This window comes from Peromyscus leucopus, chromosome 5 (assembly GCF_004664715.2).
Source record: "Peromyscus leucopus breed LL Stock chromosome 5, UCI_PerLeu_2.1, whole genome shotgun sequence".
Taxonomy (NCBI): Eukaryota; Metazoa; Chordata; class Mammalia; order Rodentia; family Cricetidae; genus Peromyscus; species Peromyscus leucopus.
The window spans coordinates 77,970,602-78,042,405 of NC_051067.1; the positions used below are offsets into that span (position 1 = coordinate 77,970,602).

A 71,804-nucleotide genomic window follows, 5' to 3' on the forward strand; every position below is an offset into this window, starting at 1 on the left:
CTTATTTCGACTTAGGGTTGCGGAGGGAAAATCCATCATGGCGGGGAGGCATGGCAGCAGGAGCAGGGATCTGAGATGTCACATTTCAACTGCACACAGGAAGCAGAGACCAAACCGGAAGTGGGATGACGTTATGAACTCTTTTAAATATTTTTTTAGATTTATTTTATTTTATGTGTATGAGTGTTTTGCCTGCGTGTATGTATGTGTACTGTGTATGACTGGTCAGAACAGGGCGTCAGATCCCCTGGAACTGGAGTTACAGATAGTTGTGAGCCATTGTGTGGATGCTGGGAATTGAACTTCTGTCCTTCGCAGGAGCAGCAAGTGTTCTTAATCATTGGGCCATCTCTCCAGCCCCAAGCCACAAACTCGAAAAGCCTGTTCCAGTGAGGTATTTCCTCCAGCAACTCTCCATGCCCCAAAAGTCCCACAGCCTCCCCAGTTGGAATCATCATCCATGTACCAAATGTTCACAAATTCACAAACCTGGGAGAGCTCATTCATATCACCACATAGGGTGCTCAGCCCAGGAGGGACTCGTGCATCTGTCTCCGTCGGTGCCCTCCTTAAGTGGAGAATGAGAGGCTGCTATATTCTCCAGGCAGCAGTCAGAGAGACTCTGAGACCTCTGTCTCCCCCTGACTGGCCGTTCTCCACTCAGGTTCCGGATGGAACCTCTTAGAACACCTGTCGGGTAGTTTGAACTGCTGTGTGGTGAAGAAGTAAGTGGATGGTGGCTCTGTGTCTGACTAGCCCTCTCTCTACCTTTTTCTGTCTTAAGATTTATTTTTACTGCTATGTTTCTGTCTCTTTCTCTGTCTGTCTGTCTCTGTCTCTCTGTGCTTGTGTGTGTGCGCATGCATACGTGCGTGAGTGGTGTGCGTGTGTGTGTGCGTGTGTGTGTGTGTGTGTGTGTGTGTGCCCCAACATGTGCAGGTGCCCAAGGAGGCCAGAAGATCCCTTGGAGCTGGGGTTACAGATGGTTGTGAGCTTTTCAACATGGGTTGTGGGAACTGAACTCATGTTCTCGGAAGAACAAGTGCTCTTAATTGATGAGACATCTCCCCAGCCTTCCTCTGTCTTTTCTGCTTAAGTTTCAGTAGACTTGGAGATGGTCAATGGCAAGACTCTTCCAGGCCTCTTAAAGGTTTCCTACTACAGAGAGCTGGCTTCACAGATCACTGTAGGCCATGTTTATCAGCATCTGAGATGTAGGACAAACAGTCATGGGCAGGGAAGTGCCACCACCACTGGGCACAGCAGAGCCCTCCTGAGCACCTCACCACAGAAGGTGCCTGAACAGGAAACAAATCAAGACTTAAGGTGAACGGCTGTCACAGCCCCTTGCTCTCTGTGGGGACGAAGAACTGGATTCTTATCAAGGTTACACTTGCTGTGGTGGCATGGCTCCCCATACATCCACAAAACTCTGACTGGGAAGAAGAAAACAGGAGGCCAGCTAAAGACTAGGTCCATCCCGTGACCAAGTGTTCTGAAGCTGGCCAACATGGTAATTCCAATGGGCTATATTTCTGTGAAAAACGTAACTTTGTCCTTTGTGATGATCTCTGAAAACGTTGGAAGTTTGCTGTCTTGGCTAGGGTTTACTAGTGCTGGGAGGAAGCACCATGACCACAGCCACTCTTATAAAGGGAACATTTAATTGGGGTAGCAGCTGACAGTTTCAGACGTTCAGTCCATTGTCACCATACAGGGAGCATGGCGGCAGGCAGGCCCATGTGGTGCTGGAGCTGAGAGTGCTACATCTTGCAGGCAACAGGAAGTCAACTGAAAGTCACACTGAGTGAAGCTTGAGAAAAAGGCCTCAAAGCCCGCCCCCACAGTGACACACTTCCTTCAACAAGACCACACCTCCTAATAGTGCCTCTCCCCCATTTTCCTTCAAACCACCACATTTGCTTAGCCTTCTAGTCAACCTTCCTGTCTGTATTTTAGTTTTAAACGTATTTATATGCTGCTGTGGCTTCAGAGAAGTTGTTCTGAAGTAGGATGTTTCATTGAGTTTGACTGTATTTAGTTACTTAGGAACAGTATGTAGACCTTGTTGGTCTTGCTTTGTAGAACAAGCTGGTCTTCAACTTGTGATGTTCCTGCTTCCGATTCCCAAGTGCAGGGATTTAGTTGTGTATCACCATATTGACTATGTTTTTGTTTTGTTTTGTCTTTTGAGACAGGGTTTCTCTGTGTCATTTGGTGCCTACCCTGGATATCACTCTGCAGACCAGGCAGACCTCGAACTCACAGAGAACTGCTTGGCTCTGCCTCCCGAGTGCTGGGAGTAAAGGCATGTGCTACCACTGCCCAGCCATATTGACTATTTTTAATAAACCAGATTGTAATGTGCTGCTGAGGTCAGTTATCAACTCTTGGTTTTGTCCACTCTGATTAATAAGTTCAATGGACTATGTGTGTGTGCTTGTAAAGCATGTGTGAGATTCTGGGTTCTATCCTTAGCACTGTAAATGGAAGAAAGAGAAAGAAAGAAAGAAAGAAAGAAAGAAAGAAAGAAAGAAAGAAAGAAAGAAAGAAAGAAAGAAAGAAAGAAGGAAAGAAAGAAGGAAAGAAAGAAAGAAAGAAAGAAAGAAAGAAAGGGGAAGGAAGGAAGGAAGAAAGAAAAAGAGAAAGAAAGAAAGAAAAGAAGGAAGGAAGGAAGGAAGGAGAGTTAATAGTTAAATTAAAAGAAGTAGCAAACATCCACCAGATCAAGTCACTTCCTGGACCCACAGAACCTCAGGCTAAGGTGTCATCCACCTCTGGCCTGCAGGGTGCTGTGCAGCCCCGTTCTACAACACTCATCTTCCTGTGGGGGTACAAACAGACCCACTTCTCTCCCATTCCAGGTGTTCTCACTGCCCAGAATGCTCTTCCCTTGTACCTGGTCCGTTCTAACTCCTGACAGCTCAGTCCAGAGCCATGGGAGCAAATGGGCTTTCAGACAACCCCAGAACCTTGCCTTCAAATCCCGTCGAGTGCCACCGTCACAGAACCAGGCTCCTCCCACTGTGCTCTTCCTGTGTTTCTGAGCCTGAGAACCCTTGAGAGTTAATGGTGGGGCTGCAGATGGCTCTGTGTTGACAGCACTGGCTGCTCCTTCAGAGGACCTGGGTTCAATTCCCGGCACCCACATAGCAGTTCACAAACATCTGTAACTCCAGTTCCAGGGGATTTCATACCCTCTCTGACCTCCAAGAGCAAGGCACACATGTGGTGCACAGAAGGCAGAAAACAAACAAACAAAAAACCCAACCCATACACATAGAATACACATAAAATAAAAATAAATATTTTTTAAAATGAAAAAAAGAAGTAAGAGTGATTTTGTTGTTTGCTACCTTTGGGGGTTGTTTGTTAGACAGCATTGGATATCCTAGCTGTCACCCTCTTCTGCCCCAATTGTGTGTCCATGGAATCTTCTTCGTGGTCATCCGCTATTGTTACACATACTGATTCATTTGAGAAATATGTCATTCTCCCACAAAGACAGATGGACACAGGCTAGAGGACAGACGAACACTCTTTCCCCCTATTCTTATGGTCTGTATTCAATTCACACTTCCTCTCCCACGTTTCTCCTCCAGGACGTCTTCCAGGATGAAGCCCCTCATGTCTTGGGTTGTCTCAACTGGACTCAGGCAGTATTGGTCAGTAAGCAGCGTGACATCCTCAAATGAGTATAAGTTGGCAGGAGTTCATGGGAAATACTGCTCCCCAGCACCAAACTTTGTCCTTGGAAAGCTTTTCACAACGCCCTCCCTGTTGGACTCCCGCTGTGACTGTCCCACCGTTCATTTCCCATCAACAGTCAGGAATCTTACGAGATGAGGTACAAGCCTCTGCTGCCGTCTGTCCTCAGAGGTCCCCTCAACACCCAGGTCACCCCAGAGGCTTCCCCTGAGGTTGGGATGCCCTCTGCTGCGTCCAGATGACTGGACTGGGTACTTGGCATAATGTCTTTCTGCCTCTCCTCCCATTTCATATGCTAGTTTTCTTCAGTCTTACTTGCTAGTTTGATGAAAATATTGGCATGCACGTAGGGCCACAGAACAAATGCATTCAGAGTTCTACGAGCCCAGAAGAGGGCATCAGATCCCCAAAGCCGAAGTTACAGGCAGTGGTGGGCTGCCTGATGTGGGTGCTGGGAAGGGAACTCAGGTCCTCTGGAGAGTAGTCGTGTTCTTAGCCGCTGTCCATCTCTCCAGTGATCCGGAGAGCTATCTTGTATTTCTGAAACTGTCTCATGTTTGAACTTTGGAGGAGTCTGGCCTCCAGCCCACTCTGTCTCTGACCTCAGCTAATCCTTCCACTGAACTTAGAGGCAAAGCCTAAGCAAAGATGAGCAAAGTAGATGAGCAAAGGGAGGAAGACCCACACATCTGACCACACAGCACTCAGCAGGGTCATCGTGTCTGATGCAGGTTCAGCACTGCTGTGCACCTCCCTTTCCTGGGTGCCCAGCACCTTCCACTCACCCCTTCTTCAGTTTCAGTAGACCCCTTCGCAACTTCCTCCATACAGGCTGCTTAACGTGAGCCGCCATTTCATTGGCTTCCTTAACAGTACCTTATCCCTCTCACACACGCACAAATTCTTGGGCATTTAGTCCACCTGGAAGCCCATGGGCCCTGGTTGTCAGCGATGAGCCCAAGCTGGGCTCTCTGGATCTTACTAGAAAGGGTCAGGCCTCAGGAGCTTCCCACACCCTCTTCTACCCCAATACTTGCATTTACAGTTAACTTCAAATTTTCTCAGATGGGCTCCCTGCTCAGCTGTTAGCCTTGGTAGCCTCGTGGAAACTTCTGGTGGGGGGCACAGGTAGTTAGCCTGTGGCCCTCGGCTCCCGGGGCGGCAGAGACTGAGAAGAATCCTTGCTCATGTGTGTATCACAGAGCCTATCCAGTCCAGGGGTCCTCCCACTGCCTTGGCTGGGAGGTGGCTATTGGCAGGTACTCCACCACTGAGCAACACTACCAGGAAGTGGCTGTTGCCTGGCCATGCACAGAGGTGGGAAGTGACCAGATCAGGACCCCACTGAAGTGGGACCTGAACATGCAGCTGGAAGCAGGGGACAGAAGGGACTGGGGATGCCGTCAGAGGTCCTGGTGTCAGGCTGCCGCCACTTGATACGTCATGATGTGGTCTGAGTCCACTGTACCATACTGGTGCTTTCCTTTCCCCTCCCTCGCATAGTGCCCATCATGGTCTCTACCCATCCATGGTGCCCATCTTGGTCCATGGTGCCATCTTGGTCTCCACCTGTCTGTCCATGGTGCCCATCCTGGTCCATGGTGCCAATCTTGGTCCATGGTGCCATCTTGTTCTCTACCCATCTATAGCACCCATCTTGGTCCATGGTGCCATCTTGGTCTCCACCTGTCCATGGTGCCCATCCTGGTCCATGGTGCCAATCTTGGTCCATGGTGCCCAACTTGGTCTCCACCTGTCCAACTGAGTCTGTGCTCAGGGTTTTTGTTGTTTTCTGTAAGTTTACATTAGGCCTATGATTCATCCTGTGCTAATTCTCTATCTGCTCTGAAACAAGGTGGAGGTTCATGTTTTGTGTGGTGTATGGAGTGTACTGGTTTTCTGTGCCACATCGTAAATGACCGCACTCTTACTCACTTGATAAACACACACTTGTCATCTTAGTTCCTGGGGGTCAGGAGTTTGAGTGGCCCAGCCTCTCCGATACCACCACCAGGGTGTGACCACGCGGTGTTCTCCTCTCCTCTGAGGCCCGATGACGGGGAATCCACTTCGCAGTTCACTTGAGTTGCTGGCAGAACTTGCTTGCCTGCAGTTGTAAGAGCAAGGACGCAGCTTGTCCCAGGCCACCCTCTGCTCCCACAGGCTCCTCACGGACCCTTGTTTAATGAGCTTCCCACACACACCTGTTTTCTCATCAGCCAGTGAGTAGCCTGTGGCAGCTGCTTAGGACACGGTGCATTATGTCCTTGGGAACGGTGTCCCTGCCACAGGACCCACTCCCACTCAAGGTGTGAACCGCCAGGCAAACGTCACCATTCCTTTAAATCTCCCTGCCATGGGGACACAACACCGAGTGTGCACCCATTTCTAATCCACCTGCCCGGATGTGTATCTGTTAGCTAAGAACATGTGGTCCGGATGACTATTTTAGACTAGTCATCTAACTAACCAACTTGAAACCAGGCAAAGTGAGCACTCCTTTGTTTTTGTTTGTTTGTTTGTTTTGAGGGTGGCTGGGTTGTGATAGGGGCTCCCCCTGCAGCCCAGGCAGGGCTCAAACTCAAGATCCTCCTGTTTCTGCCTCCTTTGTGTGAGCTACAGTTAGTTTAATCCTTTGCCAATCTGCAAGAAAAGACTCCTCCAATCAAGCAGGCTTAGAGAGCAGTAGTTTTCAAAGATTGGCCCCTGACCCCATCCTGGGTTGGGACAGCCTTCTGGGGGCTTGTCCACAGAAGTCCTGTGAGGCCTTGATAGGGTGGGAACTACTCCTGGGCTCTAGTCTGGCCACCTAAATGGCCAGGCATCTGGAGAATAAACAGTAGCCCCTTTCCTGGTGCTGGTCCTAGCTCTGAAGATCTGGGTACCCCTTAGAAATCTGCTCTGCCCTCAGCCAGGTTAAAAGGGTGTCTGTTCAAGCAACCAGCAACCAATTTTCTCACAGATACATCTTGTATCCAGCAGCTGCTTCCTGCCATCAGGAGTCAGGGAGGTGCTGGCCAAGTAGGTGGCCAAAGCCACTGCCCACGAGGACAGGACTTGCACACTGCTCTCGGCCAAGCGTCCCCATGGCCCTGCCAAAATCTATGGCTGAAGCAAAGGGCAGTGACTTTGCCCCAGGGGCTCACAGCCACCCAGTCCAGCAGTAGTGAAGACACTCACATGTGTCACAGTCTGAGGCACCGCACCCACAGAGGGGAAGAGTGAGCTCAATGGAGTCCATAGCTGAGCTGGAGCCAGGACTGGGGTGGCCTTGAGCAAAGAGGAGATGGCTTGTGAATGACAGGCAAGGGACTTTCTACTGCTGGTGACCTAGTCATTCTTCGGTGACCAGAAGGCACCTCTGGGCTCTGGAAGCAGGAGGTTCTACTCTGGACAGATGGTGGCAATTACTGTTTGGGAGGCCAGGGGAAGAGCAAGCTTGCTGGCTGGATGCTGCAAAGGGGCCTGGAATGTAGGCTTGCTGGATGTGACTCTCTAAGGTTCCAAGTTAAAAATATAAAACCTTGTATACATGTGTGCGTGAGTGTGAGTGGGTGGTGTTGGGGCTCAGTCCCACATTCAAATCCTTATGCACGATAGGCAGAATACAACCTTCTTTTTGTTCACTTTCTCTGGTCTACCAAATGGGCACATGGCTCGAAAACCCTTTTTCCTACGGAGCTATGGTGTTGGCTTTCTGTAGGTGAGCTCTCAGGAGGTCTCTCTTGGGGCTACATGGAAGGTAAATCCCACTTGGCCCAGGGGCCTGACGTCCTGCACAGGGGACTTCTGGCCTGCATTGACTGTACTCTGCCTGATTCTTTTCCTTTTGTAGGGCCCTTGTCAGCCCTGTGTTGAAGGAGCCAGGAAAGGCTTCAAAGCCTGGTAGAGGAGCAAGCTCATGGGTATCAGGGCAGACGTGAGAACTGAGGGGGGTGGGGGGACGGGACTCTGGCAGCTGACAGTCTTTCTTCTGGGTGTCACAGATGCAGAAGGTTGGTTTTGACAATTTAGCAAGCCGTGTGTTTATGAGCTGTGTTCTTCCCTATATGTCAATCATGTGTGCACAGAGTTTACCAAAGAGAAAAAAATTCGCCCACATTGACATTTGGGCTTTGGGGAAAATAAACTGACAGTGTTTTTTTGTTTTGTTTTGTCTTGACTCGCTCTCTTTCCTTCCTTCCTTCTTTTGTTTTGTAAAAACAGGTTGACCAAGTAAAAGATGAGAAACTCAAAGCTCTGAGTGATTAAGGGGACTCTTTAATGGAGGCTATATGTTATGCCAATAGAAAAAAAAATCAATCTTTGTCCCTAAAAAACCCCTCATTTGCTCTCTCTCTCTCTGTGTGTGTGTGTGGTGTGTGTGTGTGTGTGTGTGAGAGAGAGAGAGAGAGAGAGAGAGAGAGAGAGAGAGAGAGAGAGAAAGATAAGACAGAGCTTTGCGCCTTTCCTGGGAGGTAGCCAGAACTCACAGAGATCCGAGTGCTCGTTACTTTCTAGGAATGGATCTGATCCCAAGACCTTGTGTATGCTCTCCAACAGATAGACACCACCTAGCTTCACCAACAGGAACCATGCATTTTCCCCACTAGGAAGGAAGGCCTTCAGATTGACTGGCCATGGAATGCACACATGGAGACTGGTGATGGCTCCCTGCAGGGGTGATCACCTGTAGTGGGTAGTCATTCCAGCTTTGATCTGGACTACAATCACCCATGTCAGGGGACTTGGAAAATGCATCTCTGTTATCTGGTCCAAGGCACCCTTGGGCCACCACACACTACTGACAGGCCAAGTCACTATGAATGCTTTCTTGAAACTCAGCAGTGTACGTTGGGGAAGCTACCCTGGCACTAACCCTCAACACATGCTACAATGGAGGTGGTTTGGCTGGAAACTGAGGCCATGCTCCTGTTCCTGCATCGGATGACTCCAAGGTGCAGAACAGGGACCTGGAAGGATTTCTCAAACTGTAGAACTCGGAGCCTGCTGCCTTCACACAGGCCTCCACCTGAAGAAGGAAAGCAAGCCACAGCCAGGTCCTCTGCCCTGATCTCTCCAGCCTTGGAGCGTCTGAGCTCTTTGAACCTCCATTGCCAGGACAGGTCTCTTAGGCAGTGCCTGCCTTGCCTAGCCTGGCTCCTTCCCACATACTCCATCCATCCACTTTCCTTATCTAGACACCCATGGGGGCACACACCACGGATGTTTAGGCTTAGGTATTTGTGGAAGGTTGCTGACATCATGGACTGACTGATGGCTGGCTTTGACCACCGGCTATGGCCCAGGCCCATTCAGTGAGTAGATACAATGCTGCTCTTGGAGCATGGAGACTGAGGCATGGGTGTCAGCTCTGCTGTCCTGGTTCTCACCTGCACGAAGAACTATTTCTGCTAACCCTGCTCCTCTGGTTACTGCAGAACAGGGTCACTATGAGATGCTGGGCAGTGCTGGCTGGGCATGGGGAGGACAGTAGAGGACACCTGAGCACAGAGGCCTGGGCCATCCATCTGAGGAGCAGCCGTGTGGGAAGCCGAATGCTTCATGGCCGTCTGGGTTGGAGCTTGCTCTCAGGCCCTGGATCCATGATGCTGATTTCTCTGGTTATCTGTGACAAGGACATGGGGCTGCCATGCCTGCTGGGGTAGGTCAAGCTAAGGATACAGATGCAAGCCTGGGTCAGGATGGGAGCTACCTATCTCGGCCAAGGCCATTTCTACAGCAGTCCAGGGCCTTTCCCCATCAGCACTCCCCAGTGTCCCTGTAGCCAGGGCTCTGGAACGGCACAATTGCTCTCCACTGTCCACCCAGAAATGGTTCTGGCTGCTTCTGTTCTTGGAGGTTCTGAAGGCGTCTGACAATGCAGAACACTGGAAGGGAAAAGCCACCCTCATCTTCTGAACAAATGGGGGATAAAATGGGAGTTCACGCCTCGCCTTACCTGATGGCTGGTGGCTGTGGACAGCCAGAGCCAGCTGGGCCTCCACACACTGTGAACGATGGCTGAGCAAGGTAACCGGCTAGTTTGGTGAAAAGACCCAGCTGTTCCTTCCCTTGTTTCTCTTTCTCCAGAAATTGTCCTGGATGAGATTAATCGTTTCTTCCAGGAGGTGGGGACACAGGGTGGAGACAGGGAGCAGGAAGGGCATTCAGTGGCAGCCAGTCAAAGCAAGTGCTGAGGGGCCAGCTTCAAGGTTTGACACTCAATCCCGATCGCATTGCCCCTCCCCCATTCTGTCTTTTGAGACAGTCTCGCATTATAGTCCAGCTTGGCCTCAAACTTGAGGCAATCCCCCTGCCTCAGCTGCCCACGTACCATGACTTCAGGTATACACAGCCACAACAGCTTACAGTAACAATTCAGTAGGACAGCGGAGATCAGCTCTGAGGATAGGTTGGGATCTATGGGGGCTGACAACAATATCCATGTCATCAAGCCTCCCCGAGAAACCGGGGAACTTTCTCAAGGTCACACAGCACTAGGTGCGTTAGACCAGGGCCCACACACTCACCCTGGGGCCCTTCTGACTGCCTCCTTCCACCCTTCAGCACTGTCTCTGTGATTTCTTTAGTGCAGAAGGGACTCAGGGGACAGATAAAGCAGAAGTATCCAGTGGGGAGGTGGTATTGGGGCTGTTTTCTGTGGGTATTGGGGCTGTATTGAACCCTTTTCAGAGGGTCCAAGTAAGTGCCTTGCTGGTATAGGCCCTGCGGATGGGACAGGCTGTTTCCAGCTCCTCTGGACCACTCAGGAGGACCCTTCTTCCTGCTGCCTGTTTTGGGTGGTTGCCACTTGAGCCTGATCCACGAGACAGGCATGGCAGAGCAGTGCAGGTCTGATCCCTCTGCTGGGAGCAGTGATAGAGGATGGGTCTGACCTCCAGACTGGGTTCCAGACTGGGGCTGAGCAGGGCCAGGTGGGGACCCAGAGAGATGGCAAGCAAATCCTTAGAAGCGGCAGTCTGCAGTGGAGAGTCCTGGGATTTGCAGCGAAAGCCGCCGAACAGGAGGAGAGGTGATTTCAACCCCTGGGCTGCATCCCTGGCACTGGCTGAAGAACTCTGGCTCAGAGGTTTCCCCAGAAGTCACCCCTGGCAGCACCTCGTGTCTGGAGAATGGAAAACTGAACTGCTTTGAGTTCTCAAAACCTGTGGAGCAAGGCATGGTGGCCCTCACCTGTAACTCCAGCACTGGGGAGGTTGAGGTAGGAGGACTGCCATGAATTCAAGGCCAGCCTGGACTAGAGAATGAGATTGTCTAAGAACAAACAAAAGCACAGAATCCTGCCAGGCATGGTGGCACAAGCCTGTAATCCCAGGCTTGGGAGGCTGAGGCAGAGAGGCGGGAGGATAGTGTTCAGGGCCAGTTCCAGGCCATTCTAAGCTATTTAGCATAACTTTGTAAAAACCAACCAAACCAACAAAACAATGTGCTTCCCGTCTCCTCCCACAGCAACAGTGCTGGGTGTCTCCCCCAGCACAGGACAGTGGAGGCATTTCCTTCCATGAAAAGGTGGAAGAGGGGTGGGGGTGGGGCAGCAGGAAGCTTGGTGGGGGCAGGGCTCTCCCGAGCAGGACACAGACTGGGTACCCATCCTAGTGTGCCTTTGGGACCTTCCTAAACATTAAGCTGGATGTGTCCCATCCAATCTGCCATGCTCTGCTAAGGACAGTGAGGGCCTTCACTCAGAACAGACGCCAGATTTCTAGGGATTAAGTCCAACATGAAACTGCTTCAGCAACAGGGGGCACTTAGAGAATCCTGGGTCTGGTGATATCTGAGGAGCACTTCCTTGACAAAGGAAGCTCAGGACTCAGGGCCAGGAGTCTCTTGCTCATGCTTCTTCCCCATGGCAGAAAATGGTGCTAATGGCTGTGGATGGATCACCTCATGGCACCCACCCACAATGGGGAAAAATCTCTGAGGAAGAGTAGTGTGTGCCTTTGGATGTTTCCATCTGGTCAGGATTCCAGGTCTGGGCATCTCTGCCCAGGATACTGTGCTGAAGCCCCTAGGGAAGGGGATCCCAGTGAATCAGGCAAGCAAAACCACCCCTAAACCTAACAGAGGTGGGTCGTATCTCTGAAACATGATCACCAAGGTTCCCCCAGGGACCTGCTGCTGAAGCCACAGTCAAGAAGACACCATCTTCCAATTCACTTGAACAGACATTTATTGAGCACCTACCAAGTGCAAGGCACTGTTAGGTGCCACAAGAAATACAGAGTGACCATATGGTCCCTGCCCGCGAGGAGCTCACAGTCTAGAGGGAGGCAACACAGTACACAGTTGGCTGCAGCTACACCTGCCAGAGTGGCAAGAGCCAGAAGCGAGACACCAAGTGCTGTGGGGTCACAGAATACCACAGGGCTGCTTCTGTTCAGAGCACAAAGAAGACTCAGGGCTGGGCCTTTGAGGAGGGAGGCTGTAGGGCAAAAGGGCATTTCTAAAAGAGAAATAAGCATGGATAGGGCCCACTGGCAACCCAGAGCTGGGTGGCTGGAGTGAGCATCATGGCAGGGATAAAGTCAAGTATAGCTATGGGGCACCAGCCATGGACACTAGGCTCAGAGGGTAGGAGCTGGCATTCTGGTCGCAGCTGTAGGAGATCACTGAAGAGGAAGAGGATGACGTAAAATGGTCTTCTAGATGAACTTGGAGCCCTGTGGAGTCTGGGAGAGGGGAGAGCTGTAAAGTGGCCTAGTGTTGAGGGACCAATGAGGGACCAGTGTTATGGGGGATGGTAGGAAGTGGTGGGCAGCAGCAAGCCAAGAGCCACGAGGGCTGTAAGGGACCTCTCAGGGATAGGTGAGAGAAAATGACAGAATGGAGGCCGAGGTTCTGAGAGTCAGGACCCCGCAGGGCTAGTGACAGGAGAGTGTCACCACAGCGATGGCGACATTAGGGAAGAGTGGTGACTCCTAGAAGTGCAGCTTCTCAAAATGCAGTTCCAGACCACCAACTGGGAGCCACTCAGGGTGTGCGGAAGTGACAAGGCCCCAGGCTTTCCTCTAGAGCAGAGTCCACACCTCAGGGTGCTGCTGGGTAACCTGCACCTTAGCAAGGCCTGCCCTTTCCACTGTGAATCTAAGGGTGGCCCAGTCCAAGAACCACCTGTTGAGAAACTATATGAAGGACTGGCCTTCAAGAAGAAAGGAATGAAGAAGGAAAACGGAAGAAATAAGGCCAATGGCCTCACTGTCTGTAGCTACTATATTAGCAACGAAACAGCAACCAGTGATTTCCAGGCTCCTCTCACGTGGTGGACAGAAGCCAGGTTTGCAAACCGGGGAGTGCAAACGTGGGAAGGCAGAGTGAAGCATGACCACCCAATGCAGGGTGTTTTAACCGCAGCATCAAAGGTACCGGGGACTAAGAGGGAGGCGGTAATGCCAGTGAACAGTGCAACCGATGGACCCAGCTGAGATGGCTCAGAATGTGAGGATGGGGCAGCATCGGAAGAGATAGGGAGGCAGGCTAGGCCCTGGCTGAGCCTGGTGCCCAGGGCACAGGGTCTGCACAGTTGCTCCTACCGGGGGAGGGGCTAGGTACTTGGCAGTGGCAAGAAGGGGTGGAGTCCTCTTTTCTTGTCTTACACATTCACAAACCTATACAGACACAACTTCATCCTGTCTCACAGCAAGACCCAGGAACAATGCTGCCACCACACTGGACCAGGACAGCTACGGCAACACACACACATGCACGCATGCATGTATGCATGCACGTGTACAGAGACTGTAAGTTCATCAGCTACACTAGTTACTTATCCTTTCAACCTCTGTAAGCATCAGACACCTTGACCAATGACCAAAATTATCAGCCTCAGCTACGCTGACCACCTCATCCAAATGTCAGGATACACAGGAGGCAGAGGCACTCCACATAGGAAGAACGCCAAGACACTCCCAAGTTCACTGTGGAGGCACTGAGGGATGGAGGTTGAGCATCTACAAGCACCTAGCGCAACAGAGCTTGGGATGAGGCAGAGAAGCAGGTTGTGAGCTTCCTTCAGTGGCTAGATAACTGGGCTTTAAATGCTACACCTAAATGTGATGGATTTCACAAAGAATCTAGAATTATATTCACATTATAATCTACAAAGTAATTAATGCCTCTCGGTTTCCTCCAACTTCTTCTTCCTTCCTATATGGAGAAAGGGGAAATGGGCAGCTATCTCAGAAACAATACTAAGAACACAGAGGCGCACACGACTCAGTCAGGCTGCCTGTGGAGCTGAGGAAAGCCTGTGCTCTTCCCTGCCAGCATCAGGATGAGGCACCTGCGGAGCACCCCAGCTCTCCTGGTTCCCAGGAATGCTGAACTGGGACTGAGTAGACCAGGAGGCCAGGGGGACAGCCCCACCTTGGCACCTTTGCTCTGTTCCGAAGCTAGGGCCCAGGGTGGCAGGCTGGGGTGGGTCTCCTCTTGGACCTTGCCAAAAGTCTTTTGTTTTCTACTCAGATAGGCTGCGGGTCTCAAACCCCCAGGCGACAGATGATACACAGCTCCCCAGCAGGTTGTGTCATCAACAAGTTCCGGAGAACATGACTGAAGTCTAAGTGTGTGGCCACCTAGAAAGCTCTGTGTTCATCTCCTGAGGGATGCAAGGATCAAATGAAACCAAGATACATACATGGTGACAGCATCCTGTGATCTACACAGTCCCTGCACCACGGAGAACAAACCAGCACCAAGTCCTTGGTTACTAATTGTGGGACCAGGAGAAAGACACAATCTACAGGGCAGCGGGGTTGATCATGAGGGCCGGGAGACAGCACGGATGGAAAACACAAAGCCCTTTAAAGGTCTGGGCGAGAGTCAAGATGCTAAGAATGACCAGGAAAGGTTTCTCAGACACTGAATTCAAGCCACATTGAGAAGAGACAATACTGAGTAACTGGTTCTGAAAGACTCAGGAAGAGCTGCTAAGAGACCTCTAGAAAGACAAAAGAGGGAGCTAGCAGGGCTTTGAGACCCCTTCTGAAACTACTAATGCTATTTATTGGCTTGGGTCATCCTTGAGAATAGAGAACTTTTTGGCAAAGCTGTACAAGTCCACATGGGGTCTTTCCCATACTTGTGGGCTGTGGACTCATGCTGGCCACAGTAAGGGATTCCACACCAGATTCGCCAATCCTGCCTCGCCTTCTGAGGCTCCGGTAGCTATGGAGTCAGGCTGGGCGCATGGCGGCCTTGGCTGGTGAGTGCAGTAAGGAGCTGGGCCAGTCGGAGTGTGCTGGGACTCAGTTCCCTTCTCTGTCCAGTGGAGGGGAAGGAGATGGGGCCGGATGGACTCTGAGTCGTCCCCCCCCGCTCTTCTGAGTCGGCTTTTGTCTTGTCACTCATTAGTCAGGCACCGAGTGCCACCTGCGGCTCCACTTCTGCGCTCTCACAGTGGCCTGCCCAGAAGACCCACAAGAACAAAGCAGGCCGACTCCAAGGAGGAAGGCAGGGGTGCACACACCATGGAGTGGACAGGACAGATCACCTCAAGAAAATATACTTTAAGAGGTCTGCTTTCCTTAAGGAAGCAACTCCTTTTTTTTTTCTTTTTTAATTTTATTTAGAAAGGCTAACCATATTCATTTGTCAATTTTTCTTCAGCTTTAAGGAAAATAGTTTAAAAAACATAAAATTGTAAATACACTCAAGAGTAACTGCTATGAAACAGTTCTGAACAGGCAGAAAATGTACTTTCCTTTACAGAAAATGTTAAATCTGTAATAGCAGCATAATTTATATATAGAAAAAAGCTGGCTTTGAAAATCCAGATTTTTGTATACATAAAACATCTTCCTTCCTCCTTTTCCTATCCAGCACAGCAATGTTCACTCTGGGAAGGCTTCTTCCCACTAAGGTACCTCCCAGAGTTGGCAGCTCCCTCTGGTCCCCAGCATCAGGGGGCTCTCAGGCCAGCCTTCAGTCCAATACCAGGGCAGAAAGGGCATTCAGGTCTTTCATGTAGGGATGAGCTACCAGGATCTGGTCGATCTTCAGTTTTTGCTCAGAGTCAGGGAAGATCTTCAGCAGGGCCTCCCTCAGCTCGCTGGTCTCCGCAGAAGATCTCTGTGCTGGCATGAGAATGTTCTGCTGTATACTGGGGAGGGTGACCAGGGGTGTGAAGTGGGGCTGCTGAGGAAGCCAAGAGCTTGAAGAGGCTCCCTGGTTTCGGGAAGGAGGCTGGTGGCTGGTGTTGACTACCTGGGTGTTGGGGCTCCGGAAGCCAGGGTCAAACGTGTCCACATTTGGCAGGGCATTGAGTAGTGGCTGCATGTCTCTGTGGATGAAGGGATTATGGTGAGAGAGGCAGGAAGAAACCCTTCAAAGCACCTATGGCTGACACTGAGGGGCTACACGCTAGTTCTATGGTTTCTGAAGGCCTGAGAGCTGTGGGGAGGTGAAACCAGCCCCCACAGAGTCGCCTATAGGGCACCGGCACCACTTCCAGACCCACGGGGGAACAAGCACCGTAGGGCGGACAGCCCCTTCCAGTCGGCTGTCTGAGGGCAGGCCCCAACTGCTGCTCCGGAAAGGTCCCTGCTCTTCTGCAGGTATCGACTGCGGGCAGTGTCAGCTGGCAGACCTGGGCAGAGGCAACTCCACCAGGCTCATGGAATCCCTGCCCCTGGTGAGTCTGGCTGGGGCATGTGTGCCCTCCAAGCATGTGCACATGGTGTTGTGTGTGCACCCAGGGGACGCCTGCCCCGCTTCAAAACCCACCGATTCTAGCTGGAGTTGAGAACTAATAGCGCCACTAACTTCAGAAGTTCAACAGGCTGCAAACCCTCCAAAACAGCATCCTCTCATGAGAGAGGGACGGCAAGTGCCACCAAGCACTCTGAAGATGACACTACGTGAGAGGGGAAATGACCAGCAGGGCTGACCCTGCCACCGGGCTACTGAAGAAACAGAACAGGTAGCGAAGAATCCACCTTTAGCTTGACCCAGGCCTCGGCTCAGCATAGGGCCTACGCAGCCTCAAACACAGGCCTTGAGGCCTGAAATGCTACCAGGATTTCCAGTGTAAGACGTGGGATTGAGGGATGAGCTAGACAGTGTCCAGCAGGCTGCCACTTCTGTGGTGTGGCCAGATAACCCTGTCTGAGTTAACACCTCAACTGTGTAAAAACCAAAGGCTCACAGAGAAATGATCACAAGATCAGGAAGCTCCAAGTGTGCTGGTCTCCATTATAGAAGATCCCTGGGTGGAAATCAACCCATCCTGGTGCACCATCAAGTTCAAACTGATGGTCCCAAAGGCTCATGCTATAAGTGACGATTAGCAGCCTTGAAAGATGGGAGAGAGTGTGCCTTCTCTTTTTAGGTACCCAGACCAACCCCATGCAAAAACCTGCCAGGAGGTCCACAGAAATATAGCTGATTTTGTTTTTAAAACAGAGAAGGTCTGCCACTGGGTTCGCATGGAGGAGGCTGTGGTTAACAAGGTCACCTGAGAATTCTGAACATAGAAATAACCTCTACCTGCCAGTGTCAGACAAATAAGCAGGCAGGCTTTCCCATTCAGTGATGGTAAACAGTAGCTGTCACCCCTCATCCCTACCCCCACCTCCCCGCCCCTGCACTGAGTTCTCAGCAGGACCCGTCAGCACTGCACACCCAGAACAAAGGACTGCAGAAAGTACATGGGAAAGAATCCTACACAGTGAACCCGGGCAGCAGTGATGGACAAGTTCTCCCCGGCTTGGAAACCAGCTTCTCCTGAGGCCCTCAGAATGTCTGTGTTCTTTTAGGATTAAAATGAAAAGGAGCCCCCCACACACAGGGCAGGCCTAGACCCCAGGCAGCAGGATCAGAGTTTAGACTCAGCCTGCCGACACAGAGGAAACAGTCTAAGGCAGCAGGCAGGCAGGCAGGCCAAACAAAACTGAAAAGACCACACTGAAGATTAGCCTTGGGGTGCTCGGCTGGCTTCTCCATCGGTCACATACCACTACGTCTAATTAAGGCTTAAAACAAAATTAAAAGCCATTTCTAGTTTTCAAGGACAGCATTTGTTCCAAAGCACATTTGGTTAAAATAAAAAAACCTTTGACATACAAGGGTACACAGAAATACCTAAGAAAGCCCTCCTTTCGAAGAAATTCTTCTAGCCGAGGTCCGTTTCTCCCCAGAGGGTCGTCAGGAACCATAAATATGTCCCCCACGAACGTGTACTGAAGCAGTCTACAACACAGAAAGCCACAGTGCTGACCATCAGTACCCTTCACTGCTGTAGGAAATGGAAACTCTCAAAGGAGTCACCCCATTGGGGGCAGTAGTCAGTCTAAAATTTCTGACTGCTAACTGAGGAGAAGCAACCCCATATGCAAGTGAATCCATTTTACTTCTGTTGTGGACAGAGTCATGCGAGAAGCTTTCCTCAGCTGCCCACAGATCTCCTCCAGATGCCAGCCAGTATTTTCTACCAGATGAGCAAACACGATTAAAGATCTTCTGCTTGGGACTCAGCAGGTGTGCCAAAGTGAAACTGAAAACAAGTGTGTTCACAGGCAAACCTCTGCTGTTTAAAAGTGAAAACAACACCCCAGGCAGAGAAACCCAAGGGTGATCCGGCATTCCTCATCCAGGACAGGGGACCTAGGCCTTCTCCGCAGGAAAGTCTTGCCAGGCACACCAGAGACCACGGGGCGGCGTCTAGCACTGTACAAGACATAAAGAACCGACTGGCGATGGTGGTACCTGCTTTTAATCCTGGGACTCCAGCGGCAGGAGAGGTGGAGCCTGCCAGAGCTACAGTGAGCTCCCGTCTCAAATAATGAATACATAAAACAAAATTCAATGAAAAACCCTAGTGTCTAGGCCTGTGGTGCACATTTTGGTTTCTGAGTTGCTTCTGTGAGGTCTGAAGCGATTGGGTTGGTTTGAGCCTCCTTGTATGTAGAATTGAGTCTAACACACACCACAGAGTCGGAGAAGTTCAGCAACTCATCAACTGTGCCCACCAGGTCAAAGGTCATCTCTCCTCTACCCATCACCAAGACCTTTTTAGCAACAAAGGGCTGAAAATGTCCGAAGTAATTCATTTTCATCCAACGTTTGCAGCAAACGTTCTCTTTCTCTTAACCATTTAGTGACACTGTTTTCTTATTTGTGTGCCTGCAACTTTCCTGAGCCCACTACCCTGGCAAGCCCACGGTGAGGTAGAATGCAAACAAGAAGTAAACAACAAACTTCCCATCAAAGCAAAGGAGAAAAGATTACCTTCTTGTAATAATTTCTCTCCAGGACACGGACTCAGTCACAAACTCTCTGAAGTTATCATTTGTAACAATGATACCCCCAGTCTTGTCCGCTAGGTGTAGCAGGAACCTATGGTAACAAGAGAGTTAGTTCAAAATGAGCAAACAGCATGCCTGGCTGAGAGAAGCTGTGCTAAGGAAATGAAAGGGTTTCCTCTTCTTAGGAAAACAGCCAGTTTAAACAAGGCGGGACACACAGAAGTAGGTCCCTGTCAACTGAAGATGGATAAATGATGAGTATCTCTGGAATTATAAGTGTGATTATAAAACAACTTTTTTTCATGCAATCTAATCATACAAAAAATGATTTCAACTATGATTCCTATATTTTCTATCAAAGATCCACCAATAAACTGTGGTAACAATGCTTGAGGACTTGAGCAGAGGACAAGTTAAAGGTAACAGCCTGTGAAATCTTTTAGCTTTCAGTTGCTCAGCTGGCTGAGTTTACTTCAATGTTAGTTGGCAGTCAGCTTTGCAATTTAAAAAAACAATTCATTTTCTGCTTCGCTTTAAGAAGACATCATCATTTTGGCCTACATAGAGACATTTACTCGGCGATGAAATGACATATGGTGATGACGTGGTGTTTGCATTTTTAAAACAGTTTTAGTCGTGCTGGGATCAAACTAGGGGCCTGGCAGCAGGCAAGTGTGAGTGAGGGCACAGCAAAACACCACCAAGATGGCTGCTCCGGGGCTGGATGGCAGGGGGAGGACAGCCAGGGGCATCTGGAGGAGTCCAGAGCAGAGAGAGAGAGAGAAGCAGACTGGCCATGATCAGGGCTATTTCTCAGATGGGGCTGGGGAGTAGGGGTCAGTAGAGATCTGACACAGAGAGAAGCTGGAAAGAACGAATATGGAGAGAGGGGTGGCTTGCCATTCTGAAGAGTGGGACCAGCGTGGGAGCTAGCACAGGGGAGGGGAGGGGAGTGAGTTTAACATGGAGCTCTGATGTTCATAACATGGACATGTTACTGGGGACTGGAGGAGCCCAGGTTAACTTGGGGTTTGCTAGGTAATCACGGGCATAGCCAAGGGAAGTGGCCCTTTCTGGTAGGCAGGAATGCTGCATATGTGAGCTTGTCTCTGACAGAAGTTCTTCTATAGTCCAGCTTGAGAGAGCAAAGACTGCCGTTTTGGGGTTACTCACTGCCTTTTGGAGAACTGGGGTCTCTTTTGGACTCTACCACTGAACTCCCAGCCCTGTGTTTGAGAGACAGGGTCTTAAGTCTCACAGGTTGGCCTTGAGCTAAGTAGGTGAAGTTGACCCTGACCTTCTGGTGCTGGGGTTACAGGTGTGTATCATTACACCTGGCTTACCGGGGGCTAGGGATAGAACACAGGGTTTCATGTACATGGTGACGAAGGAGTAAGAATTAAATAATAAAGAATTTTGTTTTGTTGTTGAAGATTATCCCTGTTTAAACCCTCTTAAAATCTTTATGAGTGCCCAGGCATAGTGGTACACACCTTTAAGACCAGCACTTGGGAGGCAGAAGCTGGCAGTTATCTGTGAGTTCGAGGTCAGCTTAGTCTAGATGGAGTTCCAGAACAGCCAGGGCTACATAGTGAGACTGTGAAGATACTGGAAATACTATTTCTAGACTAAGAACAAAGGTAGTGAAACAAAACATAGCTCATGGAGTCCAAGGTGAAATGGCTGTTCTTCTTAGCAGTGGCAAGGACTCCTAACTAGGACTTAACTCCACAGTTTCCAAGCTTAGGAACCTTGGAAAGTCGGTTTTGCTTTGGTTTATTTTCACACACACCACCTCCCACAGGAACTCAGGAATGTATTCCAGGGTAGCTTAGGATTCACTATGCACTGAGATGACTGTGAATTCCTGAGCCTTCTGCTTCTGCCTCTAAAATGCTAAAATTACAGGTTTGAGCCACCACACTTGGTTGAGTTCCTTATTAATGAACATTTCAGTTTATTTCTACAGGACATGAATGCCAATGTGCTTTCTGCCCAGACGTCAGTAAAAGTAGATAGTGAGGCTTCTCATACTGCCCACCAGGACACACAACTATGTTCTCTGAAACCCATGAGCCAAGCTGAAGCTTCATCTGCATGTCTATGCCTGGGTCTGAATCCCTGGTTGTGAGAAGAGAGCTGTGGTGGGGTGGTAGAAACCTGCAGGCTTTTCCTGGGCCTACTGGTCTAACTGCTTTTTCATGCGAGCAGCCCAGGGCTCCTGAGCTGCGGCAGTGCAGACAAGAAATGCCCTTCCAGGACAGATTCCTGGGACTGCTCCGAACTCATGTGCTGCCCTCTCCTAGCTCTTCTCACACCTGGATGCGCCCCATCTAACCCCGTCTCTTTCAGTGAGTGAATGTTGGTAGTGGCCCTAAGTCACCTCTGTCCCATCAACCACAGACCACCGTGGGTAACGAGTAAAGCAGTGCTCGAATTGGGAAGAGTGTGGAAATGGACAGGATAATGTAGAGAAGGAAGAGACGAGTCAGCCCCGGGGCCGCAGACACCATGCTTGTGACTACTTACATGGCAGCACCCGAACAGCTGTAAAACTACATAGCACTGGGTAAGCTTGGAATCAAAATTCCTCCTCTTGGGGGTGGGGATTTCACCACGTAACCCTGGCTGGCCTGAAACACAGACATCCACTCACATCTATGATCTACATAGTGAGTTCCAGGCCAGGGGCTGCATGGTGAGACCCTGTCTCAAAAAAAAAAAAAAAAAAAAAAAAAAAAAGGAAACCAACTACATGTACCTGCCTTTTCTCACCTCGGACATGCTTTATTAATTAAAGCAAACCACACCTAACACAGTAGTGGTTTGGTACCATTCCTAACCTCACAGAGTGCATGAGCCTAGAGTGACCTTGATCACGAGTTTGAAAACTAAGCCCAGCAGGTTCCTTCAGTATACACCTGTTTGGTGGCAGGTAGCTGCCTCCTCACCACCCCACTCCCACCTTGGGAAGGAAAACAGCCCTTCATACCTGTCATCATGAGAAGCAATTCTTTCTCCAAAGACCATCCGGGCAGGAGTTAAAGATAATATTCCAAGCTCCTGGAGCTGGGTTAAGAAGTGCTGTTCTGTTCGTGGAAGAAGTTGATATGTATTCAGCAAAGGCTATCTTCCCAGATGTGTAAATAAATGATTGCAAACCCAAATATTTAACTTGGGGACTTGCATAAAACCTTTTTTCCTACTGACTCAATTTTACTAACTCACCAGATGAAGAAGAAAAAAAAAATCAAGTAAGACTCAATACTCAGGCAAATTCTACTTATGAACCGACTGGGTAGTTTTTAAACAACCAACCAACCAATGTTAAACTCATTTGCCTATTAAGACTAAACCATAAGTCTGTAATTAATTAATCCTGCCCCCAAGAACCTTTCCAAAGGTAAATATTACAAGTGGAATACATAACAAGAAATGACAGGAGTCCCCCAAAGAGTGGGAGTGGGAAGGGGAAGAGCCCTCTGGCAGCAGAGGCAGCAGCAGGAGCAGACCGCTTTGCTCCAGTCACGGAAGGCTGTGTACTCCCCAGCCCGAGTGTAGCCTCCTCTCCTAATTACTCTTAGTTGTCTGTACAAGTCTTGACTGGTTGTCACAGGCATGAGCAGTGACAGAACGGAGGGCCAATGCAGTACTGTGGAAGAGCAGTCACAGGCAAGAGAAGCTGAGAGCTGATGCATAAGATCCCTGGGTTTGCATTTCCTACCCAAGCAGCTGCCAGTGACCTGAGCTGACCTGCCCAAATTGGGGGTCTCCTACTTCAGAGCTGCCCAGTGTGTATGCACTGAGACTTGGCTAGAAAAGGAGTGAATCTGCCTCGCTCCGTGTGGATAAAGGAAGCTGGGGACACTTCGGAGCGAAGTGGCTTCAGCGCTTCCACCTCCCTAGTAACTAAATGTCACTTCCTTTCTCTGTACTGATGAATCTATAACCACGTGTGTCGCCCCCTCCCCATGTGGCCTTGGCTTTCTAGGTGCCCTCATGTACCCTGCCTGCCACAGCCCTTTCCCCTTGTCTCTGTGACGGCCTAAGACAACAGCCACCTCACAGTTCTCCGGATGTCTCGCTGCAGTTCAAACCTTTGTGGGGGGCCTGCAGGTTATGCCGCGTGTGTTCAAACCTTTGTGGGGGGCCTGCAGGTTATGCCGCGTGTGTAGGGTACGGCAAACAGAAAGGACTCCTAGTAAGCCATCGGACTACTGAAAGGATGTATCTGGAGGCACAGAACTGACCAGGCAACTATTTAAAAATACCCTCTATATACTCAGAAGCCCAACCCAGTGGAGACACGCACTTTCTAACAGCTCCACTAGCCTTCCATCCTTCCTAATCACTCGCGTTTACACTACAACACTCCTCAACTGATACTGACTGACACTGCGGAGCCAAGGATGGCTCTGATCTTCCTGCTCCATCCTGAGTGCTGACATTACAGGTGTGGACCACCACACCGAGTTTTCAACTGCTATTTGACCAGACAGAACCAATTTAGAATCTCGTCATTCAAGCTGTTGCCCATGTGCAAGATTCTATTCTAAGAGTTGAAATGTGTTGAAATTTGAAGCCAGTTCATTAAATATCTAACCAGAAATATGGAAAAGTCACTGGGCCTCACCTGTGACATTAGGATCTCGCCTTGTTCTCCACTGTGGGACAAACACAGTGATGTTTCTGTTGCCAAGCTTCCAAAAATACTCAACTGCAATCGCTATTCCACGGCAGCTAAAGAACTTTTTCAGACCATGGCTGAAAGGAAACGAGGACAATTTCATTCAGGTTAAAGCATATGTAAAGCCCAAATTTTACCATAGATGAGAACAGTCACGCACAACAGAATCAGCACAAACATGCTTTTACTTTGCAAATTTGTTGTACGTTTGCTACTTTGCAAAGCCAAGTCGGATCCGCTGACTGAGTCCTTCCTGTATCTTAGAGTCTTAGCTCTTTCCTTGTACTTGACAAACTGGGTACGCTGTTTTGGTGGAGGGTGGCAGGCTTGCTGTAATCTTTGTTTATTACCATAGAGGTTTAAAGCACATCCTAGTGGAAAAAACTACTACTCTTTCTAAGTTCTGTCTAATCACTGGCCTCTAAGAATTTTATCTTTTTTTGAGTGTGGTCTTTGTATGTCATTGAAGCTGACTAAACCAAGTGACCCTCCTGCCTCAGCCTCTTGGAGTCTCACATTACTGGTGCATACTTCCACATTTGCCTAATGTGATTATGGAGTGACTATCCTGGTGGGGTTTTGGTGCTGTCTTGGTTTGCTGCTTGCTGGGTTAGGGCTCAAAGTCAGGGCCTCACACATGCTAGGTCAGCACTCTACCACTGGGCTTCACTACCAGTGTCCTTCTAAGAATTTCTTAGAAATTTAATCAACAAATTTGTTGCTCAAGCAAAGACAGTTCAGTAGCTGCGACAATGCCTGTGCTGTGCCTGCCTATTGTTGAGGACAGGAATAAAGATGTGACCCTACTGCCACCACCACAGTGTTCAATGTCGCTGCTACCTCTGGAGGGCAGGTGGGTGCACAACCCACTTTCCAGGGAAATGAAAAGCTCCAAGTTTATAACTCATAAAAAACAAGATTCAAATGAAACTATCTAGGACCATAGGGACATTCTGTACTGAATGAAGCAGAAAACAGGAAAAGGGTGAACATGTAAGAAACGGGCTAGAACCTGTCAATCTGTAAAGATCATCATGGTCATTGTCTCACCACTCAACTCTGCCCCAGCAATGTGACAACAGTCACAAACAGCTGTAGATGACAAATATGGCTGAGTTCCTACTCCTAAGGCAGAAATGGGGCTGCACCCAGCCCGGTGTGTGACTTCCTGCTCCAGAAGACACACACAAAAAGGTACCTCTCAAGTCTGGCAGTACATTTCAAAATACGAAAACAGAAACTGGCTGGAGAGATGGCTCCCACTTAGGAGCACTTGCTACTCCTACAGAAGGGCATGGGTTTGTTTCTTAGCACCCACCTGTGGTTCAACCCATCTGTTACTCCAGGGGATCAGAAGCCCTTTTCTGACCAGACAGACACACACACACACACACACACACACACACACACACACACACACTCTCACACATTAAAAACAAATCAGCTGGCTATATGGCTCCACAGGCCACAGTACCACACACGCACCATGGTGTGTGTGTTCCACACACACAAACACACACAAATAAGTAAATAAATACATTAAAAAATAAATAAATAACCCTTCATTTTTGTCTCAGGCAGTTAAACAGGTGGAGGAGAGACGTCCTTCCCACACACATCCTGCCAGGATTGGCTTCCAGGTCCCCTCCACATCTGACAGGTCAGAGAGAGCAAGCCAAGGCCAACTTTCCATAGCACACATGCCAGGCAGCTCTTGCTCTTGGGTGGTCTTGTTCCCACCCTCCTGGCTGCTAAGTCTCCTGGTGTACCTTCCCTACCAGCCCTGAGGGCTCAGTCCAGGCTCTGTGAAGCCCTTCCGTCTCTCACTTCCTGCCTTCTGTTGCGCAGTGCAGGACAGAGTGGCCTGTCCGGGGTATGCAGGCAGAGGGTAGATGTGCTGGAGCAGACTCACTGCCCACACCTGGCCAAGGCGCTTCTGCTATCCCACAGTATGGTGCCAACCCCATCTGCAGCCCTGACCCTGGAGAGCAGGAAGGGCTGGATGTAAACTGCCAAACTGTCAGGAGGTCACAAAGAGGAGCTCACAAGTTCTCTGTGCTAGAGGATAGAGCCCACTCCTTTTCAGAGACCATCAAAAGAAACCCGCAGCTGGGCAGCTAGCACACCCCTTTAATCCCAGCACTCAGGGGGCAGAGGCAGACCCAGGTCTCTGTGAGTTCGAGGCCAGAGCAAGTTCCAGGACAACCAGTATGACACAGAGAAATGCAGTCTCAAAAAAACAAAAAGAAAAAAGACAAGAAACTATCAGATCTTATCCCAGAAAACACATGCAAGCAAACAAACCTGCTGCGGATATGGTAAGGATTACCAGGAAGACTTGTTACTGGTGAAACAGAGAGAGTAACGGGGTTGTTTTGTTTTTAAAGAATAAGCTATCACTCTAACTGGTTAACACCCAGGACAGGCCTGGAGTTCAGGCCACCAGCCAATCCTAACATGAAGTACGCACATACGCCCCAGTTAACCTGCTTGTCCTCCTCTCCTTAAATGTTTCACTGCCCACAACAGCAGGTGTGGACAGTATAGAGCACCAAGCTCCATTTGCTGGGTCCATGAAGAAAAGGAGGCCAACACAGACGGGAGGAATTCTGCTACCCTGGGCATCTTATAAGCTTATGGGGGAGGGGGAGACAAATTGTTTAAAGCAATAGTAAAACAAACAGTTACACATCCAGAAGCACCAATGCTGTACCAGTTTTCAGTGTTCTCTACGGTGAGATCACAGCAGCTTTCACTCTGAAGACTGCAGAGTTAAAAACAGTGGTTCAGGATTCGGGTTAGCGAATATACAGATTTATCTAGAAAATAAACTACAGAAAAAGGAAATGAGGGCTGGTGTGACCAATATAGCGTGTGCGTGGTCTAAGTTTAAGTCGCAGCCCCAGGGAGGGGGAAAAGAGGAGCCAAACTGTTGTCATACTATGATGGTCTAGAAAGAACTCTACTTTTAAGCCTAATGCCCTGGCTGGATAAAGTGTGCTTAATCCTTGCTGCTTCTGGTCTAATAGAGAGGCTGGTGGACAGGGAAGAGCAAACCGGTGGTCTTCTCTGACCTAGAGAACATATATTCAAACGGCATAGACCATAATACCTTCTACTTTAGGGGCTCCAAATAGACCCCCGCTCCACATGCAGGAAAACACTGAGCCTGGAGGGTAGGTGTGTCAGCTCTCAGGGAGATTTGAACTTGTTCCATGCCTCGGGAAACAGGTTAAATTATCTGGCTATCTTTCACATTACAGCAGCTAGTCAACGTTTAAAACAGAGGAGGGCTAGGTGACAATAGCTAGCTTGCAATGGTTGTCAAACCAGGCAGGGCAGTGTAGGGAAATATTGTGGAAAGCCCTCTGACTTAACCAGGAAAGCATGGTTTCCTTCTAGCTTCTACTTAATAAAAATAGTCATGGGACCTGCTACAGAAAGACCAGCAAGCAAAGTGGATAGGACGTACAGTTCTGACAAGTGAACGGGCAAACCCCATCTACACAGAAAATCACCAAATCAGGTGCTCTCACGCTGGAGTTTCAGCCACCACTGTGATGTCGCGCCAGACACCGCAAACATTTCCACTGACTCATCACTTGACTCACTCATGGTGACGGGGAGTGTGTGTGTGTGTGTGTGGGGGGGTAAACTGAAAACACACATAACCAGCAGCATAAGGCAGGTATTTTGGAACTTTTCATGGTATATATGAGCTGCAGATATCATGCTGGACTGAATAAACAGCAACCCAGGGAAGAGTGGGAGGGGCCGCTTCAGGGTAGTTTACACCAACAGACACTACCCTTGCAGGCCGAGGATTTCCTTCTAAACTACCATAGCACTTAGCTGTGCCAAATGGGCGGGGGTCGCTCAGAAGCACTAATGTGTCCAATGACAACAAGGTCTTAACAGTCCAACCTCAACTTCTATGGGAAACACAGGCAGTCCAGGTGCTGAGGAAAGACAGGACCCTGAGTCTAGGTGTGACCCTGGACAAGGTTCTTGTCACTTCGTGTCATGTAAGTTATACTCAATTCTTGCTCCAAGAAACTAGTATGAAGATTGCATTACAAAATGATGATGATGATGATGATGAAGAAGAAGTACCAGGCTGAGAATGAAGCTCAGAAGCACAGCATTTGCCTAGTATATCTAAGAACCAAAGTTCAATTCTTACTGCCAAAAAACTTAGGAAATATTTGGTCTCAGTTAAATTGTAATCTAAATCGGTGATCAGAATGGCAGTCATGTCATGAAGTTACAAGTAGTAGCAAAAAGCCAGTAAAAAAGTGCTAGTCTTTTTCTCAGCAGCTCTTAGAGGAAGCCCACATGTCCAGAGCCCAGAGCTGAGGGTAGTTTGGTGGAACAGTCTAACTAAACTTACTCACTATGGAAACAGATGGTTTGTGTAAGAGCCAATCATCTCCACCTTTGGGACTGACTTTCTGAGATGATCCTCAGAACACTCAGTCTCCAGTGCCATGCAGCACACTGCCATCTGACCTCAGGACTTCCCAACTCAGAGTCAAGTCCCATCCCCATTGGCATTTCCTCTCTCAGAAAAAGAGTTACCTTTGATTACTAACTGTGGTGGTTTGAATAAAAATGACCCTCATGGGTCCATAGGGAGTGGCCTTGCTGGAAGAGGTGTGTGACTAGGGGATGGGCTTTGAGGTCTCAGAGGCTCAAGCCAGTAGTTTCTCTGCCTGCTTCCTGCAGATCAAGATATAGAACTCTCAGCTCCTTCTCCAGCACCATGTCTGCCTGCACGCCACCATGACGATAATGGACTGAACCTCTGAACTGTAAGCCAGCCCCAATTTAATGTTTTCCTTTATAAGAGTTGCTGTGGTCATGGTGTCTCTTCACAGCAACAGAACCCTAACTAAGGTGAATCTACATCTAATTAACTACGACTACGTCTTACGGTAACATCCCCCTTTTAACGTGTTGCTCTTAAACACAAACATCAGTAAATTGGAAGAAAAGTCAAATCCTCTAGAAATAATCAGTTTTCAAAACTAGTGAGTGGGCTGGAGAGCTGGCTCAGTGGTTAAAAGCACTAGCTGCTCTTTCAGATGGCTGGAGTTCAGTTCCCATCACCATCGTTAAGCAGTTCACAACCACCTGCAACTCCAGCTCCAGGGATCCAACACCCTCTTCTGACCTCTGTGGGTACCAGAACGCATATGTACAACCTCCCTGTACCCCCACCCATATACATAACTAAAAATAATGTTTAAAGTAATAAGGATAATAACTAGTAATAACTAGTCTCAGCAGTTTTATATATATATATATATATATAAAATTTATATATATATATATAAATACTTGCTGTTCTTAACTAAGTTCAGTTCCCAGCACTTATGCCAGGTGGTTCACAGCCATTTGTTACTCCATATAGCGCGTGCACACACACACATATTATATACACACACACAGACACAAACACACCCCATACAACAAACATATAAATAGATGCATGAAACAACTAAAAATATATACTAATAAAAGCTTGCAGGCTCACTTTAATAATCATTGTTTTTCAAAAGCAACAGCACTATATCCAAGATTTTCAGGAAATATGTGGTAGTCTTTTGTGTTGTCACGTGTCTGGGAAATGGACAAAGTGGAAGGGACCAGATATGTAAAACACCCTGTCATGGTCAAACAGCACCAGCACCGCTGTGCATTCTAATAGTGAGAGATTCTAGTTACTACTCCCAAAGTTGATGGATCAGTCGGTAAAGTGCGTGCTGAACAAGCATGAGGACTTGAGTTCAGATCCCCAGCACCCATGTCAAAAGCGAAGGTGGTGGCACACACTTGGAATCCCAGTACTGGTAAAGAGGAAAAGACAGGAGGAACCCTGGAGTCCCCTAGCCAGCTGATCTAGCCAAGTTGGTGAGCTCCTGGTCTAGTGAAAGACCCTAACTTAAAAACAACAAAGAAAAAAAAAACAAAAGCAAACAAAAAACCAAGGCGGAAAGCAGTAGAGTAAGATACCCAATATTAACCTCTCCTCTCTATATGCACACACATACACACTCATATACAGCATGCACACACAAACATTACCAGGCTCAGCCTTGGTTCTTCTGTGTTCTTATTGCTTGATCATCAATTTGAGAAATCTTTTCACAGCCTTAAACTCTGTGTCATCACTTAGCTTAAGAACTAACAATGAGGAACAGGAGCGGTCTTGGAATACAAGTACCCAAAAGGCTCTTACAGTTTTACTTAGATACATCTACGGAGCTGTGGGGCATTTGCTGGGTTTCCCCCAACAGAGCTGCCAGAATACAAAGAAAGACGATAATAGGCAGTACTGCTTAGAAATGAGGATACAACAGTTTCATTCCCTACCTTTACATTTTCAAACTCTGATCTTCCTGCCCTGCCCTTCTCAGGGCTGGGATTCAGGAAGGGGCCACCATGCCCAGTTCATATGGTGCATGGGACAAAACCCAGGGCTTCATGAATGCTAGGCAAGCATTCTACCAACAGAGCTACATGCAGCTCCAGCCCAAACTGCCAAACTTCTAATATCTAACATAGTGGCACTTTTAAAAAAAATTTTGACAGCAAAATGTAAACATATAATCAGTAATTTATTTTTTACAAAAGAAAAGCAAAATAATGCTTACACTTGTAAAAATCCACCCTGCTAGTCATGGTAGCACACACCTTTAAAGCCTTGCACTTGGAAGGCACAGGTAGGAGGATCTTCATGACTTGGGGGCTACATAGTAAGACTTTGTCTCAAAATAAACAGGCCAGGTGTGGAGGCACAAGCCTACAATCCCAGCGCTTAGGAGATAGACTGGATCTTTTGTGAGTTTAAGGGCAGTCGGTCTTCACAGTGAGCACTAGACCAGGGCTACATGAGACCCCGTTCCCAAACAAAAGATACACACCAAAAGCTGTCAGGCAGACCTAAAAGGTGGGCTGGAGGACGGCAAGCAAGCTTAAGGTACAGAGAAGACCAAACGGGGTCTTGCTTGCACTCTTGCAGCATGGTTCTACGCTACCCTATGGCTGTGGGCTTTACCATGGGCAAGGCCGGCGCAGCTGCTGCTGGAGGCATCTCACCGAGCGAGCGAGCACACCAAGTTCATATGGGACATGACCTAAGTGTGTGGCTTTGCTCCCCGCTCCCCAGTAACAGTGAGCTCTGGAGCTGCTCAATGTGGCCATGGACAAGCAGGTCCCAGAGTTCATCAAGAAAAGGACAAATGTGCATCCACCCACACCAAAAGAAAGGAAGAGGAACTGAGTGAGAGTCCTCACCACCATGAGGAAGGCACCACGAGCCGCCAAGATATAAGTCCCTTCTTTCCTCTAAGTAGTAAATAATTTCCAAAAACATGGAAGGTATCTTAGATATATTCTGAAGTACTTTCAGATGAAATATGTATCTGAGATTTCCTTTCAAGTCCACAAAGAGCTGGAGATGGAGCTCCGCAGAGAGCACGTGACTAACACTCAGAAGAGCCTGGCCTCCACCCCCCGACCACAGGGAAAATAAACAATACAACAAAAACAAATCAAACCACGTAACAGTGGGTTTAAAGTGGTAGGGAAGAGAGCAGACGGAACAAGACTGGTCCTGAACAAGCAATTGTTGAGGCTGAATGAGTAAATCCATGCAGAGTCACCATATATATTTATATTTCTTTGTAAATTTTAATGAAAGAAAAATAGCAAAATAAATAAGTAAGTAAAGCTGAGTTCAGTTCCCACATCAGCAGAGAGAGGCTCACAACTGCCTGTGACTCTGGCTCCAGAGGATCCGATGCATTTATCTGGCCTCTTCCAGCATCCGCAAACATGTGGAATGCATTCACACAAATGCACATGCAAATATAAAAAAGAAGAACAAATCGAGGTGGCTGGACAGATGGCTTGGCAGTTAAGAGAACTTGCTACTCTTGAGGAAGACTTGGGTTCAGCTCCCAGCACCCACACAATGGCTCACAACTGTAACTCTAGTCCCAGGGGATCCAATACCCTCTTCTGGCCTCCTTGGACACCAGGCATGCACATGGTGGGCATATGAACATATTTATTTCCATGCCTCGGATAGAAGCACGGGGGTGGGGGTGGGGGTACAGTAAGAGGACTGTGAGTCTGAATATAGCCTGACCAGTCAGCCTAGGCAACTTAGGAAGACCATCACAAAATGAAAAATAAAGAGAGTCCTGGGAGACAGTACAGTGGTGGGGCACTGGCCTCACTCATGTAAGGCCCTTGTCCAAACACGAGAACCAGAAAGAAAAGTCATAGGCATTCCTAAAACTTCAAGACATGAGTTGACCTTTTAGAATTCCTAGAAAGTGGTCATACAGACATTCAACAATAGAGAATATTAGTCTTAGTTAGTATCTATCTGTAGGAGTTGGGAGTGAGCTCAGCAGTTAAGAAAGGCTTGAATTCAGTTTCCAGCACCCCCATCAGATGGATCAAATCCACCTAGAACTCTTCAGCTCCAGGAATCGGACATGTTTTTCCAGCCTCTGTGGGTGCTGCATTCATGTTTGCAAATTGACTTTCAGACATACATATACACTTAATTAAAATAAGCTGGGTGGTGGCAGCTCATGCCTTGAATCCCAGCACTCGGGAGGCAGAGGCAGGAGGATCTCTGTGAGTTCAAGGCCAGCCTGGTCTATAGAGTGAGTTCCAGGACAGCCAAGGCTACACAGAGAAACCCTGTATGTGTATCTTGAAAAAAAAAAAAATAAAAATAAGTAAGTAATAGAAAGAAAGAAAGAAAGAAAGAAAGAAAGAAAGAAAGAAAGAAAGAAAGAAAGAAAGAAAGAAAGAAAGAAGCCGGGTGGTGGTGGCTCATGCCTTGAATCCCAGCACTGGAGAGGCAGAGGCAGGAGGATCTCTGATTTTGAGGCCAGCCCAGTCCACAGAGAGAGATCCAGGACAGGCACCAAAAGTCTCATGCGTTGAATCCAGCACTGGAGAGCAGAAGCAGGAGATCTACTGAATTTTGAGAACAGCCAGTCCACAGAGAGAATCAGACAGGCACCAAAACTACACAGAGAAACCTGCGAAAAAACAAAAAATAATAAAAATAAAAATAAAGAAAAACAATGTGTGTGTGTGTGTGTGTGTGTGTGTGTGTGTGTGTGTGTGTGTGTGTGTGTTTAAGATTTCTCACGGAAGCCAAGAGAAGAAGGACTACAAGTCAGCAGCTAGCCTGGGCTACAAGAGACTGTCTCACAAACAAAAGGCAGCAGCAAGCAGCCGCTCCACTCTAGTATTGGGAATCTAACAGCGACACAGATTTCAAAGTCTAATTCATTTACAACTGTATCCTATGTGCCAGAGCAAGGTGTAATGCGAAAATACAGTCTATACAATCTCCTACCCACAGGAACACGGTGAAGCAGAAGCTTAGAACTTCAGAAGACCAAATGCAAACCTTTCCAACCAGCTGGTTCTGTCTCGGGAAGAATACAGATCCACTAGAACACACAGAGCAGTCTACACACACGTATGCATGCACAGACACACAATTCTTAGAGAACAGGGAAGAATAACTGGCAGAGTGGACTTACGTAATTGCAACATTACTCCCATCTATAACAATATGCTTCAAATCTGCTCTCCCTGGTTCATTTTTTAATTCCAGCTTGTATGGTATTTTCAGGGTATCTCGAAATCTTTGAACACCCGTAACTGAGGAATCGATATGATCAGAGGATCCTGCCAACCGTGTATCAGTAACTGAAGGTAACAGCTGGGGCAGCGGCATCGGTGGGGAAAGTGGGGGATAATTTGGCTTAGGCTGAGGAGAGCTACAACAGCCAGAACGTTTTTCACTGGCAGACTTCATATTATTTGGAAGCAAGGGTTCTGCTTGCTGCTGAAGACCATTTTCAGGAAAAGCTGGGCTTCTCTGTTGGTGACCTGCGGCTCCCCTCGAAATGAAGCTGACTTCTTTAGGACTGGAAGAGGCAGCAGAGGGCGAGAGGCCATCAGTCTCAAGATCTACATTACAAGTGTAGTTCTGGTTTGAGCCCCACATTTCATGTTTCTGTCCTACTGGCACTGTTCTGAAAGAATTAATTCTGCAATTTGAGGTACACGGTTTGGGGTCTTTGAACGGTAACTGGGAAAATCTTTCCACTATATCTTGCTCTGTGTGGCTCTGTGTTTTCTTTGGAGTAGAATCTGTTGTGAGCTCATGTGTGCTGCTCCCAACACCCGCACTTCTGCTCTGCCCAGCATCTGGAGCCACAGTGCAAGGTGGAAATGCTCTGTCTTCTTGGAGCCTTTTGTTCTCTTTTTCAATTTCCTCTAAGAGCAATAATGGTTCTGTAGAAGGCCCATACTCCCTAATGACCTTCTCAACAATCTCTTGGGAATAGCCCATGGTTTTAAAGAAGTTTACAAGGATGTTGTACTCCATTTCTTCTGTAGTGTCTTTTCCATCAGGGCTTAGATTTGTAGAGTTAGAAGCAGCATCACACAGGTCAATGACTTCATTTCCAGCTGATGTTTTACCATCATGCAAAAGCTCCCCTTCTAGAACATTCTCTAAGGAAAACTGCTTCTTGGTATGCCTTTCTTCCGTATCAGAAGACCTCCTCTTATGACCAACCCTGTCTTCGGAAAGTGCATCTTCATCTGGACTTAGACCATTTACTGGAACAAAGAGCACATCTGGAGAGCTAGGAAAGACTGTGTCCATTTGTTTTGTAAGCTCAGAAACAGGGGTCCTAGCTCCACTCCTGGCATCTTCCTGTAAAACAATTTCATCTCTAGCAATACTCGGTCCTGTGGCAGCATTCTGCGTCAACTCTGGTGGCCGCATCTCTCCAATTTTAATGACTTCATCATCTTCTGTTTCAAACAGATTCTCTTCACCTCGTGTGAGACTCAGTAGTTCTTTCTTCAAGGAAGTAGGCAAAATCAACAAATCCATTGTATAATTGTCTGCATGGGCTTCAACAAACTGTCTGAATTCCCGTTTGATTTCCGACTCTTTCTGACTACTGGGCAGGTTCTCATTATTCTCAAAGAGCTTCACAAACTGCTGAATATGACTCCTGGCCATGACCACAGCCTCAGCACTTCCTCTAATGCCAAGAAGCCCCGTATCTAAAATGCAGAGGTCAGCACAAGTATCCTGAATTAGGCTCTTTAAAAATAGGCTCTGTGCCCCTACAAAAATGCAGTGCATGGCCTTCGGGTAGCATTCTCTTTCTTCCAGTTCAGGCTCACAGATCCCTTTGATATATTCCTGTAAAGAGAAGACAAAATTAGACAGATTTACCAGATTCCTTAGTACAAGGACCTACAATAGCCAGGTTGACTTTTTTTTTTTCTTTAAATCATTAAGCATATTTATAATCTGGAGTAAAATTCCTTGACTTCAATTAAAAAAAAATTACAGCTCTGAACTTCTGTGTGTTTTGGGATGGGGGGCTGTTCGTCTGTTTCACTCTAACTATTTAATCATCTTTGGAGGAACTGAAACTTTGTATAATCTACAGAGTGGGAATGCATAACCTTTTCACTGTGTCTTCCACTGTGATCTTAGGGGCTTGCCTAGCTACACACTGGATAATCCCAAGGCTGGATTCATTTACATCTAAAAGACATCTCCTGCTACCCAGTCATTTATCACAAGGGGGGCATAGCACCAAGATGAGATCATCAGATCAGTGAGTGACAAGAGAACACCACTGGTTTACAGATACAACAAAAATGATCACCCTGCTTCCAGGTTCCTTGAAGACATTTAGGAACAATAAGATTCAAGTATAACCAGAACACTAGTAGGATTTGCCCTGCTGCTACTGAAGAAGGCTTTAGTAGGATTAAGCAAGGGAACTAGTGAGATGGGTCAGCAGTGGAAGAACTCGCTGTCAGGCCTGATGATGACCTGAGGACCCACATGGTAGAAGGACAGAATCAACTCTGTGACCTCAACACACACGTTGTGGCAATGTACACCCCCACAGCCCCCAATCACCTCATAAATGTAGTAAAATTTTTAAGAGAATTAGTTTCTTTAGCAAGTGGGTTGCTACTAGAAACAAAAAATGAGTCAAGCAAGTGAACACACAAACACACACACACCCCAGTGAAACACATTTGTTAATATACCCACCAACTTTAGCTCTGGAATGTGTTGGTCTCAAATTCCAAAAATACTGCTGGTGTAGACTTGCTCAAGTTACCCAACCAAACGAAGCCTGGTTTCTTCAACAGCAGAGGTAAGAATAGTGCACTCATAGAGGGTTAGGGGAGTTAAAGTCCTTACAAGGCACCTTGTCACACGGCGAGACTATTACCCCATGATGAGTGAACTGCACAGACCCTGGTGAAGTAAGATCTGACCTATACTTTCAACTGAGATTAGAAAAGCGTCACAAAAGCAGCAGTATTTAAAAGCTCTGCCTGTGAAGCGCCAGTCAGGAGTTTTTCCAGCTTGAACTTAATATACACTTGCTGCTTATGACCACATGCCTTCAGTTAGAATCCACATTCAAATATATATACCTAATCTTTGTGCATTTAGAGTTTAGAATCACAAAATCTCTGAGTAGATGAAACAGTAGAGATGAGGAAATTCCCATGCAAATAGTATGATACATTTCCAGGCTTTCACTGCTCCTATGAGTCTTGACTGTACTGGGGTTTGTAGTCTTGAGGATGAAGCACAGGAGTCTTGTCTTTTTAATAAGCATGATTTTCTACTTTTGTTAACAAGACAATTTAGTTAAACCAAATAACCGATCATCTTATGTTGTGGGAATTCTGCCGTTCGGTACAATGACTAATGGAATGGTGTAGTTTAACCCAATAGGTGTGGTCTTCTCTGAAGATACTGACCCTTTAGGAACCCAAGGTGGGGGTCATTCTCTCTCTATTGGACTGTAGAGGGACTTGCTGAAGCCACAGAGGAAGTGAGGCTTGGTGACCTTCTCCATCGCCCATTGGGAGCAAACAGCAGGAGTAGGTGACAGATGTGCCCCAGCGGGAACAGCAGGACAGCTGTTACTCTGGTGGACTCTCCTTTCCGACCTGTAATCATTGTGCATGGATTCTGTCTATTTAATAAAGGTAGCACATTTCCCCAAGCCTCTTTCCATAGTTTTATCTTCCGGAATATCCAAGCAGTGCTAAATACTGATGCCAGCAGCCTTAGAGCTCCAAGTGGGGTCTGGGGATGTGGCTTAGCTAGTAGAATGCCTGCCTAGCATGAACCAGGGCCCGAGTTCAACCTTGTTACCATAGAAATCAGGCATGGTGGTGCATGTCTATAATTCCAGTACTTAGGAGGTTGGGGCAAGGGGACCAGAAGTTCAAAATCATCCTCAGCTGCACAGGGTAAAGGCCAGCCTCAGCTACATGAGACCCTAACACAAACAGTTCTCTTTCCAATTACTACAACTTGTTTGAACTTATTCTATATTTACATATGGCTTTAAAAATATTTTTATAGGGGCTGGAGAGATGGCTCAGAAGTTAAGAGCACTTGCTGCCCTTCTAGAAGACCCAAGTTTGATTTACAGCACTCATGTTGGAAGGTCAAAACAGCCTGTAATTCTGATTCCAGAGGATGGGACACCTTCTTCTGGCCTTTGTGGACACCTGCACGTACATTTGCATACACCCACCTCCCTACCACATATACATAGATTGAAAAATAAGTTCTTTAAAAGGAGAAATTATTTTTATAAGGCACTTTTACTTTATCTTCAGCTAATAGTTTCACAAGAACTAATTTTTTAAGGTAATATGCAGACTGCACTCCATCTAACCTAACCACATCTGTATGATGATACCATAAGAATCAGAACATCTGCATTGCATATGAACCCGCAGATCTAGACTAGTACATCACATGGTTTTATAAAACCATTACATTGTGTCAATGTTTAGAATTATTCTATTACCACAAAGATTGCCTTTATCTTGTTATGGTCACACTTACCACTCTACTTTCAATCTCCTAATAGTCATTCATTTGCATTTGTTTTCAAATTCAAAGTTTTGTGACATTATTAATGCTATGAAAATGGAATTATACAATATTTGACTTTAAACATTTCAGCACATGTAAAGTACTGGTCTTTCAGTGCACAGGCCTCACTGGCCCCCACCACCTTTCTTACTGTAGCCCTCTACCCCCACTGGCCTCTGCCCCCCCCCCACACGCCTGTTTAAATCCAGGGTCGACATGAGAACCTGTGATATTTATCTTTTTACCCACTTGCTTCCTAGCCTCCTCTCCTACCAAGCTCCCTTAGGTCCCTTACTCTCCTCTCACCCCATGGCCCTAGGTCCTTTCTACTTTCCTATTTTAAGGTTGGATAAATGCACCCCATTTCCTCTATCCATTCATCTGTTGATAGGCACCTAGGCTGGTTCCATAACTTAGTTATTGTGAATTCTGCTGCAATAAGCATGGATGCAAGTGTGGTGATGGTGACTTTTCACTCAACATGATGCTCTTAAAACTTAAGATGTTGCATCTGGAAGTGGTGGCTCATACTAGAGACTGCAAAGAAGGGAGACCAAAGCAAGACTGTCATGAGTTTGAGGCCAGCCTTGGCTATACAGTGAGACCTTTCTCAAACCAACCAAACAAAACAGCATAAAGAAAAATAAAACTGCTAAGAAGAGTCATGTTCAGGTTTTCATGTGAGCTTCAGCTCTCTAGGATCAATGCTGAGGGGACATGGTAAACACGTACTTAGTTCCCAAGAAGTTACCCAACTAATTTTAGTTTGCTACACATTTTACAATACCTCCAAAATGTATGAAATCCAGTTTCCCCCAAAACTGTCCATTTTTAATAGTGCTAGTTTCTATTTTTGACATCTCAGTAAGAATATGGTATACCTTATCTCAGTTCCCATTTTCCTCCTGATTAGTGACCCTGATCATCCTGCCTCATGCTAGCTGTCCTCTCCAGTGAAATGTCTTATTCTTTTGTCTGTCTCTAATTGGACTGGTTTTTATCATTAAGTTTTGAGACTTCTTTCAACATTCTAGTCTTCTGTAAGAAATGTGGCTTCCAGGGGCTGGAGAGATGGCTCAGAGGTTAAGAGCACCGACTATTCTTCCAGAGGTTCTGAGTTCAATTCCCAGCACCCACATGGTGGCTCACAACCATCTGTAATGAGATCTGGCGCCCTCTTCTGTGTACATAATAAATAAACCTTTAAAAAGAAAGAAAGAAAGAAAATGTGGCTTCCATCTGTTTTATAGACATCAGTAGTCATCTTCCCATATCTTCTCCACTTTGAGACAGGATCTCATGTAGCCTAAGCTGGTCTCTAGCACACCTGGTCTACATGGAGCTGGAAACGGAACCTATGGTTTCAGGCATGCTAGGCAGAAACTATTAACTGAGCTACATCCACACATTCTTCTTTCCATTATCTATGAATTAACAGGGTGCTTTGTGGTTGCAAAAAAAAAATTAATTTTTAAGAAAGCGCCATTCATGTCTTCCTTAAGCTCCAACTCGCTCCATTTCCCCTACATCATCTTAAACAGGTTTTATATCTGAGAGCCGAGGCTTTAGCTCAGCAACAGCATGCCTGCTGAGGCAAGCACAAAGCCCTGACTTTCCTTTTCAATATTGGATGAAGAAGGAAGGGATTTTTTTTCTCTAAAGACCACACACACACACACACACATACACACACACACACACACACACACACACACACACACACACACAGAAGTCTGGACACGAGCTGCTCCTCCAGGGGACCCAGGTTCAGTTCCCAGCCCCCACCAAACAGCCATGTTACTGGAAGGTGTTTACAGAGCACTCTGTCCAACAGCCCAAGTAAGTTCTTCTCAAGAACCCACAGAACTATCAAGATCAACCTTATGCTGACCGTGAAACAAATATCAACAAATTTAGAAGAGTTGAAATCATGTAGAATGATCTCACCACAAAATAATCAAACAAATCAGTTACAGACAAGAAAAATTCCCAAGTGATTGGGAATTAGAAACTAAATAGCACCCTTCTAAGTAACTCACAGGTCAGGGGGATTTCCTTTTTCTGCTCCTTTCTTTGGAAGGGTTTGCATCTTCCAGACGTGAGTTCGTTTTTATCGTGCTGGGATGAAGCCAGGGCCTTAGTCATGCTAGGTAAGTGTTCTGCTACTGAGCTGCACCACAGCTCCCATAGGGAAGTCTCTCGGGAATACACTGAACTAAATGAAAAAATATGAAATATCAAGGCACAACTGGAGCAGCACTGAAAGGGATATTTATTTATATTTCACTGGCTTTTCCAAGAGTCTCAACACAGCCCTAACTGACCTAGAATTCACTATGTAGATCAGCAGGTGAGCCTTGAACTCGGTGATCCCTTCACCTTTGCCTTCCTGATGCTGGGATGACAGCATGGACAGCCAGGGACAGCCATGCCAGCTTGAAAAGGAAATTTGTAAGACATAAATGCACATATTAGAAAACAATAAAGATCGGGTATGGCAAACTCACACCTGTAACCCACCTTAATGCAGCATTTAGGAGGTAGAGATGGGGGACAGACATGAATTCAAGGACAGCTGGGGTATAGCATGAAACCCTATCTCTGCCTCCTGAGTGCTGGGACTACACTTGGTCTCCATGCCTACCCACCTTTTAATGGTTCCCAAACTTAACGTAACTAAAGCTCTAGCCACTGAGCCATGTTCCCATCCCCCACATGTATAATTATAATATGCCAGGATAAAGATTCTTGTTTTGTTTTCTTCCTGCGCTGGGAACCAAAGTGTGAGACTTGTATGCATTAGGTAAGTGCTCTACCACTGAGCTACATTCCCAGACTTCATTTATTCTTAGATCCTTTCTTCTCCCACGTTTTCCAACAGCTTCCTCATATTCCATGTGCATCATTAAAAACCCAGCATATGATACATACTTTTTGTTTTTAGCAATCAAACTCAAGTTGAAGAACTCAGGAAGAACAGGTGTGGTAGTATAATCCTAGTCTATAATCCCAGCACCAAAGAGGCTGAAACGGGAATTTCGAATTTAAGGCCACACTACTAGGCTATACCATGACACTTCACATGAAAAACAAACAAACAAAACACCATAAAAGGAGAAAGTAACCAACTGCATTTACCCAGGCGTTTACTACTTCCATGGAAACTTTAGCAACTTAGAATTTCAGCAACTTCTAAAAAATGTTTTGTCATTTTGAATTATGGCATGGGGAGGATGCGCACCTGAGTGTAGTGTCCACAGAGGTCAGAGGTATCTGAGCCCCTGGGCAGGAGTAAGAGGTGGTTGTGAGTCTCCTGACACAGGTGTGGCAACTGGATGCTCTGAACTGTCAGTCCATCTCTCCAGCCCTCAGCTTGAGCAATTCTTAAGCAGGTGACTCTTAGCAATGGTTTCCCTTTACTCTTTCTTTAACTGAGAATGCTCTATTTGACTCTTAAATGATCATTTCCTTTGACAGGAAATTCTCCATAAGGGCTCTTGCTGCACATGATGGCAGCAACCTTTAATCCTAACTTCCAGGAGACTGAGGCAGGAGTGCTCTGTGAGCGCCAGGCCAGCCAGGGTTACACAGTGAGGCAGCCTTGAAGAAGAGCAAGCTTGAGTTGCTGGTGCACAACTGTTGATTTCAGCAACAAACTCATAAAACACTCACTTCTCCTTCAGAAGATTAGCTGAAGGAGGACATACTATTTTATATTCTTTGCAACCAAGACCTACACAATCCACACTTGGAAAGGGACTAAAGTTGTATATTTGCTTTGTGAGACAGGGCCTATGTGGTACAGGCTGGCCTTGAACTAACTACTGATCCTTCAGCATCCACGTTCCAAATGCTGTTATTAAGGCTTGTGCCCCTATAGCTAGTTTCATATATTGTTTTTTAAAAATGTTTGGGGCTGGAGAGACACTTCAGAGGTTAAGAGCATTGGCTGCTTTTCCAGATGACCCAGGTCAAATCCCAGCATCCACACGGTGGCTCACAACCCTCTGCAACTCCAGTCCCAGAGGATCTGATATGCTCTTCCGGCCTCCAAGGGCACTGCATGCATGTGCTACTCAGATAGACATGCAGGCAAAATACTAATATACGTTAGAAAAGGGAATAAATCTCAAATAAATAAAACGGGAAAATGTCATTTTGTTAAATTGTATGCAAAAAATCATTTTAGCAGGTCTATTTTCATTGGCATATCACCAATACATATTATTTATACATACAAGAATTATTCAACTTTCTTCAAATTGCTCTGACGAAGAAAATCTAAGTGTCCTCTTCACCATGAGCAGTTTGGATGGTACAAGTCTCATCCCTACAGAACTGAATACTTTGTGACTTAGTGAGGATGAAGATTCAGCACGAGTGCCCCTGCCTCTGGCCACACCAGTTATTTTAAGAGTGGCCTGTCTCATTTACATATACTGTACATAACAGAGAACAGAAAGCAACTTTTATGTTGTCGCCACCACAGGAGTGATGCTGCCTGAGTACAGAGAAAAGAAAAAAGACAGGGACTTGGCAAATGTCAAGTACGGTGTGCCCCTTCCTGTCTCTCCAGTCAGAACCATAGGCTCCTCTTGGTGGTCTTTGTGTGCCCTACAGTCCCACCTGCAGGCTGAGCTCTGTTGTACACAGATAATGGAAAGTTAAAGACAGTAGAGATAGGTGGCAACTTACCTGTAAATCCAGCATTTGGGAGGCTGAAAAAGAACTATCTTGAGTTCAAGACCAACCTGGACTAAAGAGTGAGAATTTGTCTCCAACCAACAAACACAACAAACAGGAAGAGGGGGTGGGCAACAAGATGGCTCAGTATAAAAAAGCTCCTCCTGCCAAATTGATGATCTAAGTTCAATTTCTAAGACCCATGTGGTAGAACAAGAGACTGGACTCCTGCAAGTTGACCTCCACAGCTCCCTGGGTGCACATGCCCATACCCTGATAAATTAAGGAATAAATAAATCAATAAACAACAGGGCAAACCAAATGGGGGGGGGGGACAGTAAATTCACTATCAATGGCTTGTTAATCTTCTAAATTTGCTTCTCTTCCAATTCATCTGTTCCTATTTGTGTCTCCAAGTCTACCAAGTCTTTTCCAAGTAGCTACCTCAGGCATGCTGTCAGGGTCTGACAGCTGTGTTACAGAACTATCAGGGCGCTCACCCTGCAGTCCTAGGACTGGAAATGGCCTTACACCTGTTAGTGTAAGGGAAGCTGCCAGTCCAGGTAAGGAGGTGTGAGGCTGAGTTCACCTGCACCAGATCAAGTACAGAGGAAATCCTACAGTCACTTGAATAAGAAGGAAGAGACCTGATCAGATCTCTTCAGCAGGATATCAGCAGCAATTAGTCAAGCTGAAGGGGGAGAGATGTCTTTTCTAGATAAAAGACTTCCAAAATACTCTCTTTAAAGGGCTATTTTTCTAACTGATCCACAATAAAGCCCACCTATGAACAGATTCTACCTGGGCCCAGAACTCGAAAATGGCTTAGTTAAAAAAGATTTTTCATCAAACACATAAAGATGTCTGTGCATGAACAAAGGCTTGGCTATGAGACCAAGACAATAAAGCCAAATTCTTAAGACAATGTCAGGGCTGCAAACAGTGTTCTGGGGTAGAGCACTCGGCAGCATGAGGCCCCAGTTTCAATCCTGCTGTAGGTTCATGTCTGTACTATGATAAACTACCCTTACAAAAAGCAACCCCGGGAGAAAGGGTTTGTTTTAGGTCACAATTACAGGTGACAGTCTATCACAGCAAAAAGTCAAGGTGCAGGGACTTTGTCAGCTGGTCACATCACATCTACCAGAAATGGACGCATGTGCACTTAGTGGCACTGAGTCACATTCTTTCTTTTTATCGTCTGGGACCCAAACCCAGGAAATGGTAGCACACACTTTTAGGCTGGATTTTCTCACATCAAAAATGAAATCAAGACAATCCCCAACAGGCCAACCTGATGCACACAATCCCTCACTGAGACTCTCTTCTCAAGTGATTCTAGACTGGGACAAACTGACAATGAAAACCAACCATCGCAAATCCTCAGTACAGAAGAGGAAATTATTGACACTTTCTAATAAATACAAAATGACAGCGAATTCATGAAACGGGATTCAGGATGTCAAAAGGAGGAGAAGGAAAGAAATCAGAGTTAAGAGTGCTGGCAAGTTAATAATATGAAGTCAAGCATGGTGCCTACGGCTATAATTTCACCACTAAGGCGAACACGGCAGGAGGATTGCCCCAAGTTTAGACCCTCGCTCTGGGATGTGCCCGGTGCATAGATGTTATTTTCAGATAAACCAGGTACACTCCAGCAAAGCGTAGGTCACTATGTCTTAACTTATAAAAATGTGCTTCTTTCTGACCCAGATTGTGGAAATACAACTGGTCTTGGTGCCCCGCCCCCACACTAGGACCTTACCTCTGTCAGCAATCCCTCCCTGCAAAAGATCAGTCTGCCTGAGTGCTGCTCCTCATACAGCAAAGCTGGGTTTGTTCAGGGGCTACTACTGAGTGTCTCTTCCTCTCCCGACTACGCCCCAAATCCTTTGCTACCATTTTCTCCCGCCCTCAGAGGAGGATTGTTTTCAGAATTGTCTGCAGGTAGCTTCCTCTCAATTACAATGCTCGCCTCTCCAAACTCCCCCCGTAACTTCCACTGTCCTCAACACTGTGAGGCTACAAGACTACTGGCCCAGCACTTCCACCCAGTCATTCTAGTCCAAAAATGCCTCAAAATCAGGTCTGAACTGGAGCTGACAGCTCTCTTCTGACCCATCTTTGGTCCAGGTTCTCTTTTAATGAACAGTGGCTTAGAGTCAATGTATACATTGTAATCAACTACAAATCAAACTTCTTTCTACCCATCAATCTTATTATGCCCTTGATACAATAACTTGTCTACCCCTTGTTACAATATAAGAGGTGCTTCTGAAAGCATACTCTAGAAAGCTTCCCGCTGGACAGACTGTTGTGGGATATTTGTACTGTGTGAAGGTGTATTGCTGTGATGGCTGTAATAAAGGCTGAATGGCCAATAGCTAGGCAGGAGGTGCAGGCAGGGTTTCAGGGAGAGAAAGGAAAAGGAAGAGGAATCTAGACAGAGAAGAAACAGGAGGTGCAAGAAGAGAGGTGATGCCACATGGCAGGTCTTAGTTTAGTAGATATGGGTTAATTTATTAGGACTAGTTAGAAACAAGCCTAAGCTATAGACTGAGCTTTCATAATTAATAATAAGTCTTTGTGTCATTATTTGTGAGCTGGATGCCCAAAGGGAAGTCTGACTACACTACACAGGACTAATGTTCAAGTTCTGAGGGGTCTTATTGAAGACCTTTGGATGAACATGTTTGCTTATTTTTGCTACATACTTTAACTTTTCCTTCTTCTACTCTTCAAAAACTTTATCTGAGAAAACAGAGTATGTATATTAATCTCTGCATCTTATTAAATTGTAATGTTTATCACAAGTCCAGTAGATTGCACATTTCTCGGGGGTGGGAAATGCCCCTAGCCATCAAATTCAGTGATTATCAAGTAGGCATAGTTCTCTGAGCATCTAGCAACATGAGGAGATGTACCTGGCTGTTACAGCTTGAGGAGATGCTCTTGGCATCTCTGGCATCTAGAGGGTGGAAGACAGATGCTGCTAATCATCCTATAGACATAGTACACTCCTCCCCACACACTCAAATTATATGACCCAAATGCATCACTGCTGAGAAACCCTGAAGAAATCAATTAATGTCTAACAAATACCTAGAGGTGATTTGGAAACATGGACCAACATCTTGCAACAATGATTTGGCTAAACATTAATTAAGAAAGGGTGGCCAGCCGGGCGTTGGTGGCGCACGCCTTTAATCCCAGCACTCGGGAGGCAGAGCCAGGCGGATCTCTGTGAGTTCGAGGCCAGCCTGGGCTACCAAGTGAGCTCCAGGAAAGGCGCAAAGCTACACAGAGAAACCTGTCTCGAAAAAACCAAAAAAAAAAAAAAAGAAAGTGTGGCCAAAATGACAAGAATAGAATTGTGTGTGTGTTCCATTTCAACAGTATAAAACTGAGTATAGTGATGCATGCCTGTAATCCTAACACCTGGGAGTGGAGGATAGAGGACTGGAAATTCAAAGCCACCCTTGACTATGTGATGGGTGAGTGCAATACCTACCTCAAAACACAAACAGTTTATATAGAAAAATGTTAAATAGTTCTAAGAAAGACAAAAATATGGCCTGTTTCTTTGGCCTATTCCCAAATTATTTAATTTTCTAGGAACATACTACTTGTTATTAATTATAGTCTGGACTGGGAAGATACAAATTAAAATGTGTAGAGTTCTGGAACAAAGTATGTAACTAGTTGACTGAGTACTTACCTAGTATGTATTCACCTTAGCACTGTATCAAAAATGGCAATACATGCCTGCCATCTCAACACTCAGAAAGTGGAGGCAGGAGAATCAAAGTCAGGGGCTGAAGAGATGGCTCAGCAGTTAAGAGCACTTACTGCTTTTGCAGAGGACCTGCAAGATCCATAACTCATTCTAGGAAATCCAGCACCCTCTTCTACCCTCAAGATACCAGGCATGCACACAGTCTACACACACACACACACACACACACACACACACACACACACACACACACACACACTTAGGCAAAATGCTCATACCATACACACAAAATAATAAATCCTAAAAAAAAAGTTCAAGGTCATTCTTAGCTATATAGAATTCCAAGTTGGCCTTGGATACATGGCACCCTGTTTAGAAAATTAATTAATCAATTAATTGAAATGTGGAGCTTTGCCATCAAGATGGTAACTCTCTGAGCTGGTAGAAGAGATATCCTTGAAGAGTATGGTTTCTTTGCTCTGTAAGACATTAGGTAGCCAATTTATTCTCCAACTCAGAAACTTCATTCCAACATTCTTTTGTTTTGTTTTGTTTGAAACACGGTTTCACTTTGTAGACCTGGAATACAATATATAAACCAGGTTTAACCTTGAACTCAAGAGATCTGCCAGCCTCTGCTTCCTGAGTGCTGGGATTAAACTGGGATTAAAGCAGTGGTTCTCACCCTTCCTAATGCTGTGACCTTTAATACAGTTCCTCATGTGGTGACCCCCAACCATACCATTGTTTTTGTTGCCACTTTGTAACTATAGTTTTGCTACTGTTATGCATCTAAATGTAAGTATCTATGTTTTCTAATGGTCTTAGGTGATCCTGTGAAAGGGTCGCTCAATCCCCAAAGGGGTCAATACCACCAAGTTCAGAACCGCTGGATTAAAGGCAAGGTTCCAGTATTTTTTTTTTTTTTCATGCAGGCCCTCAGATCCTCAAACATTCTTTGAACTACATTTATGGCCTTACTAGCTAGTTCTGGTTCATGAATTACCTGCCTGTCTGAAAACTGGCTTGTAACTTTAAAAGGTGCTTTCCCTTTGGGGGTTTGTAGGACCCATTAAGATGCCCCAGTGCACTCACTGCACTCACTGTTAGAGGAACTAGCTAAGTGACCCCCAAAAGGCATCTGGTTATCTGTTTAAATACAAGCTTGTCTTACTTGGTGCTCCCCCTCCCCCACCCAGGCATCTGGTTTCCTGCTTCAAACACAAGCTCGTCTCATTTCAGGTCTCAGAACGCATCCTCGGCAGCAGAAGTCTCCCCTTCTCTGCCTCTCTGCCGGGTTCTTCTCCTCTGATGCTGTCTTTGTAGCTCATCACCCCAGCCCTTTCCTTGAGATGGCTCACTGGTCTCAAGGATCCTCCTGCAGTTTCCTGAGTGCTGGCGAGTAAAGGTGTATTCATTCCACTATGCCCAGCTCCGCCTGTCCCCTTGCCAGGGCCAAGAGCCAGCCTGCCAGTCTCAAATGCACCTCTATGTGCATGAACATGTTCTAAGCTCCCCTTGCAGCAATCTGACCTTTAGGGTACGATCATGTGGTTATCTGTCTAGCAGATATTAGGATCTACTTTCAGACGAGATTAAGAAACTGGTTTGTGGCTGGGATGCAGCTCAGTGTCATAGTTCTTGCTTGTAAGAACTAGGCCCTGCGTTCTACCCCCAATATCACAAGTATGGAGGTGCACGCTGGAAATCCTAGCACTAAGGACGAATGTAGGAGGGTTCAAGGGTCCTGAAGGTACATCCTACATCAAGTTCTAGGTTAGCTTGGGCTATAAGAGACTATGTTTCTTTCCTTTCTTCCTTTCTTCTTTTTTTCTTTTGGTTTTTCGAGACAGGGTTTCTCTGTGTAGCCTTGGCTGTCCTGGAGCTTGCTCTGTAGACCAGGCTGGCCTCAAACTCACAGAGACCTACCTGCCTCTGCCATCTGAGGACTGGGATTAAAGGCTTGTGCCACCACTGCCCCACAAGGAGACCCGTTCTCAAAAAAAAAAAAAAAAAAAGAGAGAGAGAGAGACAGAGAAAGGAAAAAAGGTAAAAACAAAGACATTCCAGAGGCCCTGTATATCTAGAAGAATGTTCTTTTTGACATGTCATCTATATTAAGGCACAGAAACTCACTGCCTTGTGGGAACTGAACCAGCCAGTCTTCAATACGAAGCCTTACTCCCTGAGTACTTATACTGGACATTCTCAGAGACACCTTTCCTATCCAGCTAGTCTCCAGATGAGTTAAAACAGTTGACAGGAAGGAGGGTACCTGTTAAAAAGTAGGTAATAAGATGTGACAGCCAAGCTACCGTCTATCAATATCCATTTTCTGCTTCCTTAATTACAAAATTCAGATTCTGTTCAGGACAGCAATATACCTGAGTCATAAATGAAAATTTCCTAGTTTGATACTAGCAATGATCACATGACATAGCTCTAGCCAATTAGAGGAAGGCAAAGATTACATTAAGGTTTTCTGGAAGGGTGTTACTTCTATATTTTGTTCTCAAGACAGCCCTGATAGCTGAGCAGTGAGTCATTCTGTGATGATGTGGGACCAACTCCTAACCACTGCTGAGACTTGCTTATCTTCAAATTTTCTTTACCCCTTTGTCCTGCTCAGGATTAAACACAGGGTCTTCCTGTACATGCTAGGCAAGCCCTACACAAACTCCTTTACACTTTTTTTTTCAGTTGAGGACAGGGTCTCAGTAAGTTACCCAAGCTGGTCTCCAAGTCACTACACAGCCCAAGGAGACCTCAAATTTGCAACACTCCCACTTCAGCCTCATGAGTAAGTGGTACTACAGGTGTGTATCACAAATGCTCGGCCATCTTGAAATTTCTTTAGTGGAAAAAAATACTAAGTCTCTATTTGTATAGGCATCTATTACTGCAAGAATTTTATTAACAATAGAGATAGATCAATATGCATTAATCTACCTATAGCAACAAAATAGCAATTTTATTCTCTTCATTAAAAAAAAAAAAAAAAACACCAGAGGTGCTGAGTGTAGTGGTATATCCCTTTACTTCCAGCACTAAGGAGGCAGAGACAGGCAGAGCTCTGTGAGTTCTAGGCCAGCTAGGGCTACATGGTGAGACTTTATCTCAAAACAAAACAAGACCAGGGTTAGGAGCCTTTAATCCCCCATGAGTTGTGTGTGGGTGAACAGTGCAGGCAGATCTCGGCCAGCCTGGTCTACACAGTGGCATTCTGTCTCAAGAATAACAACAGGGCTAGGGAGATGGCTTAGTGGGCAAAGGCGCCTGCAGTATGACAGGATAACCTAAATCTAACCCTCAGAATTCAGGGAAAGGAGAGAATCCACTCCACAAAACTGTCCTCTGTGTGCACACTGCAGCATGCACACACACACACACACACACACACACACACACACACACACACAGAACCCATACACACACAATTATAATAATTTTTCTAGGAGTTTAACAAGAACAACAACAAAGCAGTTGTCTACAAAGATTTCCCTCCATGATTTCATTTGAAATTTAAGGATGCTAACTTTATACAATAATATTAATTTAGTAAAATGTTGGCAAAAAGCAAGATAGTGAACCTTTACTTACCCTCATGGCAGCTTACAATTACCAGTAATACCAGTTTCAGGGGATCTGATGACCTCTAACCTCCACCGGCGCCAGGCATGCACATGGCACACTGGCACACGCAAGCGCGAGAACATTCAGACCCATAACATCTTTGAAAGATACATACATCTTTTTTAAAAATCATACAATAGGGTCTGCAAAATGCCTCAGCAAGTCAAGTCACCTGCCACCAAATCTGGTGACCTGAGTTCAATCCTGGGACCTACATGGTGGAAGGAGACCCAGCTTTGACAAATTGACCCCTGACCCCCAAGCAGGATATGGCATAAACAGCTCCGACAAGATAAGTAAGTATAATCTTAATATAATCTTAAACCAAATCCTACACTGTTGGCTGGGAACGGAACAGGAAAGGGGAAGCTATAGCATTAGCAATGAGTGTCTCCCATTTCAACATTCTGGAATAACCCCAAAGTATTAGCCATAAAAGACAGTGAGCCAACCACTGTTTCTTAAGATGATTTTCACAACTATACAGAAAAAAACAGTATCATTCTAGGAAATGTAAAAAAGCTACCACATTCCTTTCTGGTAAAATCACGAAAGCTCCACAATACTACCCAGCGGTACATCTCTAAATTACTTCCTCCATGATGACCCAGGTATCACTCTTCCAAGCAACAAGGACCTGAAATCCCTGTACCAGAATTCTCCAGTACTTCCTGAAGGAGCCCGGCTGACCTACAGTCTAGCCTACAGTCTTTTTTTTTTTTTTTTTTTTGAGACAGGGTTTCTCTGTGTAGCTTTCCGCCTTTCCTGGAACTCGTTTTGTAGACCAGGCTGGCCTTGAACTCACAGAGATCCGCCTGCTCTGCCTCCCGAGTGCTGGGATTAAAGGCGTGCGCCACCACCGCCCGGCTAGCCTACAGTCTTACCTCTATTTTCCCTTCTACTTCCTTATCCTCAAACAAGGGGACTCTTCAGACACAACTCCTGGGCCCTACTCTGCTTGCTCAACTCTACTTAGATCCTTTTAACTGTGATGCCGTGTGTGGAACTCACTACTCCACCAGGGACAGACACATCACCTACAATATCGGCCCCAAGGTCCAGTGACACTGTAAGCTCACTGTTCCTGACTCCCTCTGGTCCCTACCTCAGTCCCACAGAAGTAAGTCCCTTCTGAAAGCAATCTCAAGTGTGCTCGTTCTCTCTCTCTCTCTCTCTCTCTCTCTCTCTCTCTCTCTCTCTCTCTCACACACACACACACACACACACACACACACACACACACACACACACACACACACACACACACACCAGGAAAAACGAACCACCTGATGTTTCTCCAAGACAGTGTTCTGGACCACCAGGTCTTCTGCTGCTCTCTCTTCTCCGAGAGAAGCAAGTGTGTTAATTTATTAATCTGTAGTAATTACTAATACTTTCTAAAGTAGAGGTTAGAAGAACAGTTCAAAAGCTCCATCTGGATCACAGACATGTTTTCTTCAATATGTGTGACTGGACTTTAGTACAATACATATCTTTTTTTGTTTGTTTGTTTGTTTGTTTGTTTTTGTTTTTCGAGACAGGGTTTCTCTGTGTAGCTTTGCGCCTTTCCTGGAACTCACTTGGTAGCCCAGGCTGGCCTCGAATTCACAGAGATCCGCCTGGCTCTGCCTCCCGAGTGCTGGGATTAAAGGCGTGCGCCACCACCGCCGGCACAATACATATCTTGTAAACTGAAATTGCCATCCCTCCTGGGAGTGGCTATGCTGAAGACTCAAAGAGGCTGGTTTGAGCTTGGTTTAGAGCTGACACTGTAGATCCAGGCAAATCATCTTGGGTTATCTTTACTCCCTTCAGTGGCCATTCACTGTCCACTTGTATCTGACAGAACATCCTTTTAACTACAGGTAAAGCTTTTGGGGTGTATTAACTTAGCAGGATACTAGCTTCCATCAACCCAAAAGCTAAGACCACCATCAACAACATCTGAGACCTACAGATTTCCCCACCTGCTGTACTAGCCACCTCAAGTTCCCAGCATCGCATCTGCAAACTTCCTTGACTCTTAACTTTTTTTTTTTTTTTTTTTTTTGAGACAGTGGCCAGATAGCTCTAGCTGGGTTAGAACTTGCTATGCAACCCAGGATGGTTATGAATTTGTGGTGATCCTTAGCTTTGCCTTAGAGTTGCTGGGATTTGGGGTGTATGCTACCAGACCCAGATGATTTATGCCTGTCTTTTGTTCTGAAAATAAAAGTTTATGTAACTATTTCCATGTTAAGACATGTTATTCAGCCTGGTGGTGGCACACCCCTTTAATCCCAGCATTTGGGAGGCAGAGGCAGGCAAATCACTGAGTTCCAGGCCAGCCTGGTCCAGGACGGCCAGGGCTACACAGAGAAGCCCTGTCTCGAAAAGCCAACAGCAGCAACAAAAAGACAAGTTATCCAGGGCGAACAGAATGTGTGCTCCTGGGCCACAGGCACTCATATTAGGCTTAGAGCAAACGGTCTCCTTGTCCTTGACAGCTGTGTTTTGTGTGGATGACCTTACAGAGAGAATCAATGTGGCCTGTTAATCCCAACCTGTGAGAGGCTGAGGCAGGAAAATGAGGGCTTCAAGCTATTCTGGGCTACATAACCTTCTTAAGACAAAAAAGGAAAAAACATATTACACAAAATTTTTGTTGATACTTGTACATGGAATTAAAAATATGTTTGCTCTCCCTTACCCCACCCAATGAGTAAGTCCTCTCCAGGTTTTCTAGCTTCTCATACTACCTTAGGGTTAATATTGCTGCGATGAAATACCACAACCAAAAGCAATGTGGGGAGAAAAGGGTTTAATTGGCTTACATATGTGGAATCATGGTCCACTGGGGGAAGCCAAGGCAGGAGCTCAAACCAGATGGGAAGCTGGAGGCAGGAGCTGATGTATACGTCATGGAGGAGTTTGCTTACTGGCTTGTTCCCCATGGCTTGCTCAGCCTGCTTTCTTATAGAACCCAGGACCACCAGCCCAGGGATGACCCCACCCACATTGGACTATGCCCTACCCCATCAATAACTAATTAAGAAAATGCTCTACAAGCTTGCCTACAACCTGATCTCATGGAGGCATTTTCATAAATGAGGTTCCCTCCTCTCAGGTGACTGTAGCTTGTGTCAAGTTGACATAAAACTAGCCAGGACACATCTTACCCTTACACCCCCAGAGTAATGCCAAATTAGTATGGAAGTTGCTGGACATCACTCACAGTATCTGTACTTGTATCATCACAAACCAGCAGCAGACAGATATAAATGCTGTGGCATTTCGTAGCTACATCATTGACATTCATGACTTCCTACACTCACCCTCCTTCAGCAGGCCTCAGACACCCTTTCTACCTCTAGAAATTTCCTCCATGCTCTCTTCACTCAAGGAACTGAGTAAAACTGCACCTTTCAAATACCTGGGATTGTGTTCACTGTTCCCTCCTTCACCCTCTGGAGCCTCACTGATCAGAGAAGCTGTTCCTTCTTCTCATTAAGCAACACTTAGAACACATGACAACTATTACGTGAATCACACTGTCCTTTTTCCATGTCCCTCTCCTACTAGGCTATAGGATTCTTGAGGATAAGGGGCAACGGCACATTGACTCCCTCACAGGTGATCTTTTCCCCAAATGCTAAGCACTGGCAAGTTGTGGTACATGCCCACACTCCCAGCCCTGGAGTATCTCCAGTTGGAAGCCATCCAGAGCTATAAAGCAAGACTTTGTCCTTAAAAATAAGTAAATACAAACTTTAAAACTTGACTACCTGGCAGCCTCATCACCAACACCAAAGACTATGAACGATTCCTTCCAGCTACCAGGGTTTAAACTGCCTTAAATACCTACTTCCACTCAGATCCCAAGTCCCTTGTCACCACCCAAGTCCATTTCAACCTTAAAACAGTATTCCTTTCACCCCTGGCTTTCCGCTTGCCTTCAAATTATCCATCCAGAAATTTCAGGCAAATTCCTTCCCTGCAAAAACTTTCACTGACTCCCTCCTGAATATCTAAGGTCTTCTTGCTTGAGCTGAGCAATTGTATCTCACAAAGGACTGTGACATACTCTGTCATGACATTCTACCTCCTATGTTTTCTGGCTTCCACATCTTTGTCAACAATGAAGTACCTGGTAATCTTCCCAGCTTCTCAGAGTCCACCGAAAGTGCTGCCTCCTCCCCAGCAGAACTGGGCAGTCCATGCCTTTCCTGAGCTTCCACAGGCATTATCACTCAAACAGTAGCTCCCCCTTGCCTCCCCCTGACTGCTGGAGGCCTAACTAATTCACAGTCCTTCTCACAGTTGTAACAGAAAGCCCAGCAGGTGGCCTCCCCAGTCCCATTTTCTGGCACTAGGGACTGAAGCTACAAAGCCTTCTACACTGAGCTGTACCGAACTCTTCTTGGGCTGAGGGCACAGCTCGATGAAGAGTGCTTAGCTAGGGCACACAAGGCCCTGGGTTTGATCCCCAGCACTATCAAAAGTAAAAACTGGGTTTCTCTGTGTAGCTCAGGCTGGCCTCAAACCACCACCCTCAGGCCTCAGCCTCCAGAGTTCTGGGACTACAGTATGTTTCACCACAGCCACCTGGCTCAGCATTTCTTTGTGTTCCCCCTCAATGCCTTTTCTCCTTATACCAAGTTAATGGTTCCCTTTCCCTCCAAAAGTTAAAAAGTAAAACAAACTGCCCTTGATTGTGGCAGTCAACTCTTACCATGAATCTCAAGAGAGAGGAAAAAGGATTTCTTGTAAATGGGAAGGTTACATTATGAGTAATACATGTTGAAAAGATTAACAGGGCAGGTGACATTACCATTACCAAAATACCATATGCCACACCTTTCCTATTGGCTGTGCCAAACAGTGTGGTACTAGCAGACACACTAGAAAACGGGTTGGGAGGTTTGGCAGGACAGGCAAGGTAGAGGGGAAGCACTTTCCACCTCTGGGGTGTCCTGAGAAAGAGCAGAAACAGCATCAGTCCAACCCACAGCAAGAACAGAAGAGACTAGCCTGCTGTGGAAGTCTAAGAGAGAGCCGCTACCACATACAGTAGGAAACAAGATGGCGCAGGATTAGTAAGTACCCTGAGGTGGCACACGCCTGTAATCTCAGTGCTTGGAGGCCAGGCTAGAAGGACTCCTAATTCAAGACCAGTCACCACAGCCAGACCGTCTTACAGTGTCAGTTCCGACAGACAGGAAGCCCTACCAGGTTCCAGCATGCAAGGAGGACTTTCTGAAGGACCAGAGTCTAGTATAAGGTGAACTAGGAGGCAGGGAACAATGCAACAAAAGCAAGGACGCCAGAAGGGACCCCACTGGGGACCAAAGTCCTGACCGAAGCCAAGCCAGGGAAGAAGGGGAATGGGTGCATGGTGGAACATTTAGAACTGGTGGGCCTCAGGCATGGTTTTAGACTGAATAGTCAGAGTGGGTGCTGAAGAGAAAGAAGGGAAACAGGAGGAGTTATACTATCTGTTCGTAATCAATAACCCATCTAAGGAATTAAGCACTGGAAAACCAACTTGATCCAACATCCATGACTTCAGCCCACACTGTGAAGAATCCTACAACTAAGTGCCTTGTAGACTACCCATGTTAAACACACGCATCCTTTTTTTTTTTTTTTTTTTCAATTAAATCTAATTACATCAGGAGCTACAGTCACTCAAGGGTAACGTGAAATTTGTAACGTAGGATGTAAAAAAGGGTCTCCCCAGGGCTAGGTTGTTTGACAAGCATCACCCATTCACGTTCCAGAAACAATACCTCCCCCATGAATTCTGGCGCCCACAGATGGGAAACTTTGGAGAAACGTGGGTACCTGAAGGTGTTCAAGAAGTAAAGCTCAAAATACCAGGCTCTGAGAAGCTGTTGACTGCAAACCGGGAGGGGCAGCGAGGGGCTTTCTCCTAACTTCCCAGATCTGACCCTCCAAATACCGCAGGAGAGGAAGCACCACCTTATCCCTCAACTTCCTACTCCTCCCCTGTAACTTAGGATGCTATACAATACAACTTTGGCCATGTGGGCCTTCTCCCACGCGTGTCTTGTAGGATTCTTACATAGAAACATAACTAAAATGCCCCTTCTCCAGGCAACCTGTCCACTACCTGGCCATTTCACTGGCTCAATGAGATTTTTGTAGGCATAGAAGGCTTCACGGTCAAATTTTGCTACCGTTTCTGACGAGGAGGAGGGGCTGATGGCGGTGTTGAGTAGGTACGTCTAAAATACTGATTAGACACAAGGTGAGTCACCACTTAGTTTCAGTTTCTCCAGCTGTTCGTTTAATAGAAGGAAAGATTCCTATCACAGCGTCCTCGCTGGATTTTTAAAGGCTGCGTTTACTCGGCGGAATGTCAGAGGTGCCACACGCATCTTACAATCGTAGAACAGCAACAATACAGGAACAATGTTATTTTTTAACGCAGCTACTACACATCCTCCCTTTGAAGTGTCTGGCCATTACTTATGATGCTTTTCCCCTCCTGAGTTCCAAGAGGGCCTGAGATCTCCAAAGGGTTTGGGAACCTTGCAGTGGCGGCCTGGCGGCTGAAAACCAAGCAGGGGCGTCGAGCCGCGGGCCCATCCGAGGGGCTGGAGGACCGACGGCGCGACCGCGGAGCGCGCGCGTGCTCCGGGCCTGACCGCGCTGCCTTCGGCGCCCCTCGCCTACTTTCATCTCCGCGAGGGACTAGGGAGGCAGACGCTTTCGCAGCGCCCTTTACACACGGGGACCCCGAGGCTCCCGGAAAGGAACCGCCAAGCCCCACGGCCCGGCGAGCCAGGCCGGACTCACCTTGGCGCTGTGCACCGCCTCCTGCGCGCCGCGGAGCTGCAGCCAGATGCGCGCGGGCAGCGGCTCCTCCGCCCCGAGGGCGCCGAGCACCGCCAGGCCCACGCCGAACAGAGCCTCGATGCGGCCGCGGCTCCGCTCCAGCAGCGCCGCCTTCTCGGCGGGCGCCGTGAACTCGTCCAGCACCACCCGGGCCGCCATGGCGGGCGCGGCCTCCCGTGGCGCCGGGGGCCAGCGGCGGCGACGCCCCCTCAGCGTTGCCGCCGCCGCACCGAGCCGCTCCGGAGGCGTGGGCCGTGCCGGCCGCCTCGCCCGTCCGCAGGCCCCGCTACACCATCACGACACGGCCGCCGCAGCTTAGCAACTGCGGGCACTCCCTCCCCGCCGCCCCGCCGCCCCGCCGCCGCCACAGCCGCCACGCATGCGCTCAGCCCGCCGCCGTCATTGAAGCTCGCCGCCCCGTCGCGAAGGGCGGGTTGGTAGGCTGAGGGCGACGGAAGTCGACGCCATACGCGGCCACCATATTGGTTAAGGGCAAGCGTCGGCAGGCGGGGCCTTCGGTGGCCATATTTGACGAGGGCATGGTACCTTTGGTCATCTAGCAGATGGAAGTTTCTGGTTTTACATTGGTAGGCAGATGATTCTTCTTTTCCTCTCTTCTTTTCCGTCTCTTTACTTCTTTCTCTTATTTACTTCTTTAAGAAAAAAAATGGTAGCAGGAAAAGAAAATGGGACTACCAGCGTAGAATTGAAAAGCTAAATAAATTGGCTGGCATAGTGTCAATTCCCTGTAAACCCAGTGAGATCATGAATGAGGTAGGCAGATAGTTCTCTGCTGAAGGCAAGCCTGAGGTACATAGTCGAGACCAGCTTGGGCTACCAAGTGAAACCTTGTCTCAAAAACCAAACGGGACATGGCTGAGTGATTAACAGTGCTTATTGGGTACTCATAAAGACTGGGAGTTTGGATAGCAACATCCACATATCAAGCTAGGCATGGAAGCAGTCTTGTACCGTCAGCTCCGAGGGAGACAGGAGGGCTTGCTGGTTTCCAGTTTAGCTGAGAAAGAGCAAAAGGGGAGCCACTGGCTCAGGTAGAGACTCTAAAGGAGTAGATGAGAAGCGGTAGAGGAGATGACCTGAGCCCCTCCTGGCTTCTGCCTGGAGAGACATGCTCACCATCACACAATTGTGCCCATATACTCACACATACATAAAATAACTCTAAAATAAATCTGCAGGCAGAATTTTCCATCTAAACACACTCACCGCCCCCCTCCCCCAGCTTTTTTAATTAAACCAGTCTGAAGGCACTTTGGCAAAGACACATCTTCAACAGTATACAGAAAGATTATTTCATAACATTTCCCCCTTTTTGGGGTCCAAATAAAAGAGAAAGTTTTAACTTTAACATAGTAAAACTATATATAACAAAAACAATTATCAAGTAAGAATTAGTTACAATATCTAGTCCATTTGTATTTGGCAAAATTAGAGAAAGTATTATCTACCTTATCTTTGTGAGTCTAAAGTTTTATATATAATTTACTTTTTTATCATAACTAAAGTTTATTTAGTCTTTAACTCCATCAAAAACACCAGAAGGGCGAAATGTTACCTAATGACAGTCACCCTAAGTTCTTCTGCAAGGTTGGGGCATCCAACTCTGGCCTACAGTTCTAGAATATCTGCCAGACATATTGAGAAGCAGGGAACTTTGAAGTACTGTCTACCTTGTCTTGATAGTTTGGCAGTCTATTTCTTTTGTGTTTTGCTGGTCCAGTTTGGACAATAACTGTCAGCAATTGAGGCAAGGGCAGTTTCTTTGCCCAAATGCCTAGCTTTTGCCATAAAGAAAGCAAACTCCATATGGAGTTTCTTCAGTGCCCATCTGTGGTGTACCCCCACCCCTAAAAGTTGCCTGAATATCAAATAACAGAACAAGCCATTAGATTAAACAAAGAGGCCAGGCAGTGGTGGCACATACCTTTAATCTTAGCACTTGTGAGGCAGAGCTCTGTCTGGATCTCTGTGAATTCAAAGCCACCCTGGATTGCATGAGATTGACTCAGTCTAGGAGAGAAAACAGAGCCAGGCAGTGGTGGCACACACTTTTAATCCAAATACTTGGGATTCACAGGAGTTTAATCCCAGCACTTGAGATCTCATACCTTTGCTTGGGAAGCACACATGCCTTTAATCCCAGCACTAAGAAGGAAGTGAAGGCTGGGCAGAGAAAGGTATATAAGGCATGAGAAGACAGGAACTGAGGCCTTTTCAGGCTGAGGAGTCCTAGAGGTAAGGCGTGGCAGTGGCTTGTTCCTTTGTCTCTGTGATCTTTCAGCATTTACCCCAATATCTGGCTCTGGGGATTTTTATTTTAAAAGACCATTTAAAATTTAAGTTACATTTTATTTAGACTTAAAGGGGGAAATGTTGTATATTTTGTTTGTATTCTGACAAAGCTTGTCTGAAGATCAGAGGGTAGAGCTAGCTGGTTAATCATAGAAGCCAAACATGGTGGCTCATGCCTTTAATCCCAGCACAATCAGGAGGTGGAGTCAGGAATATAAAGTGGGTGGAGACAGGATCTTGGTGCTCCTTTCAGTCTGAGGATCCAGAGAGGTAAGAAGTCATTGGTGGCTGCTCCCCTGCTTCTCTGATCTTTTAGGTTATTATCCCAAATTTGAGTCCTGGTTTTTATTGATAAGACTAATTAGGATCATGCTTCAATCTGTAAAGTCAAAGGTGTTACTCACTTGACTCCAACACCTTTTCCCAGACCATAAGTTTTCTTGAATTCGTGAAAACAAACTGTGAAAAGCAAAGTGTTAGTTTTCTTCCTGAGCTAAGTATGTTAATATAGTAAGTAGTACTAATGGGAATATTACTTGTATTATAACTCTTCACTGGTACAATGTGGTAAAGAGTAGTCCTATTGTGTCAGTATAATACCAACACAAAATGCCTATTACACACTAGCTGTTGTGTAAGGATTTAATTCATTATCAAAATTAACCAGAAAATTCACTCTACCAAGAACAGCCATGTACCCCACCATTTAATGGGGGAGGGGTAATCAATCCTGCCTGAGATTTCCGAGCTGCAGGTTACACCCTCATGGTGCTCCAGTCAGTTCCCTAAAGTTTCAGCTTTGCAGGCATACTCCCTGATCCCTCTTCCCCAAAGACTTTGATTTCCCACTGCATCATGGGAATAATGTAGTATTAACAATCAGCATGATTTATGTCTGACTACAACAGTATCTGCTCGTCTTGTCTTTGAGCCTCCAGCTTTCATTTCTTTTATCTTCTGGTTTTTTTGAGACAGGGTCTCTGTACACATCTCTGGCTGCTCTGGAACTCCCTATGTAGACCAGGCTGGTTTGAGTGCTGAGATTAAAGGCATGCACCACTGCGCCTGCCTAATGAAAACTGTTCTTGGTGTGGACAGGAGGGATACAAAGTAACTAATATTGCTGAATTAGGAAACTTTTGTTGTTGTTGTTGTTGTTTGGTTTTTGAGACAGTTTCTCTGTGTAACAGTTCTGGCTGTCCAGGAATCAAGAAACTTTTAAAGCTGCAGTTTTCGTGGCAACCCTGGGTAGTAGGTTTATTTAAGCCACACTCAAGTGTGGGCCTGTACCATCTGTGTGCCTCCTCCCAGAAGGAGAAAGAAAAGGATGGAAACATATTTGAGTTAGAAATGGCAAGGCGGGGTGGGTGTTCGTGAGAGGGATTACCCCAGATAAAATCTACCAGGGGTCCAGGCTGCTGGGATTTTCCATGTTTCAGAAACTCGGGCAGGTGTTCTCCTGGTGCCTTACCCAAAGATGACTCAGTTCTGAGATGAGAAACACCGGACTCCCAGGCCAGCAGCTTCCTCTTCCCTCTGGGCTTTCCCCCTGGTGTCCACACAGCCTGCAGTCTTGCTCTGTCAGGTCAATTATCTGGGACTGGCTGCAGGAGAGCAGGTGGTAGGTGTGACCAGGCTGTTATAAGGCACCCGGAGCCCAGTGCTATCAACACAACCTGTTACTTCCTTGGTTGTACTCAATGGAGTCGCTATTGTTCATCAACTGGGCAGGGCTTTCCCCCAACACTGTTCCTGTGCGTTTCCAGTAACTTCCCTGCCAATGATTCTGTAATTGCTTAGTTGTAGGGGGTGGCGAGAGAGACTGTCTTCAGCAGCACAGAACAGCACCCTCCTTTCTGGACGCTGCAACAGCAGAGGTAGTGCAGCTGAGCATGATGCTACACACCGGAAATCCCAGTTTTTGGGGGGCTCCAGGGTCAAAGTTCAAGGCGAGGTTACGCAATACTAAACTGTATTCAGAGTTACTGAGCTGCTCCATCACCGAATCTATACAGCTGGTGGGTGTTTTTTTCCTAGTTAGAATTCTCTGCAGTCTGTCTTTGTCCAGCATTCCCCTTTGAGGACCCCTCTTGCCTTTCTGAGTGTAAAGAACAAGAGGGAGGAGGGAGGAAGAGAGAGGAGAGAGATAACAGTAAGGCAACCCCTTGCTTCCTTGCTTCATGCGGCTTCTAACCCACAACTTCCTCAGTTGGCTAGCCCTGCCCGCCTGACGGGCCTTGCCAGCCCGGGACTGATGGTCGGAATGAGGTCTTTCTGGAGTCCGCATTCCAGACTCCTCTGTGGTTTTCTTGATCCTCTGTAACAGCCACATGCGATGGACTGGAAGAAATTCACTTCACCTTCTCTGTCAAGAAGGGCAAGTAGTTTCCCTGTGTGCCCTCAGACAGGTAGCATCTGGAGGAGCGTAGCTCTCTCTCTCTCTCTGTTCCCTCCGCTTTTCACTCTTCCTTCCCCAGAGCAGGAGGAAGAAAGCCCAGTGCTGTGTCAGACATTGTACCCTAGGAGAGACTAGGTACACAGGTAGCAGCTGCCTGTGGTCGCTTACTGTGCCGGTGATGGCTAGAGGGCTTCCACTTCAGTCAGACCCTCCAACACCACTTTTATAAACAGCAAACATGAAATCTAAAAACAAAAACAAAACAAAACAAAAAAAAAAAAACAAAAAAAAAACACCAAAAAACTGCGTTAGAGGTTGGAGAGCTGGCTCAGAGGTTACTAGCATTTGTTCTTGTAAAGGACCCAATTTGACTCCTAACATCTACATGACAGCTCACATATATGAATCATGATTCTAGTTCCAGGGGATCAATCTGATGCCTTCCTTCAGCACTAGCCACAACTTGGTGCACGGGAATACATTCAGGCAAAACACTCATACACATAAAGATATCTAGATTAAAACTATATTTTAAATTATGTGTATATGTGTGATATGAGTACAGGTGCCTTTGGAGGTCAGAGATGGCGGATCCCCTGGAGCTGGAATTACAGGCAGTTAGGAACTTTGGGACATAGATATTGGAAATCAAATTCAGATGCTAAGCAGTATGCACTCCTAACTACTGAGCCATCTTCCAAGGTGCAAAGATGACATCTTGTAGCCTTGGCTGTCCTGGAACTTGCTCTGTAGACCAGTCTGGCCTGCAACTCACAGATATCCACCTGCCTCTGCCTCCTGAGTGCTGGGATTAGCCGCCGCCGGGGCGCCACCTGGTGAAAGATAACATCTTAATCTCTACTGAACTATCTAACACTACTGCTGGTAGTGGTAGCAGTGTGGGTAAATAAAGCTAGGGACTCAGCCCAAGCTCTCACCCTCACTAGGAAGTATTTTACCTCTGGGTTACATCTCTGGCCTCTGCCTATTTGCTTTTATTTCTTAGCTTCTAACTTGGAAGGGTAGGAATGAATGTTAACTGACCTCCTAAACTTCCAACAGTGGATATCTTAGAGATGAGGATAGTAAAATCTGGAATGTTCTACAGAGTTGGTAAGTAGGTCAGTAGGAATAGGCATTTGCATCCAGGTAGCCTGGCTCTACTCATCCTGAGTGCTACGCCTTAATGATAAGCCTTATGTATAACCAGCCCTTCCTTTCTAGCCTTGACCTAAAGAGCAAGAAGAGCTAAGCAGGTTGGGGGGATGGCTCAGCAGTAAGTGCAATGTACTGCTCTTCCAAAGGACCCGAGTTCAGTTCCCAGCACCCAGGTTAGAGCTCACTTGGCCATAACTCCAAGTGTGTGTGTGGGGTACCCAAGACTTCCAGCCTCTGGGGGACCCATATCATGTGTGGGTACACACCCATACACATAATTAAAAATAATAAAAATAAATCTTATATAAAAAAGAAAGATAATGTGCTATCATGGACAAACCCTCATTCTTGGACCATATTTGCCTTCGATGTTTTCAAAATAGAACTGCACTTACATGCTGTCCCTCTCCCAGTCGGTCTGACTTACGATGCTACAGACTTTAGATGCTGCTGGCCCACAGTGTTTGGTCGATGTGTTTTCCTGGACTCTGTGTTTCCACTGTAGTCACAGGAATGTGGGTTGGGAGTCAAGAATACAGTTGTGCTCCAACTACACACTGTGTTAACTGGCCTGTTTGGTGCTCAGCGAGCTATAGCATATGGTATGCTGGAGTCTTTAGAGCAGTGTTTCTCAACATGTGGGGCGTGACCCCTTTAGGGCTTGAATGGTGCTTGCTTTCTAATTACTTTATGAGCATCAATCGATGTTTTGCCTGCATGTTTGTAAGAGGGTGCCAGATCCTTTGGAACTGGAGTTAGAGATAGTTGTGAGCTGCTATGTGGGTGCTAGAAATTGAACCCTGGTCCTCTGGGAATTAAACCCTGGTCCTCTGGGAAGAAGAGCCAATGTTCTTAACCACTGAGCCATCTCTCCAGCTCCTCTGAATGGCCCTTTCACAGGGGTGGCCTAAGACCATCAGAAAACACAGATACATTATGATTCATAACAGTAGCAAAACTACAGTTATTGTCTTAGGGTTTTCATATTGCTGTGAAAGAGACACCATGACTACGGCAACTCTTACAAAGGGAACATTTCATTGGGGCTGGCTCACTTACAGTTTCAGAGATCCAGTCCATTATGATCATGGAGGGGAGCATGGCAGCGTGGGGCTGGAACTGAGAGTGCTACATCTTGCAGGCCACAGGAAGTCAACTGAGTGTCACACTGAGGGAAGCTTTAGTGGAAAAAGACCTTAAAGACTACCCCCACAGTGACACACTTCCTCTAACGAGGTCACACCTCCTAATAGTGCTACTCCCTTTGGGGGCCATTTTCTTTCAAACCACCACGGTTTTGAAGTAGCAATGAAATAATTGTATGGTTGGGCATCACCGTGTGAAGAACTGAATTAAAGGGTGGGTGAGACCACTGATGTAGATCAAGGTCTCTGTTCATTCTCCCCCATCTTAGAGAAGCACATTCTCTGAAGTGTGTCGGCCTAAAGATAAACTTCAAACAAGGGACTCAGTTGTTGTGTTTCTTGTCCCCAGGAAAACTCATCAGCTAGGGAAGATGAACTCACTGGGAATGTGAAAGGTGACAGATTTTGTCATCCACTCTTACCTATTCCACTGATGGTAGAATACACTACTACTATTTGCTCTTTGGTGGCAAACTTTATTACCCAAGAAACTCTGCTGTACAAGACAATCTGGCTCCAGGGATATACCTCACCAGTAGAACTGTTTACCCAGCTTGCACCGCCCTGTTACCAGTAATTGGGGAACTTGACCTAGGTCTCAGGCCCTTTCTGGTCAGCATTGATGATGGTGTGATAGACACTTTCATTTCAGAGAAGCCTTGGCCTCAAAACCCTTTAAAGGGCTGTAGCTCAGAGGTAGAGTGTTTGCCTAATGTGCATCAGACCTTGGGCTCAATCCCCAGCACCACAGAGTGAAAAATAAATTGTAGTTTGGCTACCATTGTGGTCAGCCAAGCCCCCTTGCCACAGGTTCTTAGAGCCCCACTGTGCTCCTGTGACTGAAATGGTCAGGATCAGAGCCATGCCTGGGCAGCCTTAGCAAGTGAGGCTCAGCCCCTCTGTTCAGTGGGCTAAAGGAACAAGTAGTAACTAAAAGCCAAGAAGAGTCACTAAATATGGTCATCCTGGGAAAGGAACTAAGGAGCACAGTGACTCCCCACTCCCAACACACACACCCCCTCCAAGTCCTTCTTTGGGGTTTAGGTGGGTTTTATTTGATTGGTTGATTTGTCTGTTACAGGCCTGTGGGGACTGGGGGAAGTCATAAGTGAATGTGTATTGCTGTCATGAACGCAGTCATGTCAAGGACCCCAATGCCACAACCCCATAGGAGTGGCAAAAAATCCCCCAGGGTGAGGCTCAGAGGGATGGTGGTCTGGGTGAGAATGTTGACAGCGTGTGCAGGAACCGGCAACCACAGCTTCCTCCTCTGGGATGACGGCAGCCCGACAGACACTGTTCTGCAGAGACCTCCTGAGACTGGCTAAACCTCCCCGCTTGTTCGACTGTGGTGTTGCATGAAGTTCTAAATGGTCTTTTAATAAAAAACCTGGAGCCAGATATTGGGGTAAATGCTGAAAGATCAGAGAGACAAAGGAACAAGCCACTGCCACGGTTCACCCTAGGACTCCTCAGCCTGAAAAAGCGCCAACCTAAAAAGCTTCAGCTGAAAAGGTTTAGTTCCTGTCTCCTCACTTTCTCCGCCCAGCCATATCACTTCCTTCTTAGTGCTGGGATTAAAGGTGTGTGTGCTTCCCAAGCATTAGTGTTGGGATTAAAGGTGTGTGCCGCCACTGCCTGGCTCTGTTTCTCTCCTAGACTGAGTCAATCTCATGTAGTCCAGGGTGGCTTTGAACTCACAGAGATCCAGACAGTATCTCTGCTTCCGGAGTGCTAGGATTAAAGGTGTGTGCCACCACTGCCTGGCCTCTCTGTTTACTCTGGTGGCTTGTTCTGTTCTCTGATCTTGAAGCAAATTTTACTAGGGTACCAATATATCACCACCCTGCGTTCCTACCACAAACCTGTCTCCTTGTTCAGCTGTGTACAACAACCACGTTGAGTTTCTGGGTTGCTATTGCTCTTGAGTCTCCATCAAAGAGCACAGTCCACACCATCCCCAGTTTCTCTGTACATGTGTCTGTCCTTTCTTCCTTCATTTTCTCATTGCCCCACTTTGGCCAATCCCTGAAGCTGTGCAGAGCACCGCATAGGCCAACGGAGGTTGTTTCTTTGAGGCAGGGTTCTCACACTGAGCCAAGAACTCAGAATTTTTCTAGCTCTCCAATACCCTCCTGTCTGTCCCCTCTTCCCCAGTGCTGGGGTTACACACCCAGGCCTCCCCTGTTCCCCAGTGCTGGGGTTACAGTGGGGCCCACCCAGGCCTTCCTCCAGCACAGCAAAAACTTAGCCACTGCCCTCTCTCCAGCCCATTCCTGAGGTTTAGGTCTAAATAGAAAGCAAGTGCTGGAAAGATGGCTCAGTGGTTAAGAACTCTGTCTATTCTTCTGAAGGACCCGGGTTGAATTGGAAAGGTGGCTCAGTGGTTAAGAACTCTGTCTATTCTTCCGAAGGACCCGGGTTAAATTGGAAAGTGGCTCAGTGGTTAAGAACCCTGTCTATTCTCCAGAAGAACTGGGTTGAATTGGAAAGGTGGCTCAGTGGTTAAGAACTCTGTCTATTCTCCAGAGGACTCGGGTTGACTTGCCAGCAGTCACAAGGCAGCTCTGTGGTGGTATTGTGTTCCCCAAAATATTGTGTGACTCTAATAAACTTATCTGGGGTGAGAGAACAGAACAGCCACTAGATATAGAGGCCAGAAAATAGTGGCACACATGCTTTTAATCCTAGCATTCAAGAGGCAGAGATCCGCCTGGATCTCTGTGAGTTCAAGGCCACACTGGAAACAGCCAGGCATGGTGAGTCATGCCTTTAATCCCACAAAGTGAGCCTTTAATCCCAGGAAGTGATGGCAGGAAACAGAAAGGTATATAAAGTGTGAGGACCAGGAACTAGAGGCTGGTTAAGTTAACTGCTGGTTAAGCAGCAGTTCAGCTGAGATCCATTTGGATATGAGGACTCAGAGGCATCCAGTCTGAGGAAAAAGGATCAGCTGAGGAACTGGCGAGGTGAGGAAGCTGTGGCTTGTTCTGCTTCTCTGATCTTCCAGCATTCACCCCAATAACTGGCCTTGGGTTTGTTTTTTATTAATAAGAACTTTTAAGATTCGTGCTAGACAGCTCACAACTGTAACTCCAGTTCCAGAGGAGCTGACACTTGATTGTGGCTTCCCACTGTTCTAGGCACACAAGGTGCGTAGACACACATGTGGGCAGAATCCCCATACCAGAAACTACAAGAAAAACTAAAAACAAAAAAAGAGAGCAAGAGGTATGCATCAAAAGCAGTCCTATTTAAGGTGTGTCCCACACATTAGCAGTGTCTCAGCTCCAGGTTCTCTCCTGTAAGTTTTGACAATTTCCTGGGGAAATTCCAATGTCTTGGTGTCCATTGTCTCAGTGGCCTGATAGCCAAAGCAGGCAGACACAAGTGTCTCTGTGTTAAAACACAAAAGACTCAGTTTTCCTTAGCTCAAGAAAAATCTTGATGTGTTTGTTGTTCTCTCTCTCTCTCTCTCTCTCTCTCTCTCTCACTCACTCTCTCTCTCTCTCTCTCTCTCACACACACACACACACACACACACACACACACACACTTTCTCTCTCTCTCTCTCTGTCTGTCTCTCTCTCTCTCTGTCTATCTCTGTCTCTCTCATTTTCTCTTTCAGTGCTATGGGTTGAGAGCAGTAATGAGAAGGGGACAGAGTCCTGTTAGGAGGACCTGGGAAAGGGTCCTGAGAGTGGCAGGGAGGAGAAGCCACTTGGGCTGGCACACTTTGAGAGGACCCCTGAGAGCAGTGGCTCCTGGATGGAGTCCATCTCCAGCCAGGCATGCCAGGGAGCCCTGCTCTTCAGGGAACAGCCCTGCCTGGGGTGCTTGACGGTGGTACTGAAGCTCGGGGCCAGACACTAATCCTCTCTGGAACAACTTCAAAATAGGCCTCTTGATTTTCATGGTGAAATGGGTTCTCTCCATTGCCCAGTTTCTGCCCATTCTCTCAGTGATTTTAGAGTTACCTCTTCACAGGGGAGAATGGTGCAAAAGCATTGGAGGTCCACTAAAGCTCTTCCCTCCTGGTCAGGAGAACAGGCCTGTCTGTCCTAGAAGGAGTACTAATGCAAGTAACCCAAAAGACAAGAGTCCAGCTGGGCTGGGCAGTTGTCTGGCTAAGAGATCACCACTTAGGAAGGCAGATTCACCAATGCCAGGCTGAAGAGAAGGACGGAATAATTACATCTTTATAACATTATGATCTCTATAATGAGATAATCTAACCTCCCCCCCCAGAAGTCCCCAGCACAGTCATGCATGGAGCAGAAAATGATGACTGGCTTAAGCCCACCTGCTTTCCTAAATTACTCAGTAAAGTGTGACTTTTCCTTTTTTTCTTCTTTTTCCTTCTCTTGAATATTTGCCAAAGCTTGGTCATACTCTTCTGGACACTCTGACCTACTCTTTTTCTAGGAAGTCATTCCTGCCCACTAATGCCCTGTGGCTGCTGCAAATAGCCAAGCTTTCTCTCTTCCTCTTCTCCACCTCCTCTTCTGGGAAGCTGCCAAGATTTACAGCTTGCTGCCCTGCAAGGTTTTGGTGTGGTTTCTTTTTTTAAAACTCTAATAAAATTGTCCCTGTGCTTTCTTCTGAGTCTATTCTTAAATTCTTTTACTAACAAGACTAAGAACCCCCAGAAGAGCCAGGCGGTGGTGGCATACACCTTTAATCCCAGCACTCAGAAGGCAGAGGCAGGCAAATCTCTGTGAGTTTGAGGCCAGCCTGGTCTACAAAGCAAGTTCCAGGACAGCCAGAGCTATTACACAGAGAAACCCTGTCTCAGAAGAAAAGGAAAAAAATCCCCCAAAGAGACCCCAATTTCCGCAGTAAATGTAGCACTCTAGGTGGGAGTCTCCCAAATTTCTGGCCTTGTACATGCTAGATAGGCACTTCAGGACTGTTCTACACCTCTGGCCCTCTTTTGCATTTTTATTAACCATTTTGTTGAAGCTATAACTGCTCATGATTGGCTATTTATAAAACCCATTCAACACAAGTGGGGAAACAGGTACTGAGACACATGTCCCACAGGGATTGTCTGCCAGTTCCTAGATGCCTCCGATTCATAACAGTTTCCCAGCATTCTTTCCAGTTATTTCTCAACTGTAGCACTATTCATGATTTGTTGTGTGTTGTGTGTGTGTGTCCACCCTGTGAATTGTCCGATGTTTTGCACCAGCCTTCCATTGCTCTACCAGATGTAAGCAACAACCAACCCCCTCGTGTGACAACAGTAACAAGGATCTCCAGACAATGCCTGTTGGATGGACTATACTCCAAGCCAAGCCACTGCCCTCTTCAGGAGTCCAGCTAAGAACGTTCACCAAAGATCATCACCACTTGGCTTGTTGACTGTTTGACCTTCTGTTTTAAAAGGAGGGGGCAGAGAGGTTGATGGGATTCTCACCTGAGTATCCAACCACCCCTCATTATTATTACAGTAAGTAATATGCAGTTCTTCCAAACTGGACATGACCTCAGGATCTCTAGGAGGGGCTAGAACATATAGATAGGGAGGGATGGGTGTTAGCATTCAGACCCACCTTCTTGGAATCCTGGCCAATAAGCAGACAACACCCTGGCCCGCCCAGTATCCTAACAACACCCTACATTCCTGTTCCCTTTAAGAAGGGACTCCTCCCCCTTCACTCTCTCTTCCTCCATTTGCCACAAGGTAGCACACACCTTCCCCCTTCCCTTCTCTCTCTCTCCCTATCTCTCTCTTTCCCTCTCCCCTCTCCCTTTCCTCCACCAAATAAAACTCTCCACTGAGCACTGTCTGCATGGTGTCTCTATCTCTCACCCACTGTGGGGCACCTTGGCTCCACCCACCAAGGCCTCTCTGTCATCGCATCATAACAGTGAGGAGAGGGGCCCCCTCTATGTAGCTGTGGGAAAGCCAGCATCTTGCTGGGTGCAGATCTGCCAGTGTGGCCGGGGTTGAGATCACCTATGCTCTTTCCAATAAGCTTCCACCCACACCACTCTTGTAAATGAGCCTCATAAACTCACTGGTTTCTCTAAGTAGACTTTGGTGGTACTGGGACCTTAGAAAGAGGGGTTGATGTGTTTATATCTACCCCAGGAAGGAATTTTAGTAATGTTTCCTGGTGTCAAAATTGTCTCCAGTTGGGATTTTCTGGTCTATAGAGTAGGTTCAAAGGAAGAAACATTCCTGGGACTAAGCTTGCAATAACTTAGAATCTTCTTTTCAGCATTCACACACACACACACACACACACACACACACACACACACACACACAGGCATCAACCCTAATGAAACTGTAACCAGCCTGGCAGAAACAAATATATTCTAAACAGACACTGTGTCTCTCAGTCTGACTATCAAACTATTAAAACAATGAGCCCCAAGAAACTGGACTTCTGTGGTGGTTTGAATAAGAGTGATACACACCTTTAATCCCAGCACTCAGGAGGCAGAGCCAGGCGGATCTCTGAGTTAGAGGTCAGCCTGGTCTACAGAGTGAATTCCAGGATGGCCAGGGTTACACAGAAAAACCCTGTCTCAGGAAAAAAAAAAAAAAAAAAGAATGGTCTCCATAGGCTCAAATATTTGAATGCTTAGTCACTGGGGAGTGGCACTATGTGAAAGGATTAGAAGGATTATGAGGTATGGCCTTGGAGGAAGTGTGTGGGTGGACGTTGAAGTTTCAAAAGCCCGTGCCAGGCCTAAGTTCTCTGTGTCTGTCTGTGGATCAGGATGTATCCCTTTGTTACTACTCCAGCTTAGAACAGTGACTAAGACAACTTCCCCCTTGAGTTTTACAAAGAATTATGCTTTCAAAGATGAAACTCTTCACTTTTATCGAGCAAAGAAATTAAGTAAGATAATATTATAAGAGATAGAGACAGAGAGGCTACAAAAAAGTTCATCCACATATTGGAGAGACTTGGAAGACAGGGACACGGGGGGGGGGGCAGGGAGGGAGAGAGGGAGAGAATGAGAGAGAATATGAGTACAAGTACATAAAATGGGAGGGTCTTGAGCCAAAGCCTTGTTCACATGGCTGATGGTCGGTTGTGGCCATTAGTTGGAAGTGATGGTGGTTTGAAAGAAAATGGCCCCCACAGGCCTGTAAGGCCTGGCACTATTAGGAGGTGTGGCCTGTTGGAATATGTGTGGCCTTGTTGGAGGTGTCAGTAGGGGGCGGGCTTTGACGTCTCAGAAGCTCAAGCCTGGCCAGTGTGTCACTGTCACTTCCTGGCCTGTGGATCCAGACGCAGAACTCTCAGCCACCTCTCCACACCATGTCTGCCTGTAGGCCGCCACACTTCCCACCATGACGATAAAGGACTAAACCTCTGAAACTGTAGGCCAGCCCCAATCCAGTGTTTTCCTTTTTAAGAGTTGCTGTGGCCACGGTGTCTCTTCACAGCAGTAGACATCCTAACTAAGACAGTTCAGTGGGGGCTGTCAACTGGGGGTCTTGATCCCCTTCCACACGGTTGCTTAGGCTTTCTCTTGGTATGGTAGTATAATTTATTACCCCTTCCATCATCTTGGAGGAGAGAGTACTTTGACCAAGTATCCATGGCAACTAATTGAGTAAAATGGTGGTGTTCACTAGGTCTGCGGTAACAATTGAGTTGCTAACAGTAGTAGTATATATAACTGGCCTGTCCGACAGAAAGAACATATTTCTAAAGAGACACCTGTGTACCATCGAGCCTCTAAGTCATCATTCATGCAATTCCTCCCTCCCTCCCCATATAACGACTTCTCCTGTTCCTTTGACACCCAGAGACAGTCTAACTGTAAGCATCACCTTGGTAGCACAGAAACTCCACCCTCTTCTGCAACCATTAAAAGGGGACCCCACCCTGCCTCATGGACCTGAGTTTGCCTCATTCTCCTCTGGGCCTCTGCCATGCTGCCTCTCTGGTGTTAGTAAATCTTCTTAAATCTCTTACCCCAAAGGACAACCTGTATCATTGTCCCACTTGAGCCCCAAACAGACCTTTCAGGGGACAGCCCAACACCCTGCCAACCAAGGTCCAACGTGGTTTGACTGTGGTCACACATTAATAGCCCTGCTCCCCTACCCAGCATCTCTGTTGCCCCTTTCATGAATGCTAGGTAGCACAGGTCACACATTAGCTAAGTCAGCTCCCTTACACTATGGGACATCCCCTACTCTTTTCCTTGGAAACCTTTAGGAGTGGGGTTTCCTTCGTCAGGTAGGCCTGAAACTCTGCATTCAGATCCTTGCTATGGCCAGAATTA

The 71,804-nt window shown here is 46.9% G+C and overlaps 1 protein-coding gene across 2 annotated transcripts; it reads right to left on the reverse strand.

The window, feature by feature from the left end:
- Positions 1 to 11,857: 11,857 nt before the first annotated feature.
- Positions 11,858 to 56,847, reverse strand: N4bp1 (NEDD4 binding protein 1). 2 transcript variants are annotated; one of them, XM_028891815.2, is made up of 7 exons: positions 56,493 to 56,842; positions 33,219 to 34,906; positions 23,584 to 23,714; positions 21,943 to 22,039; positions 18,934 to 19,041; positions 17,788 to 17,895; positions 11,858 to 15,988 (listed from the first exon to the last, which is right to left on the reverse strand). In XM_028891815.2, exons 1-7 carry the CDS (start codon positions 56,688 to 56,690, stop codon positions 15,631 to 15,633), a joined length of 2,688 nt encoding a protein of 895 aa, XP_028747648.1. In that variant the 5' UTR covers positions 56,691 to 56,842; the 3' UTR covers positions 11,858 to 15,630. The 2 variants fall into 2 exon arrangements, with proteins under 2 accessions (XP_028747648.1, XP_037061960.1); XM_037206065.1 differs by lacking the exon at positions 17,788 to 17,895 and having other exon boundaries at positions 56,493 to 56,847.
- Between the last annotated feature and the right edge of the window lie 14,957 nt (positions 56,848 to 71,804).

Excerpts from the sequence above, each read along its gene's own strand:
- N4bp1 (XM_028891815.2), bottom strand. The coding sequence starts at position 56,690 with ATGGCGGCCCGGGTGGTGCTGGACGAGTTCACGGCGCCCGCCGAGAAG. Across the intron at positions 17,896-18,933 it reads AGAGAAATTATTACAAGAAG|ACTGCTTCAGTACACGTTCG; the intron begins GTAATCTTTTCT and ends TCTGTGTTGTAG. Across the intron at positions 15,989-17,787 it reads CGAAAGGAGGGCTTTCTTAG|AGACATGCAGCCACTACTCA; the intron begins GTATTTCTGTGT and ends CTTCATCCACAG.